This window comes from Lontra canadensis, unplaced genomic scaffold (assembly GCF_010015895.1).
Source record: "Lontra canadensis isolate GAN:19392208 unplaced genomic scaffold, GSC_riverotter_1.0 scaffold24, whole genome shotgun sequence".
NCBI lineage: Eukaryota > Metazoa > Chordata > Mammalia > Carnivora > Mustelidae > Lontra > Lontra canadensis.
The window spans coordinates 7,879,424-7,936,812 of NW_022631018.1; the positions used below are offsets into that span (position 1 = coordinate 7,879,424).

The following is a 57,389-nucleotide window of genomic DNA, read 5'->3' on the forward strand; positions in this document are numbered from 1 at the left end:
CAGTTGGGTAAGCATTTGATTCTTGATTTTGGCTCAGGTTATGATCTCAGGGTTCTGAGATCAAGCCTCACTTGGGCTCTGTTCTGAGTGTGGAGCCTGCTTAACATTCTCTCTCTCCACAAAAAATTAAAAAAAAAAAAGAAGAAGATTCCCTTTCTCTCTGCCTCTCCCTCCCATTCCTGTGAGCGTCCATTCTTTCTCTCTCAAAAAAAAAAAAACAAAAACCCACTCGAAATAATCTGTAAATACAACTAATATTGACTTTACACAAACCAGTTGTTGAGAATGAAATCTTTGTGGTAGAATACCGCAGGGCTTATAAGGGCTTGAATCTTTCATATTGAGTAGCAGGGCGTTGTTGATCCAACCTAGATCTGATTCCACATCCTCTATTCACACTGACTTGTCCTGTGATTCTAGAACAAGGAATTTAACCCGGATGGATCTAATAATGTAAGTAGGGATTCTGATTTTAGGGTACGTATATTTCTCTGGAGGTATAGGACATGGCTTGAAGATGTACTGGGACTATAGGACAGACAGTTAAATCCTCAGTAGGATCTACACTTTCTCCCACCCTGTTTTTGAGTTCATACTGGTTGGTAAAGGTAGCTAGAATTTGGGAAGTACATCCTGTATTGTGTCAAGTTAACATGGAAAAGATAAACATGTCCTTCACAAAGGGCATGCCCCTTCTTCATGATCACAAGTAAAACAAACTTTTTTTAAAAACCCAGACTGGGGTGCCTGGGTGGCTCAGTTGGTTAAGCATCCCCACCGTGACTTCAGCTAGGGTCATGATGTCAGGGTCCTGGGATAGAGCCTGCATTGTGTTCCGTACTCATGGGGGAGTCTGCTTGGGATTCTCCCTCTGCCCTTCCCCCTGCTTGTGTGTGCTCTCTCCCTCTCTTTCTCTTTAAAATTAAAAACAAAACAAAACAAAACAAAAAAACCAGACTCTTAGCTATAGAGAAGAAACTGGTGGTTACCAGAGGGTAGGTCGGCGGGGAATGAGGGAAATAGGTGAAGGGAATTAAGAGCACACTTACTTTGATGTGAGCATTGAATAACTGTATTGGACACCAACTATATACTGTTCAAAAAGTATATTGTACACCTGAATCTAATTTAACAGTATGAAATTTAAAAAATAAAAAATAACATAAATAAATAAAACCTGTTTAACAGAATGCTGTGCCTTTAGTTCTAACAGTTAGTGAAAAACTCATGGAATGGAGAGATGGACAAATTCATTCTACCAAGCTGGTGCAACCACTCTGGAAAACAGCATGGAGGTTCCTCAAAAAGTTGAAAATAGAGCTACCTTACGACCCAGCAATAGCACTGCTGGGTATTTACCCTAGAGATACAAATGCAGTGATCTGAAGGGGCACATGCACCCGAATGTTTATAGCAGCAATGTCCACAATAGCCAAACTATGGAAAGAACCCAGATGTCTATCAACAGATGAATGGATAAAGAAGATGTGGTATATATACACAATGGAATACTATGCAGCCATCAAAAGAAATGAAATCTTGCCATTTGCAATGACATGGACGGAGCTAGAGGGTATTATGCTTAGCGAAATAAGTCAATCGGAGAAAGACAACTATCATTTGATCTCCCTGATATAAGGCAGTGGAGATGCAAAGTGGGGGCTTGAGGGGTAGGAAAAGAATAAATGAAACAAGATGGGCTTGGGAGGGAGACAAACCATGAGAGACTCTTAATGTCACAAAACAAACTGAAAGTGGCTGGGGGGAGGGAGGTAGGGAGTGGGTGGTGGGGTTATGGACATTGGGGAGGATATGTGCTATGGTGAGTGCTGTGAAGTGTGTAAACCTGGCGATTCACAGACCTGTACCCCTGGGGCCTAATAATACATTATATGTTTATAAAAAAATAAAAAATAAGAAAATTTTAAAAATTAAAAAAAAAATTAATTCTACCAATGAAATAGACTAGGAGGACTAGGTAAAAATTTAAGAAAGAACAAAGCCTACTTCTTAAATATCTGGTTGTTCAGCTCAGAGTAGCTTTTGGGGGATTGAATTATCTGGAAAATTTCTTCAAATCCACACCTCACTTTTGATGGTTAATCTCTCCCTTACAACGAGCACTGAAATGCTGAGGGAATAGAGCCAAGCAATGGGGTTAGTGAATTTCTTCCTTTTTCTATTTCTGATAAGGTCAAAAACAAAGTAGGATTTAGAACAAACCCGAGGCTGATTTTTTTTTTTAATATACAGGCTTTAAATCATAGATTAATTTATTGTAGTAATTGTGAGACATTGGAAACAGTGGTACATCCCAAAACACATTTTTTAATAGAAGTGTTGTTGAGTGTAAAAATGCTACTTGCTTAAGTGATGTCTGCAGTCTAACTTTTTTTTTAAATTAACATATAATGTATTATTAGCCCCAGGGGTACAGGTCTGTGAATCACCAGATTTACACACTTCACAGCACTCACCATGCAGTCTAACTTTTATGTAAATAAAAATCAAAATAATTCTAGACATATTCTCTCATATTTACGTACAAGTATATAATAGTACATAAAAATAATAGACTCTGGTGTTGGGGAGTGGGTCTGGATTAAGTGAGGCTGACTTTTTTTTTTTTTTAAGATTTTATGTATTTGACAGACAGAGATCACAAGTAGGCAGAGAGGCAGGCAGAGAGAGAGGAAGGGAAGCAGGCTCCCCGCTGAGCAGAGAGTCCGGTGCAGGGTGCAGGGCTCGAACCCAGGACGCTGAGATCATGACCTGAGCTGAAGGCAAAGGCTTTAACCCACTGACCCACCCATGTGTCTCGTGAGGCTAACTTTTGATCATTATGTTACTATGATTTGCTTTCATCTTCTTAGGATTCCTCAATAAGATTTGTGAATGAAACAACCAATATGTCTAAATCTAAGTCCCAAGTCTTTCCTATTTTCCCCAAATTAAGTTTTATAGTTGTTAAGAACAAGAGTACTTCCGAAACTGGTGAATTTGAAAATTTTTAAGCTTTAAAAATTCTATTTTCCTATTTTTACCTCCATGCACCTTCAAAGACTAGTCTCATTTAATGTTGAGTGCCTAATACTAAAAAGATTTTAGTATTTTCCCTGTTGGCATTTCTTTTAAATAGCTTAGCTAAAAGGCATGGTAATCCCTTTACTGTACAAAGCCCCCCCCCCTTTTTCTCAAAACACTCTTAAACAGAAGACTGTCCCTTTTTAGAGCATCTCTCTGTTTCGATGCTGTTTTATGGACCAATACTACAAATGAAACATGCAGTGGAACATTGCAGAGCAAGACAGCTGCAATTAAAAAAAAAAAAAGGTGCTGAAGAATGTAAGTCAGAATAAGGTTACATGTAACCAATCCAGGTTATATTTTGCAAGGGGTGAACCACCCTATTTACAGGCTGTGGAAAGTTTTAAACTCTTGACAGGAGATTTTCTGTGGCTCTTCCAAAAATAGAAAAAGGCAGCTGGGTGCCCAGTGTGGAAGAAGACCCACAGGTTATAATGGGGCTTATCAGCCTGTAAAAAACCCTTCTGGAATCCCAAGATTGGGTGCTCCCCACCTGTTGAAACAAGAAATAAAAGCATGTGAGCATTTGGTTACAAACCCTACTGCCGGAACAAAATGTTATAAGGGGGCAAAAGCAGCTGGAGCTGCCAGACAGAAAAACTGACAGGCAGGAGTGAGAGCACTGGGGAAGAGAGAGCTGGTTTTGGAAATACAAGGGATCACATAAATTAAGCATGAATGGAAAATTTATGGAAACATATACGCAGTTCTAACACAGGCCAATGATTATTTTACATATATAAGTGGTTATAACTAAAACATATGCATTTTTTAAAAGATTTTATTTATCTATTTGACAGAGATCACAAGCAGGCAGAGAGGCAGGCAGAGAGAGAGGAGGAAGCAGGCTCTCCGTGGAGCAGAGCGCCTGATGCAGGGCTCGATCCCAGGACCCTAGGATCATGACTTGAGCTGAAGGCAGAGGCTTTAACTCACTGAGCCACCCAGGCGCCCCATATGCATTTTATAGAACTATTTTTATACAGCAATATAAATATAAATAACTCTTGTACAACATTTGGTAACCTTAGTTATTTGCACACATTGTCTTGCTTAATTCTCACCAAAACCTGTGGAGTATCACCACAATCGCTCTCTCACAGATGAGGAACCTGAAGCCGGAAGCCATGATGTGGCTTACTTTTGGTTGCTGGCCGAAAAGGGGAGGAACTACATGTGAAACCTCCATCTTCTGAGTCCGAAAGGTGTCCCTGTTCCAGTACACAGTGAGGCTGCTTTAAGAAGTTGGAACCTCTTTAGAAGAAAGCACTGGAAATGATCCCTGGGTGGCTCTGTTGGTTGAGTGTCTGCTTTTGGCTCAGGGCATGTTGCAAAGGTCCTGGGATTGAGTCCCACAATGGGTTCTTGCTCAGCAGGGAGGCTGCTTCTTCTCCTGCCTGTGCCCCTCCCCTCCATGATTTTCTCTCTTTGTCCAACTCTCTGGTAACCTTTTAACCATACGACACAGGTGGTAAAAGAAAGTATGTATATATCTGTGGATGTTTATATGCACCTCTCTGCCCTAAATTAGCCTGATCGCCCATCAGTAACCTTAATCCTGAGCTCAGGCCAAAATGAAGGAGAAATTGATGAATTCTCCATTTTGAAATGTATTAGAGTTCACACGCAGTTAATATTACCAAACTTTATTTTTGTCCTGTGATTAGTTTACTTTTAGCACAAGCATTTGATATTAGTATATATAAATATAACAATCTATATTTGTGAAATTTTTAAAAAAGGGTTATTTGTTTATTTGTTTATTTATTTTAGAGAGAGAGCACAAGCAGGAAGGGCAGAGGGCAGAAGAGCCTGACATGGGCCTCTATCTCACAACCCTAAGATCATGACTTGAGCCAAAACCAAGAGATAGTTGCTTAACCAACTGAACCACCAGGCACCCCGTGTTTGTGATTTTTGTCAGAAGTAGTAATACCAACTCCGAAAAGTTTGTGTTCATGAAGCAGACTATAAAAAAATCTAAAGGAGTTTAGAGATTAGGACCAAAGTCAAGTAACATTCTTGAAAGGACGACAAACAAGAACCATCCTCTCCCCTCATAATTTGTTCCCATAGAAATTACAGAATTTTCAGGGACAGTTCTGAGTTGAGTGGGAGTAAAAAGTGTAGAATAATCCCTTAACTTTTCCTGTTCATGCCCACCTTACCGAAAATAATGTAAAACACACACACACAGAATAACCATTAGGACATTGGACACTAACTGACATAATTTCATATGGTTCTATATTAGATACCTAACATAGGTTCTACTAAATAACCTAAACCTAATGTGGATACTTTTTTGAATCTGGGATAATTTATTTTTGAATCACCTCTTAAATTTCTCCCATGAAAAGCAACCATGACTTCCAACAAAAGCATTTTCACTTAACTGTTTACAGAAGATAATATCAGTTTTAAAAGTACATTTAATACACATTTACACCAATAAATGTCTCTTGGATCTGGAAAGCTGACCTAGTGATAGGAACAGAAAAGTAGATTAGATTCCTGAAAGAAATTTCTGGTTCCATCACCAACTCATTGTACATACTAAACAAGTTATTTAATCTCTTGGTATCTTAGTTTCTCCACCTATAAAATGGGGGTAATAATATTTGCTATTAGATAATGTCAGCAAAGCACTTGGAGAACCTCAGATGAAAGGCGCCACAAGTATTTCACTATCTTAAGCATGACCTCATACTGTCTGAAAAATGGACTTTACCAGGCTTGCTGATTATCCCAGCACCTTAATCCTAAACTTCTCCTATTCAGCTGCTTTCTGGCTTTACACATTTCTAATTATACTCTTTACGTATTTCGACTTCATTGTGCTGTTTGTATTTTTTTTAAGACTTTTTTAAAAAATTTATTTATTTGGCAGAGAGATCACAAGTAGGCAGAGAATCAGGCAGAGAGATAGGGGGGAAGCAGGCTCCCTGATGAGCAGAGAGCCGGATGCGGATGCGGAGCTAGATCCCAGGACGCTGAGACCATGGCCTGAGCCAAAGTCAGAGGCTCAGCCCACTGAGCCACCCAGGCACCCTGCTGTTTGCATTGTTTTGAGGAGAGTTGATGCTTTGAAGAAACCATGAGACCATGCTTTAATTTGGTTGGTTTGGGATTTGTTTGTTTGTTTTAACTCCTATGATTATGTTTAAGATTTGAAACAAATATAGAGCATTGAACAGCTTTCTGATTATGGGAGACAACTATAGCTCTGTGACTTACATTGACCTTATCCAACCATCCCACTTGTTTGTGTTATTTAAAGGTAATTTTTAGGATGCACATATATATTTATATTCCTCCCTGAACACTTCTTGAAAGATTTAAAGCAGATGTTGAGCCGCTGTAAATTTTGATGTTTCTGCCACTTTCCTAGAGGAATGAGATAACATGATATAAAGGCAAAAGACTGGTTGCTTGAGCTAAATCTGAGCTTAACCTATAGTCCAATCATCTAATATGCATAGTTTTCCTCGGGAAAAAAATGACAAAGGTCAATAGTTACTTCAAGAACAACCACATGACTCAAAACGTAGAGCTGCTGACTCAGTAACAATTAGTATTCAGAGGTGAAGACAGAGATAAAAAGTTGTTTGCATTTCCTGAACAGAAAAACACTTCGTCTCCTCTGTGTCTGTCATCTTGCGTGTCCAAGGCTAATACAAATATTTCAAAAGAGCGAAACTTTGGTCTACCAGCGAGTGACAGAAGATCTAATTCTTTGGGACAATTTCCAATGAGAAAGATTTCATTTCAAACCTGCCAGGAAGATGTTTTATTTCCAAGAGCGAGTATTACACTACACAACCACATTTGAATCATCTGTTTTACAGTGGACAGAGAATGAACTGCCTGAGATAAAGATAAAGATAAAGATAAAGATAAAGACTCTTTCAGAGAAGGCATCGAACAAAATACTTTGGGCTTTACAGTATTTTCAGATATTAGAACCTTTGCCAATTTGTAGCATTGGCATTGGGAAAGATTTTAAATATCTAGTTCCATGTACATTCAGGTTAGGAAATCAGAACCCTTGCCTACTTTTGTTATTAAAAAGGTATTCTAACAGAGCTTCAAACCTTTCTGCCAGTTTTTCTCTCTCTAGAGAGGTGTAAATTTCACCAGATAATGAAGTGAGTCTGTAAGTCAGGCACTACATTTCCCTAACTTATATCCATTTTATTATGTTTATGGTTTGTAAGATATGGTTTAACATTTCACTTAAAAAGTGGAGATTATGGGGGCACCTGGCTGGCTCAGTCAGTAGAGCATGTGACTCTTGATCTCAGGGTTACAGTTTTGAACCCTATGTTGGTTAATTTTTAAGATTACTTAAAAATAATTTTTAAAGTAGATATTATCATGGGATAGAATGTAGTATGATGGTTAAGAATGCAGGTTCTGGGGCACCTGGGTGGCTCAGTGGGTTAAAGCCTCTGCCTTCAGCTCAGGTCATGATCTCAGAGTCCTGGGATCGAGCCCCACATCGGGCTCTCTGCTCAGCAGGGAGCCTGCTTCCTCCTCTCTCTCTGCCTGCCTCTCTGCCTACTTGTAATCTCTGTCTGTCAAATAAATAAATAAAATCTTAAAAAAAAAAAAAAGAATGCTGGTTCTGGGGTGGCTCGGTGAGTTGGGCCTCTGCCTTCGGCTCGGGTCATGGTCCCGGGGTCCTGGGATTGAGCCCCACATCAGGCTTTCTGCTCAGCGGGGAGCCTGCTTCCTCCTCTCTCTCTGCCTCTCTGCCTGCTTGTGATCTCTGCCTGTCAGATAAATAAAATAAAATCTTTAAAAAAAAAAAAAAGAATGAAGGTTCTGAAGTCAGATGGGCTGAGTTCAAATTCTATCTACAATAGGTAGGAGTGTCTTTGTGTCTTTGTTTTCTCATCTATAACAAGGAGATAGTATGTACTTCAAAAGACTATGAAAACTAAATGAGATACCATATATATGGTGCTGTCATGGTGCTTGGCACAAGTGGTCAATAGTGGAGTGTCATTCACTCCAGCTATACACTAAGTTTAGAGTGTGGCACAGGTTGGGGTCTCTGAGAAGCAGACTCAGACAAAATTTAGTGTGCTGTATGTTTACCAGGGAATGCCCTTGGTATGAACACCTATGGAGAGGAGGCGAAGGAAGCAGGACGGGATTGAGGGGGGCGTCACACTATAATACAGGTCCCATAGCCTCAGCTAACTCCGTGGGAAAACTGGAGTGAAGATGGTCTATCCAAATTGCACTGTGTTGGGCTTAGAAGCTTGAGCCTTTATACTCCCTTTATCAGTCATCGGATGTGTACCACTCCCCCTAACCTGGCATGACCTTGGGCAAATTGGCTCCGTGCTGCTGAAGTAATCCAGGAAGTGGCTGCCAGGGAAGGCTGTTCACTGACTGCATGCCCAGCCCTGGGTGCAACACAGTCACCTTTACAACACAGGATACTCTGCGCTGCACTTGGAAAAAAATCTCAACCAATTACAATCGCTTGAATAAAAGTGAAGTCTTTAAGGATAAAAGTGGGATAGTGAAGCTGAATAAGCCATGAAAAGATGGGAGAAACATGTCTCTGTGTGTGACAGGAAGCTTTCTCATTCTTCATAATGACAATAAATATATGTAAAATGAAAAATAATTAAAAATTAAATAAATTTTATTAAAATTATTTTAGCAATTATCTAATAATTTAAGAAATAATAGATTAAATAAATGCTTAATAATAATTTGTTATAAATCATTAAAACAATTAAAAATTAAATAAATAATAATAAAATAGATCTATATAAAATAAATAAATAATAAATATAAAACCACCTTCTCTAAAAATCTGGATCCTTGTTGACTAGGAGACCACTAAGGAACTGTGATGTGGGTTTGTAATGAAGGTGTAGGCTAGGAGAAAGCCCAACTACTCTGCATAATAAGGGTTGCTTAGGAGGGTGGAAATAGAAGCCAGCCCGCTGATGTCACACAGCCGAGAGGAGAATTAATGGTAAGAATTTAAGTGAACAGAAGTGGTTAACATAGTACCCTTTGTTGTTCTCCGGACTTTCTAAGTGCTCTGATAGATCAACTGACTTAATCCTCACAACACTATAAGACAGTATTTATATTATTTTCCCCATTTTACAGATGAGAAGACTGAGTCAGAGAGAAGTTAAGTAATTTGCCAATGTCATTGAGTGAGGAAGGTGTGGAGTTGGGATTTGAACTCAGGCAGTCCAACTCCAGACTCCAGACTGTAGGGGGGTGTGCTCTTAGTCAAAATTTCCTCTCCGTTCCTGTGCAATTACCAATGTCTCTGATGCAAATAGACTCTTTTTCAGCAATTCAAAGAGGTGTCATTTTGCATCAAGACTGTGAGGACAAAGACAGAGGCGGTGTGGTGTGTAGGGACAGCTAACACCTAGGTTACATACAGGTATTTCAAAAAGGACCCACTGTGAGTCCACACTGCAGGCCTTGAGTTCCAGAAGCAGGATGCTGGTGTAAGCAAGTATGAGTCAAATTCTTCCTACGCAAAATTCTTTAAACTCCTAGTTTGGGCAATATTGGATTCCATAAAGCTGGACAAGGAGGAAAGAAAGACAGGGGTTTAAAGGAGAGCCACAAATAAGAACCTTCAAAATGAAAAAATACTCTAACCTGTATAGAGCCTGAATAGATTGGGGAGAAATACCGTATGTGGGGGTTTTAGAGACTATGTACATTGTGGTTGACAAGAGATGTTTTAAAGTTAGACTGCCTAAATTCAAGATTGTCTAAATTCACATTTCTGCTTCACCACTTTTTTCATGGGTATTCTTGAGTGTCACTTTACTTTTCTGTGCTTCAGCTTGGGATAACTACTACCTCATGGAGCTATCATGAGACTTGAACCCGTTACTACATGTGAAACACTTGAAACAGTGTTTGCAGCTTTAATAAACACTTAGCAAGTAGTTGACAAAAAATAAGAAAGGGTAACAGACAACTTGATACATATTCAAATATGAAGACCTTTATGTAGATCTTTTCCATCTATATGGTAGATGAAATGAGAGAAGTCCACTTAAACTATGAGAGATTGAGAGATTTTTAAAAAATTGTCCACCAAGAATAACTACTGAGTGAATGTTCTCTGTAAAGGGCTCTATAGCATGGAGAAGATTCTCAAGTTTAGCCCAAGAATGGTATTCTCTAAAATTGGGGATGGCGGGGAGAAACTTAAAAAAATCAAATTTGAATCAGGTACATAGTTTCCCACCACCACACTTGCCCAAGACACAGTCTGAAAACTAAAGAAAGCCTAGTGTTCTTATGAGGGACTTATAACAAATTAATAGTAGCCATTGCATATTAAGATAGCACCTGAAGTTTTGATAACTGTTCTTTTTTCAGCATAAAAAAACACAGAAGCAATAGGAAGAAACCAGCACACTTTTGTAGCAGAGCCACATAAATGACTTGCTTAGGTCAAATTCATCTAGACAGAGCCATGATCAAGACCCAGATTTTAAAATTTAATAGTGTTTCCATCACCTTTTATTTCATTAAAAAAAAATTTTTTTTAAAGATTTTATTCATTTATTTGTCAGAGAGAGAGGAGCAAGAGTGAGCACAGGTAGACAGAGTGGCAGGCAGAGGCAGAGGGAGAAGCAGGCTCCCTGCCAAGCAAGGAGCCCGATGTGGGACTCGATCCCAGGACGCTGGGATCATGACCTGAGCTGAAGGCAGCTGCTTAACCAACTGAGCCACCCAGGCGTCCCTAAAATCTTTTTTTAATTTTATTTATTTGACAGACAGAGATTACAAGTAGGCAGAGAGGCAAGCAGAGAGCCCGATGCGGGGCTCGAATCCAGGACCCTGGGATCATGACCTGAGCCGAAGGCAGAGGCTTTAAACCACTGAGCCACCCAGGAGCCTCTTTTATTTCATTTTTTAAAGTGAAAATGAAATGAAATAACCAGCATCATGTCATATAAAGGTCTTCATAGATTTGAAGATGTTTTTAGTTGTGCCTTATCTGCCTTATCTGCCCACTTGGTGGCCTGACTTCAGGAGAATGCCATTCCCCATTCCCATGGTCCCTGTTAAAGGAGTGACCTAGGCAGCTATGTTTCATTATATATATTTTTTCGGGGTTCATCCATACACTGAATTGAGCCAATCAAGTTCACCCTCTTGATGTAGTTAAATCACAAAGGCGAGGTTACTAAGGTGAAGCAAGCAGGAAGTAGAGAGGCAGAGGAAATGGCAGCTGAGCTGTCCGTCAACAGTCCTCTCATCACCAGCCTCTGAAGTCTTGGAGGCTGCAATGCATTCTTACAACACTCTCCTCTTCTCTTCTGGTTAGACAGGGTATTTTACAATCAAACAATTCCTGACGAAATATGTGTCTATCTCTACTTCAAACTGCTAAAAGTCAACAAAGACATGCAGAGGTTAAGAGTTTAGTTTACCACTGTGTGCTCAGTATTTGGGGGAAAGAAGATATAGGGGCTAAATTGATTGAAGAGGTATTTTTAGTAGAACACTTTGAAAAGTCCTCTATGAGGTATTTTCTCTAACATTCAATTAACCATACTTTGTCATTTCTACCTAAATATTTTTTTCTTATCCTTCTTCTCTCCACACCTATAGCCATCCCTTATTCGGACTATACTTCCCTCTTAAGCAATATAAGAAGATGTAATGAAAACTTGCTTTTTAAAGGAAACTCAAATTTCAAATCTCAGCATAAAGACCTCATGGCCTTCCAGTTTTGTCTCTTACCATTCACCTTCCCCTTGGAGACCCCTCACTAATAATCCTTGCTTCCACCAGAAAAGAACCGGGATCCCATGGCATCAGTCCTCTTCCTTAAATTACTCATAGCACTACTGAAATGAGGCTGGAGTAGTTATATAGCTTTACTTTTTTTTTTTTTTTAAGATTTTATTTATTTGACTGAGAGAGAGAAGAGGCAGAGAGCAAGCACAAGCAGGGGGAGCAGCAAGTAGGGAGAAGCAGGCTCCCCGCTGAGCAGGAAGCCTGGTGCCAGGCTCTATCCCAGGACTCTGGGATCATGACCTGAGCTGAAGGCAGATATTTAACCCCCTGGGCCACCCAGGTGCCCCGTGAAATAGTTCTACAGCTTTAGAAAAAGGCTCAGGAATAACAGAAAAAGAGCAGGTGAAGTACTAAGATGCGACTAAACCTATTTCAGCTAATTAGGCAGGATGTGCAATTTTTATTCAACAAATATCTGAGCAGTCTGCCTAAAAAACTGAGTCCGAAGAACAAACAAGAATTAGCAAAGCATAAAATTGGGGAAAGGGAGAGGGCAAGAGAGGAGGAAATATTCCAGACGTGTCTAGAACTGGGCAAAAGACAATGGTACAATATGTAAATGGTGAAGGGTTTCTGCCTATATATGCTCAGGTGACAGGCTATCTTCCCTACAATCCCCAAGAGGCTGCAAGCATGTCAGGACTTCTCTGAATCCAGGCCAAAGAGAGAAAGATATTCAAGGCAGGAGTTTCCTTTTAGTCGATGACAACGTTCTTGGCTTGTTTTCCAACTCAGGACTCACATCTTCTTCCCAGGTGGATAATGCCAGTAGAATCCTCATATTGTAAGATTTTACTCTATGACCTTGATAGAGACAATGTAGCAGAACAGTCCATTATCCAGTCACTAGAAATGCTTCCTTACATTGCCAACATAAAGGCCACTTTCCAAAGACCTAAGATCAAAGGGTAACTGGATTTTGTGTCTTTAGGTATTAACTAAGGGCATGAACTATGCAAAGAAGTTACAGTTCTCTTCATAGAATAAAAATCAAGTTTACTTCCTACCTTTGTTTTGAGAACTAGAGCTAGAAAAATTCCCTAAAAATAAGAAAGTCATTAAAGGAAGGGAAGCAAATTAATTTCTAGAAATCTCTAAGACCAGTACTGTGTTGTGGTTTTCCCTGGGCCAGTGTTGCCACCCAAAGTCACAATGTGCTTAATTGCTAGAAACCCTAGCTCCTATTTTCAAGCTGATGACTTACTAAATTTTCCCTCCCCAAAGGGTGATAACATAAACAGAAAATAGAACGTTTCAGGCAGCATCAAAAATACAGATGTTCTCGGGATGCCCCGGTGGTGTCTGACTCTTGATCTCAGCTCAGGTCTTGATCTCAGGGTTCTTAAGTTCAAGCCTGACATTGGGCTCCATGCTGGGCATGGAGTCTATGTAATGAATAGATAAATATACACATACATACATAAATTAAATCAAATACAGGTGTTCTCGAGCTTACATTCTCAGCGGGGACAAATACGGTTCTTGGAGGGCAAAAAATCTTATCTTCTTATGTATAAAGGACAAAAATAAATAGTCCATGAACAGATACAGTGTGTATGTGTGGTATTAGAATTTCCAGGGGTAGACAATTAGAAAAAACAGTATCTTAATAAGGCTCTTTACCAAGGTAAGAAGAAAAAATTTGAGCAACACTGCTGTAGATACTTTTGACAAGCCAGGAAAACCTAAATTAATTCCAACATAGTGATACTTCAAACACCTGCACGAAACAGAAAACCATGGTGATTACATCTTTAACCAATACACTTGTGAATGGCTCCAGTTCTTTGGCCTTTGTTTCTGTTAGCGGAAGTTACTAAAATTGTTTAAGTGTCAAGAAAGCTCTAGGATTAACTGACAAAAAACCCAAAAGTTTATGAATCATTAAGTTTACAAGACAGAGTACAAACCAAGAAAGTAAATTTATTTAAATTACTAAAATAGCTTCTAAAGTCATTTACAGATCAGCTGCTACAATTATTTTTCCTGAAAGATATAAGTAATGTTAATTTCTTTAAAATTATTTTGGTCAGTGAAACATTTAATAAAAACATTTGTTTCTCCATATAATATATGTGTATAAAATAAGCCTTTTCAAAAACTCTTGTTTTAGAATCCTCTATAAATCAGATGGCCTGACTTCTGACAGTCAGGAGCAAATTTCAATAAAGGGTATAAATTTAGGAATACTGGTTGTCCTAGCTGGAGGAAACCAGACCACACCCCACTACCAGGCATGGGATCCTCAACAGGTAAATGGTTAAGTCAATGACTGCCTCTAGTATTCTAAAAACAGTATTTTCATTTTAAGTTTTGTAGACAATAAAAAACTAAACAAAACCATGGTGGATCCGGAATCTTAAGATTTTAAGAAAAGCAAAGCGCTCGACAAATTTTGAGAAAGCTCAGTTACAGAAGCTAAGTGACACCTGAAACACAACAGTAGCACAGGAATGCACAGTAGTACATTTCAACATTCTTCACATATGGCCAAGTTTACTTTCATTTTGGCTTGAGGCACTCTTAATAAAATTTATCACGTGTACAGTAAATCTTTACATTTGTCGTAAGAGTGTCATTAAAGGACTTAGGACTGCACACAGAGAATCGAGTCCTTCTTCAGCAGTCTAGGAAAGCTGGTGGACAAATGCAACTGCATTTCTGAGTTCAAAACAAAGGCTTCAGGATATGTCAAAAATAAACTGCTCTGAATTGACCACACCCTTCAGAGTCAAATGAACAAATATGCTAAACCTTATAATATACATGCTTCAAAATCCTTTGGAGGACCGAAAATTTCTTAAAGGAAGAAAAGGATATGTGAAAAATAAACCCGAACAGAACTCACCGAGAATGGAGTTCATATGGCTATGTCCGGGAGACCTGTCTCAGCGGCTTATTTTAAATTTCATCTGGAAGATTTTTCTCCCCTTTCCTTCCTCATTCCACAATTTCTCTTTTGCCTTGTCTCCTTCTCCCGCCCTCCAAAAACAAAGAAAAAAAAAAAATCCCAAAACACACTCTGGTGACCTTTCATTACTCTCGTTCCTATACGGGGAAGCTAAGGAACTCACACCTAATGATGTAAAAGAGAACAAAATGGGAAAACCCACAGTTGCATTTAGAGAGCTGCCTTACTAATAGCAAACTCTGTGAAAAATCTAATTTAAAAATTGAGAGGATTCATAGGAAGGACCCCAACCGCCCCCTCCCCCCCACCAACCTGGTCTGGTCATACCAATGTTTCAACCCTGAACCTAAACAGATCCTCTATGGGATCCCATATGATTTACAGTCCTCAGAGATCGTTAACACAGATCTCAATGGAAACAGAGAAATGATTCTCTCAGGTAACAGATAATTAGGTTGAATAAATGATTTAGATGTTCCATGTTTACATAAGAATTTAACTTCCTTTAAAAAGAAACCAGTTCCTTCAAAAAGAGCTCTGAATCCCATCTCTAGCTAGAAAGTCTGAAAAATTCTCAGAACTTGAGACATGATTTGTCTTCTGTCACACTTATAAGCAGATGCCACTTTTCAGGGCATTTTCAGGTTGGACAGGCAGGACCAAGTGAGAAATACGGCTCCAGAGCCCGCTCAATTTGTCCTGGTCCATATGTTTGTAGGAGTTGGGTGTGTCAGAGCTGGTGAACTTGACTTTGAGGAAATCTCTCACTTTTTCTTCAATTTCCTTTAGGCCTAGACTGGTTCCCAGTGTCTCTTCCTCCAACAAGACAGTCAGGACTAAGGCTACATCTTTGAAGGCTGCATTTTCATGGTCACAATATTTATAGAAGATCAAAGTGGAGCCTGCAGGCAGTGACTCAAAGCGGTGTACCACGGCAGCATTCTGGCCATTCTGGAATCCATTGCTCAGTTCCCAATCTACCTCTTGTTTGACAACATCACTGTCCTGAGTAGCTTTGCCTGCCCCATCAATCCGGATGGCACGGACACTCCGGAAAGAAGAGTAGGCATCGGCAATTTGTTCACTCAGACATCTGAGTGCTTCTTCTGCATCCCGAGCTGCAGTGAGCAGCAAGATAGCAGGCTGAGGCCGGGGCTGGGAGCTGTTCAGATGTTTCTCCAGGAATGTAAGGCTCCTTTTCCACAGCTTCTCATCTTGACCTTGATACTTATTCATAAGTTGTTTCATCTGGTTCTGGAACTCTTGAACAGCAGTGGTGTCCGCCTCAGGACGATGAGGGAACAAGTAACTCCCAAGAGCCAAAGAAACTATCAGAACCAGTAGCCACCACCACATCTTGCTATAAGATGCACTTTTGGGTTGTCCAGTCACTTCTGCTCAGGACAGAAAAAAAAAAAAAAAAGAAAAGAAAGAAATGACAGATTCGAATACCATTTTTTTAGATTCAAGGACAAGTGACTTAAAATCAGTATTACTCTTCATAAACATTAGATAAAAGAGGAAGGAATTTAAAGAATGGAGCTAGTAATTTCTTTCTTTCTTTCTTTCTTTTTAAGATTTTATTTATTTGACGGAGAGAGAGCGCTCACAAGTAGGCAGGCAGAGAGAGAGGGGGAAGCAGGCTCCCTGCTGAGCAGAGCGCCTGATGCGGGGCTTGATCCCAGGACCCGGAGATCATGACCCGAGCTGAAGGCAGAGGCCCAACCCACTGAGCCACCCAGGTGCCCCAGAATTTACTTTCTTAAAGAAATGTTCTTCGGGCGCCTGGGTGGCTCAGTGGGTTAAGCCTCTGCCTTCAGCTCGGGTCATGATCTCAGGGTCCTGGGATCGATCCCCGCATCGGGCTCTCTGCTCAGCAGGAAGCCTGCTTTCCCCCCTCTCTCTGCCTACCTGTGATCTCTCTCTCTCTGTCAAATAAATAAATAAAATCTTAAAAAAAAAAAAAAAAGAAATGTTCCTCACATGTATTTAAGAAAATCTCACACCCATAGGTTTTAGGCATATAAGTATGCATGTGTCTCTTCAATGTCAAAATAATAAAAAGCCTTAAAAGGAAAAAGCAGAATTCAAAGATATGAAATGGCATAAGCAAGTCGGAAATAATATTATTTTTAAGGCAGAACTATTATTACTACTGTTAATATTTGGGAGGCAAACAATAATAAAAGTCACTTGATAATATAGTTTTAAATTCAGACACCCCAAATTCATACAGCTTATTATCCAGACATGCAATGTTTCTGAAGTATATAAAGGGACTAAAAAAGGATGCACTGTAAGTGAAAGTCTTCCATATTTTATAGTAGCTAGCTGTCCCTTTAATTGCACCGATGCCCACCTTTTGTGGAATGCAAGTTACTACCAGTAGAATTGATTATGCAATTCATTCCTAATTATTACTGGCAATAATAATATCAATTTACATTTATCTAGTGCTTTTCAGTTTATAAATACTTTCTCATGGGATGCCTGGGTGGCTCAGTTGGTTAAGCAGCTGCCTTCGGCTCAGGTCATGATCCCAGCATCCTGGGATCGAGTCCCGCATTCGGCTCCTTGCTCGGCGGGGAGCCTGCTTCTCCCTCTGCCTCTGCCTGCCATTCTGTCTGCCTGTGCTCGCTCTCTCTCCCTCTCTCTCTGACGAATAAATAAAATCTTAAAAAAAAAAAAAAAGAATCTAAATACTTTCTCATATACCACTTCATTTAAATAGAATAGGAACAATACTTTTACACCTTCTATTTTATTCGTACTATGAAACTTTTAGAGCAATGGTTGTCAAACTGTGATTGCTGGGTACCTCTAGATCCTTCCAAGAGGGTCCTTGAGGTTAAAAAGTTAGTCTCGTAACACTAAGATGTTATCTGACTTTTCCCACCATGTTGACATTTGCATTGATGGTGCAAAGCCATGGTGGGAAAAACAAATGATACCTTAGCATAGATCACAGGGCAGTGCTAACGTAGTCTTCGTACTCACAGCCATGCATTTAAGGCTATCAGCGAAACTGCTTCATAAAGCAGTTAAAATTATTTATCATATTAAAATTCAACCCTTGAATACAAATCTCGATAAACTATGCGAAGAACTGGGAAATATACATAAAGTGCTTCTGATACCTGGCACAGTACAGTAGTTTTCTCAGGGAAAAGAATTTTGTGCAACTGAATTGAGCTGAACTAGTACTTTTAAAAACAAGGGACAAACTATGGTTAGTCAGACTTGAGTATTTATTTGCCAGACATTTTCTTGAAAATGAACAAAGTGAGTCTGTTGTTTCTAGGAAAACAACTGACAATATTTGTTGCCAATTATAAAATTCACAGTTTAAAGTGAAAATTAGGATTGTGGAAATACTGTATGTGACACTATAAACTCGACAGCTCCTGAACCCTTAAAGACTTTTTCTCTCGAGATTGGTGGTGATATTAACAAATGTGATCTTTTTATACTGTATTAGAAATGTGTCAACATTCAGAAGATCTACATAATTTAGTGAACCAGTATTTTCCCAATGATCAGTGCATGATATTCCATTCAAAGTGCAAGAAAGGCCAATTTTAATGTAACAGAACACAAAAAATTCACTAATTTGGTTTCAGATCTTACATATTAAGTAACTTTTTGAGTTTGGACAGTATCAAAAGAGAATATCCCAAATTATATTTAGACTATTAAAAAAATCCACATTATCTGTATAAAGCTGTGTTTTTCTATATACCGCAATCAAAACAATATATTTAACAGACTGAATACAGAAGCTGATATGAGAATGCAGCTCTATTAACCCAGACACTGAAGAGATTAGAAAATATAAGCAATCTGTCACTATTCTTACTAAATTATTTAAAAATAAGTAGGTATTTTTAAAGTTTTTCAATTTTAATTTCTAGGTAAATATGGATAGGTATAGCCCATATTACATAAGAAAAGTTCTTTAAAGGTACCAATTTTGCTAGTGGAAAGTAGTACTGAGACCAAAGTGAGAGTCACTGTTATTTTCTTAGTACTCTTTGGGATAATAAATAGGCTTAGAGAATTAAAGAAACTTGCTGGAAGGCTGTGACAGAAGGTTAAGTGGTCTAATCTAATCCAAATACAGGTCTGTGGACTCTAAAACCCGTGGTAATCCTATTACATCAGGCCATGTGCCATCTTTCTTTTGACACAGCAAGGTTCACCTGGCTATTGGTATTAGCAGTTCTGCTTTTACTTTGGTCTTATGGTTAATTAAGTGAAAGGGAAAACCAGATGTTGTTTCATATAGTTTGTCCTTAAAGAATTTCACTGCTAGTAAAATATATAATTTTCCTCCTAAGTGCTTAAAATACAACTCTTCAAATAGCATTATTTTTTGCTGTCAAAAAAGTGTAAAACAATTATGTATGACCAATTTTAGAAACTCATTTAATAGAAACTGAATACACAAACTTACGTTGGCTAGTGGTTGAAGGAGACTGGTTTCCAAGCTCTGATTTCTGAATGCTGTCATCTAATGATAGGAATAATAAAGACTATCAATTTATGGTTCATAATTTAAGTATTTCCAACAGAGAAAGAAAATACAAATTCCACCAAGAGAATATAAGGCAGAAATCAGCCAGAAATAGAAGAAAATGTGGGAAGATCTAAATGCCCGTTAGACTGACAGCTCCTTGAGACTCAAGAGTTATTTCTTTCATAATTATTCACAGCATGCCATGGGGTCTAGTATAATGTATTTTATGCTTTATACATAAAATACATTTGTTTTGTGAGAAAGCCTTAAAGTATTTGACCCAAATTATTTAATGGAAGTAGTGAAACTTACGGCACAAAGTTAAGAGAACAAAGAAAATAAGCACAACTAAAAGAAAAGAAAACATGTTATACCATCTGAAAAACTGCCATATATTGAGCTCTTGCCTGGTGATGATGCTGTAAAAGGGAAAAAAGGACAAAACATGGATTATGGATTACGGATTACTGAGCTAACTGGACAAGGGTTTTAGGTAAAATGCAATGTTAATTGCATTCTCTACCTCTTCCTCTATTCTCTACCTCAGACTGATACAAATATTTACTCTGGTGCCTCTGATCATTTCAAGTATGAGTAATATTTTTAAAAATTATATTAAAAATTCTTCACCATTTCTATTGATAGACAATTCAGTTTTATTTAGGTTTATGGTTAAACCACAGATTTTAAAAGTAGTATTATCATGACTCCACCAAATCTCTATTTCTATCATTAGTTTAGCAAACAAAAACTATCCTAACTCTTTACTTTCCCCCTCCATACTTCTTGGCATGACCACAGATTTTAACATAAAAGAAAGAAGAAATGGAAAGACAGGGTTCAGAAGGTGAAGAAGCTGAGTTACTAATTTGTATGACCTATATTTACCAATACTGCTACCCATCATTTGCCTGGAGTTTTATAACTTATGTATCTATAAATGACCTTCCAGGTATTTGCCAAGAGCTTTCATTTGAGAAACAATGGACTAAACTAGAGGTATAAAATTAGTACTGCTAAGATACAGAAATAGTCTTATTTTTGGTCATATGACAAAAAACCCTCATATGAAACAAAATGACATCAATCTGCATTCTAAAGGCATATTGCTCTATAATTACTAGTTTAGCCTAGGAAATACATTATTTAAAACTTCCAAGTTAGGTCACCAAAGTTAACAACTCTATTACTAAAACAAACAAACAAATTCCATCAAATGATGTTTCTCTTGAATACCTTATCTTATGGTCGCAAAGATCAAATGAAACAATGTATGATATTATAATAATACATAATTACAATAATATAAAACTATAATACTGTACTATACATTATTATATAAAAAGATCAAATGAGATATTTTTATGTAATACCTAACTACCATATAATATATAACTATAATATTATACTTATAACATTAGTTATACAGTTATTATGTAACAAATGTAATAGTTACATAACTCAGAATATTTTAAATTTTAAAATTAAAAAAAACAAAGAAAATAATCTCATTTCAAAAAGAATAAAACACTTGGGAATAAACTTAAGGCAGTGAAAGACTTGTACACTGAAAACTATAAAACACTAATAAAAAATAAAAGCAGACGGGACGCGTGGGTGGCTCAGTTGGTTAAGTGACTGCCTTTGGCTCAGGTCATGATCCCAGAGCTCCAGATTGAGTCCCACATCAGATTCCCAGCTCAGCGGGGAGTTTGCTTCTCCCTCTGACCCTCTCCCCTCTCATGCTCTCTCTTCAAATAAGTAAATCTCAAAGTAAAAATTGAAGTAGACACAACTAAATGGAGATACCCATGTTCGTGGATTGGAGAATTAATATTCTTATAATGTCTCTACTACCCAAAGCAATATACAGATTCAGGACAATTCAATCAAAATTCCAATGACATCTTTTACAGAAATAGAAAACGACCCTAAAATCTGTATGGAAACACAAAAGATTCCAAATAGTTTAAAGAAATTTTGAGAAAGAACAACAAAGCTGGGGGTATCACACTTCCTGACTTCAAAATACATTATAAAACTAGAGTAATCAAAACAGTATGGCACTGGCATAAAAACAGACAGAGACCAATAGCAGAGAACAGAGTTCAGAAATAAAACCATGCAGATATGATCAAGTGATCTTTAACAAGGGTACTAACAATAAATGATGGGGAAAGAACAGTCTCCTAAAATATATGCTGCTGGGAAAACTGGATATCCACAAGCAAAAGAATGAATTGGACTCTTACACCATATACAAAAAATCAAAATGGATTCAAGATTTAAACATAAGAATCAAATAGGGGGTGCCTTGATGGCTCAGTTGAGGAGGATGTGACAACTGATCTTCAGTTCGTGAGTCTGAGCCCCATGTTGGGTGTAGAGATTGCTTAAAAAAAGAAAACTTAAGGAAAAAAAAAAAAAGACCCCCAAACCATAAAACTCTCAGAAAAAAAAGACAGGGAAAAAGCTTCCTGACATTGGTCTTGGCAATGATTTCCTATATATGACACCAAAACACAGGAAACAAAAGCAAAAACAGGCCACGGGAGTACAGCACACTTAAAAAACAGGATGAGCTATGTGATCAAAACTGCAGTAAGATTCACCTCATACCTGTTAAGATCGGCTATTATCCAAAAAACAAGAGCAAGGTACGTACAGAGGATGCCGAGAAAAGGGAATCCTTGTACACTGTAGGTAGGAATTTACATTGCTATAGCCACTATGGAAAAGAGTATAAAGGCGCCTCAGAAACTGAAGAATGAAACTCCCATATGATCCAGCAATCCCACTTTTGGTATACCCAAAGGAAATGAAATTAGGGTCTTGAAGAGAGATCTGTGTGCCCATGTGCACTGCAGTAATATTCACAACAGCCAAGCCATGGAAGCAGCCTAAGCGTCCACTGATGGATGAAAAGATAAAAAATGTGGCATACACACTTAATTCTTGAACAATATAGGTTTGAACTGTGCAGGTCCATTTATATGTGGATTTTTTTTTTTTAAAGACTTTACTTATTTGAGAGAGAGAAAGAGAGCACAAATAGTAGGAGGGAGAGAGGGAAAAGCAGGCTCCCTGCTGAACAGGGAGCCTGATACGGGGCTCGATCCCAGGACCCTGCGACCATGACCTGAGCTGAAGGAAGACGCTCAACCAACTGAGCCACCCAGGTACCCCCATATGTTTATTTTTTAAAATAAATAGATTGGAAAATTTTTTAATGATTTCGAACAATTTGAAAAAACTTACAGTAGAAATGGATAGCCTAGAAGTATTTTCAAATATTAAGAAAAAGATATTTTGTGAACACATAACATATATGTAGATACTCTTCTATCATTTGCTATCATAAAATACACACAAATGACAAAAGTCAAAATTTATCAGAATTTATGCACACAGACTGTACATGGTGCCATTTGCAGCTGAAAGAAATGTAAATGAACATAAAGATGCAGTATTAATAATTGCATAAAACTGACAGTAGTATATACTTTAATAATGCCACAGGTATTACAGAAAAAGCCATCAAACCCAAAACAATAAATTCCTGCCAGAGAAAACTGTGTCCAGATGTGTAGGACCTCAGAGGATTTACAATACAGCCAATCAAGGAAATCATGAAAGAAATCATGGATGTGGCAGAAAAGGTAAGGGGTGAAGGGTTTCAAGATATAGATCTTGTATTTCAAGCTATACTAAAAAGCTGTCGTAATCGAAACAGTATGGTATTGACACAAAAACAGATATAAAGGTCAGTGGAACAGAATAAAGAGCCCAGAAACAAACTCATTATTACACAATCAATCTTCGACAAAGGAGGAAAGAATATGCAATGGGAAAAAGACAGTCTCTTCAACTCATAGTGTTGGAAAAACTGGACAGCTAAATGCAAAAGAATAAAACTGGACCCCTCTCTTAAACCATCTACAAAAAGATACTCAAAATGAATTGAGGACCTAAATAAATGTAAGAGCTGAAACCACAAAAATCCTAAAAAACAGCACAGGTGATAATGTCTCTGACATCGGCTGCTGCAACTTCTTTTCTAGATAGGCCTCCTAAGGCAAGGGAAACAAAAGCAAAAATAAATTATTGGGACTCCACCAAAATAAAAAAACTTCTATACAGCAAAGGAAATCATCAGCAAAACTAAAAGACAACCTACATAATAAGAGAAAATATTTGTAAATGACATGTTTGATAAAGGATTAGTACCCGAAATAGAGAAAGAACTATAACTCAACACACACAAAAACGAATAACCCAATTAAAAATGGGCACAAGATATGAACTAGATATTTCTACAAAGAAAACACAGATGGCAATAGACACATGAAAAGATGCTCAATATCATGCATCATTAGGAAAATGCAAATCAAAACCACAATGGGATATCACCTCACACCTGTCAGAATGGAGAAAATAAAAAACACAAGAAGCAAGTGTTGCCATAGACGAGGAGAAAAAATAATCCTCGTTGTATTAATGGTGGGAATCAAACTGGTGCAGCCGCTGTGCAAAACAGTATGGAGGTTCTTCCAAAAACTAAAAATAGAACTACCCTATGATCCAGTAATTCCACTATGGGGTGTTTAACCGAAGAATATGAAAACACTAATTTGAAAAGATACACTCATCATTATGTTTACTGCAGCATTATTTACAATAGCCAAATTATGGAAGCAACCCAAGTGTCCACTGATAGATGAATGGATAAGGAAGATCTGGGGTGTGTGTGTGTGTGTGTGTGTGTGTGTGTATAAAAAATGAAATCTTGCCATCTGCACAACATGGACGAATCTAGAGGGTATAATGCTAAGTGAAATAAACCAGTCAGAGAAAGACAACTACCATATGACTTCACTCATATGTGGAATTTAACAAAGAAAGCAAACAAAGAAAAAAGAAACAAAAGAAAAAAACAGACTCTTAAATACAGAGAACAAACTGATGGTTACCAGAGGGGAGGGAGGTGGGAGGAGGGGGGACAGGTGAAGGGGATTAAGAGTACACTTTCTGTGAGAAGCTCTGAGTAACTGCTGAGTCACTATACTGTATACATGAAACTAACATCACACTGTATGTTAATTATACTGGAATTAAAAACAAAGATATGCATCTTAGAGACACTCATGAGCCAAGAGCACACCAGAGGAATTAAAAGATGACATGATGGAGATGAGTTGTGCCTGCACTGAGGAAGAAGGCAGAAGATCGAGAAGAAGTGTCAGAAAACAAACTGACGTTAGATAATCTGGCAGAAGGCTTCCAATTATTCAAGACCGCCTTTGACTTCTTTTACAACATGGACTCTTTTATGATAGAGGCACTGGAACTAAAGGAAATGGTGGAAGAAAGTTGGTGCCATACAGACACATTTTTTGAGATATGAGAAGGCAAAAAAAAAAAAATCAGACAGAAATTAAGCATTTTGGTATGTGCCTGCCTTTTCTGCCTCCCCTTCTACATTCTCCACCTTTTCAGCCTCTGCCCCCTTAAGACAGCAAGATCAACCCTTCCTTTTCCTCCTCAGCCTACTTGATACAAAGACGAGGTTGAAGACCTTTATGATGATGCACTTCCACCTAATGAACAATAAATAACCAACACGCTGTACAGTCAATGAGCTTATCTGTTTTATGTGTATGAATGTCTTGGTGTGAAAATCTAATTAACTGTACGACAAGAACTGTAGGAGATGTTTCTGTGTCATCGTCTTCTCCTATGTAGTCACTGTGTAGAACATGGTGCGCAAGACTTGTATGGAAGAGGATAGCCTATCCTTTTATAGGCATAAAAGGAGTGATACTTCATATAAAACTCATAATGTCAGTTTTCTTACTGTTTCATAACTTTGTTTTCAAAGAAATAGGATACTGTATACGTCTCTCTCTAGTAACTGGAGAAACTGCCTATTGGCCTATCATCACAGGTAAATGTTTTTTATTTTTATTTTTTATTTATTTTTTTAAATATTTTATTTATTTATTTGACAGACAGAGATCACAAGTAGGCAGAGAGGCAGGCAGAGAGAGAGGGAGGAAGCAGGCTCCCTGCTGAGCAGAGAGACCAATGCGGGGCTTGATCCTAGGACCCTGGGATCATGACCTGAGCCGAAGGCAGAGGCTTTAACCCACTGAGCCACCCAGGCACCCCTGTATGAATCATTATACCTGTAAGTAAATACAAATATCTTTTTCACATTATCCTCTATTTTTTTTAAAAGATTTTATTTATTTATTTGACAGAGAGAGAGCACAAGCAGGGGGAGAGGCAGAGAGAGAGAGGGAGAAGCAGGCTCCCCGCAAAGCAGGAGAAGCCCGATTTGGGACTCGATCCCAGGACTGTGGGATCATGACCCGAGCCGAAGGCAGTGGCTTAACCAACTGAGCCACCCAGGTATCCCATATCCTCTAATTTTTAATAGTGTTAATAATACATATAAAATCTACAATGTTTTGCATCATATAAAACAGAGTGGTAGGTTCTGACAAGCAATTCATTTTATGAGGAATCTAAAATAGTCGAATACACAGAAGCAGAGAGTAGAATGGTGGTTTCTGGGGGAAGGAGAAAATGAGGAGGTATTAAAGGGTACAAAGCTTCAGTTATACAAGATGAGTAAGTCCTAAAACTCTACTATAAAGCAGAGCACCTATAGTTAACAATACTGTACTGTATATTTAAAATTTGCCAAGAGGGTAGATCTTATGTTAAGTGCTCTTATCATACACACACATAATAATAAATAAAGAGGGCGGGAGGAAACTTTTGGAGGTGATATACTTATGGCATAGTTTCCCAGATGGTCATGGTTTCCCAAATGTATATTTATCTCCAAGCTCACTGAGTTGTATACATTAAATGTATGCAATCATACTTTAATAAAATGACTAAAAAAGTTACGAGGATGGCAGCAGAGGAAACTGCAGTGAAAGGACATGTGAAACATAATACAATTGTCTTAGAAAAAAAAAAGCCACCAAGAAAATGTTTATCTTGGGGCGCCTGGTTGGCTCAGTGGATTAAAGCCTCTGCCTTCAGCTCAGGTCATGATCCCAGGGTCCTGGGATCAAGCCCCGCATGGGGCTGTCTGCTCAGTGGAGAGCCTGCTTCCCCCTCTCTCTCTGCCTGCCTCTCTGCCTACTTATGATCTTTGTCAAATAAATAAATAAAATCTTAAAAAAAAATGTTTATCTTGAATATCTTACTTCACGGTTATAAAGTTCAAATGAGATAATGTATGAAAATTGTTAAGTTCTCTTCTATAATGATTTTAATGATGGACAGCTGAAGAACAGTTATTATATAACATGCAATATAAACTTCACAGAACAGGAACAAACTTAATAAGGTATCTATTGCTCAGGCAGAGCATCTCTATCCTTCTTATTAAAAAATATTATTAGAAACAGTGACAGAGGGGCACCTGGGTGGCTCAGTTGGGTAGGCGACTGCCTTCAGCTCAGGTCATGAACCTGGAGTCCCAGGATTGAGTCCTGCATCGGGCTCCCAGCTCCATGGGGAGTCTGCTTCTCCCTCTGACTTTCTCCTAGCCCGTGTTCTATCTCTCTCTCAAATAAATAAATATTAAAAAAAAACAACAACAGTGACAGAAATTCCTTAAAAACACACACACAAAAGATAAAGCTCAAGATTTTCCAGTTTGAAGAGTACAGTAACAATCAGTCACTCTATAAATGTCAAGAGCAGAGGGCATGACTCTTTCATAGTCATTATTATTACACAATATATTGTTAATAAACACTAGTAATTATTCATTTATTATTTAGACTTAAAAATTGTGTTCACATACATCTTAAGCTAATTAGAATAACCTAATTATAGGCACTATTATCTCTAAAGGAAAGAAAATTGAGGTTCACAAAGGTTAAGGAGCTTTACCAAGATCACTCTATTAGTAAGTAATAGAGTTGGGACTGGAGCTCTAACTCTAAACTCTCTTTCGTGTCTCTGAACTACTTTTAGAGAAGTTCCAAAGCATGTATACTGATGAACCACTGATTCAGAGGTCTGACCCCTGCATAGAAACTCTTCCCTATTCTCACCATTTTATCATCTGGGAAATAGGAAAAATAAATATAGTGGTACCATCTTCCCCAAAAGGGTAGGACATAGGCAGAAACCCAAACTGGGACCTGTCTACCCAAGGAAGTGGTGCTAACACAGGATGACAATAAGAATTAAAAATCCCAGGGTGCCTGGGTGGCTCAGTGGGTTAAAGCCTCTGCCTTCAGCTCAGGTCATGATCTCAGGATCCTGGGATGGAGCCCCGCATCGGGCTCTCTGCTCGGCAGGGGGCCTGCTTCCTCCTCTGTCTCTGCCTGCCTCTCTGCCTACTTGTGATCTCTGTCAAATAAATGAATGGGATCTTAAAAAAAAAAAAAAAATTAAAATCCCAGATTCCTGAACACCTAAATATGAAAATTAATTTTTTTAGCACTAAAGCAGGCAGAAATGTAAACTTAATGAAATATGAAATTCAGAATGCTAAGCCAACAATTTTTTAAAATGATTTTGGATTGAAAGGGTCTATAAGGCTGTATGACAATCACTGCAGTCTTCCACTTCCATCAAAAATATTTTCTTCGGGGCGCCTGGGTGGCTCAGTGGGTTAAAAATATTTTCTTCGTGTTCACTGTTCTTATCTTAAAGTCCTCATGTGGTTAAGTGTCTAAAAAATTCTGGTATCTGCATCCTACTTCTGGTACATAATTTCTATATAACTCTCAAAACTATATATGGTAGATGGCTATTAATCAGTATACAGTTACTTAAGCCATAATAAGTGCACTAAGTTAAGATAAAGTAGGGATGCAAACAGATAAAGTACCAAGACTTAGCTATCAATTTAGCAACTAAAAAGATCTATTTCTACATTCTAATCAGATCTTCAACATCATTATTTTCCTTTCTGCACTGCATTTGCACAGTGTCTTATCAGAGGAAATAAAAATTATACAAATATTTTTTGGTAATAATGTGTACTATACTTCACTTACTTGGAAGAAATGTATCTGCTATAAATTATACAGACTACATAGTTAAGAAGTAACACAACAGATGTCCCAGATTTATATAGTGTATATACTTAAACTCAACCATTTTTACTTCTTTTTTTTTTAAGATTTAATTTATTTATTTCACAGACAGAGATCACAAGTCAGACAGAGTACACAAGTAGGCAGAGAGGCAGGCAGAGAGAGAGAGGGAAGCAGGCTCCCCGCCGAGCAGAGAGCCCATGAAGGGCTCGATCCCAGGACCCTGGGATCATGACCTGAGCCAAAGGCAGAGGCTTTAACCCAGTGAGTCACCTAGGCGCCCCAACCATTTTTACTTCTAAGAATATATTTCTCAGATCTATAAAGTAAGTTTTAATTTTTTTTTTTTAGAGAACGGGGGGAAGGGAGGAACAGAGGGAGAGAATCTAAAGCAGGCTCCACACCCAACACAGAGCCTGACCTGGAGCTCGATCTCACAACTCTTGAGATCATGACCTAAGCTGAAGTCAAGAATCAGACACTTAACCAAGTAAGCCACTCAGGCACCCCATAAGTTTTAATTTTTGATACTTGTTATAAACATAATCCTAGTAAGCTAAATAATTAATATTTGTCTTTCTTATTATAATAGGTCAGAAAGAGCAAACTGTAAGAAGAAATGTTTTTTGTTTTTAAAGATTTTATTTATTTGAGAGAGAGAGACAGACAGCAAGAGCAGGAACACAAGCAGGAGGAGTGGGAGAGGGAGAAGCAGGCTTCCCACCGAGCAGGGAGCCTGATGTGGGGCTCAATCCCAAGACCCTGGGATCATGACCTGGGTCAAAGGCAGACACTTTAAAACTGAACCACCCAGGCGCCCCAAGAAATGGTTTTCTGATAGCAAGGTACATACAATATGGAATGACAGCCAACAATAAAGCAAGGATAGAATGTTTTTTCAATTTTAGATGGCTGAAGAACTCACACGTGGGATATAAATTCACTGGTGAGAAAAAATGAGCTGTGACCGTTACTACTTTGCTGATGATGGAAAAGCAAAGCCACAGAGGTTTGTTTACTACAAGGTAACCTTGTCCTATTACAGTCTGTCCTTTCCTTTCATTTTTTGTGTTTTTTTTTAAGACTTTATTTTTAAGGAATTTCTACATCCAGTGTGGGCCTTGAACTCACAACCCCAAGATCAAGAGTCACACACTCCACCAACTGAGCCAGCCAGATGCCCCCCTACAGCTAGTCATTTCTTGAACAAGAAATATGTGATGGGAATTTTCATATTATCTAAACAAAAAGTAAGGAAGTACCTGATGACCTTGAGATTTTTTTGTGGTTAGATGAATAAAGAAGGAATAAAAGGTTAAGGATGACTTTTTTTTTTTTTTTAACACAGTCAAGATTTAATCCAGACACAGTTATAGAAATTATGAAAGACACTGAACTCAAAGCATGATTATTTCATCATATCTATTTATGGTATTTCTCAAATTTTGTGACATTTAAACCTAAACATGAATATACTATTTGTAGGTTTCAATCTTTATTACTTAATACAATGGGCAGGCAGAGTTGCTCTAAGTGGTTATTTATATAAAAGGAAACAAAGTCTGCTACAAATAAAAACCAGGTACTGTCAGGAGAGTAGACAGAATTGACAACTTGTGAAGTCTGGACCCATCATCCACCGGTTTTCCCACACCATCTTCTGCTCCTCCAAGCAGACGGAAATAACCAGTAATCATAGCTGTTCTTTATTAATGAAATCACAGTCTAAATCCCTATCTGAAGAACTAAGTATTTTTGTATGTTGAATAATAAAGACAACAAATAAACTTACAATTACTTCAGGGATAGGTAGAGATTTATCAACTTACTTTGTGTCCTAGCCCTTATTCTTGCAGCTTGTTCAAACCATTCCTGAGGTTTTTTTTGATATCCCGAGCCTGAAGCAAATACATATATCAAGATTATCATTTCACATACTTTGAAAATGTATACCATACAAATTTACAAGGTAAATTTATCAGAGAGGCAAAACAAATTTGGGGAGGAAAATAACAAAATCAATAGGTTCAGAAGTAAAAGATAATGTTAAAATATCATACCATGAAGGATGAACCACTACTTAAAGTAAAATAGGCAGCAAATAAATACATAATCACCTAATAGACAAACCTATGTACAAGTCCTTTGTTCTGGTCTGAGAATGACTGAATTCAAAAATAACTGAACTTGATTTCAGTATTAAGAAGAAAAAGTTCACATTTATTCTTGTAAATAAGTTACTTCAGGTCAAATAGTCCTAAACACATTTCTGCATCACAGAGTAATTACACATTTGGTACCAATGTCTGGTGGGATTAAAAGGCAAAGAAGATAAAATTACTTAAAATGCTATTCAAATCTAAATTTGACAAAGTCAAAATTACTTGACTAATAAAAGAACAGACAACCAATCACATACTTAGCACAGAAGGGTGCTTATCAACAGTTATGAAGTCTCGACCTAAAACAGACCAGAAAGAAAGGTCATACAACATATGGAAATAAGAACTGCACAGACATTTTAGTTATAGAATATGGATACTATAAACCAAAAAAATCCCCCCAAAATCAAACCTTTCTTTCATCAGTCCCAAACATGTAATATATCCATTTTTTTCCTTTTCTAAACTTAAGTATTCAAGAATTAAATATTAGTAAGTCAACTTTTGGATCAATACCATCGAAATAATGGCTGCATGCAGTGAATTGTTTACCAGGTATGAAGTGTAATTTTACTTAATTTTCACAGTTTATGTGGTTGATCCCATTATTCCTAATTACAAGCAGGACACTGAAACGTATCATTTGTCCAAGATTACGTATCTAGAGGTAGCAGAGCTGAGATATAAACCCAGGCAGTCCATATATGTTAATATATACTATAGAAGCAATATTGTGGGCATTGCAAAGTAGTTATGGAGAGAAAGATGCTATTTTTTGTTTTGGGATGGTACCTACAGACAACTGTAAAATGATACAATGGGACAACTAGAAGTGGTATTTCAAACAACTATAACAAAATAAATATTCAAATCTGCCCTAAAGAAATGAGTTATTTCTACAGATTGATACAAATGTCACAGTAAATTTGTCAATTTTTTTCAGCATACAAATGCAATATACACTAGCTGTAAAAGAAATAAAACACTTTAGAAATGTACAACTTAAAAATTCATAAATATTTATTAAGTACATACTATGGGCAGGAATACCATAGTGAATAAGACGTATGAACATTCTTTCAGATTTATTTTCAGTCTATACCAACAAAATACTTTTTAAAAAAAGCAGACATATGCTTTTTAAAATGTCTTTTAAAGATTTATTTATTTGAGAGAGCCTACGTGCATGTGAGGGAGCAGAGACGGAGCAGCGTGGGAAGTGGGAGGGCAGAAGGGGAAGGAGAGGGAGCAGGAGAGGGAGAGAATCTCAAATAAACTCTGCACTGAGTGCAGAGCCCAACACGGTGCTCATTCCCACAACCGGAATGACCTGAACCGAAACCAAGAGCAGAACCTTGACCAGCTGAGCCACCCAGGCACCCCAAGAAGTACTTTAAAAAAAAAAAAATCTCTGACTTAGATCTGTATCTATTTTTTTTTAAGATTTTATTTATTTATTTGACAGAGAGAGAGAGATTACAAGTAGGCACAGAGACAGACGGAGAGAGTGGGGAAGCAGAGAGCCCAATGTGGGACTCGATTCCAGGAACCTGAGACCATGGACCTGAGCCGAAGGCAGAGGCTTAACCCACTGAGCCACCCAGGCACTCTATATGGAGATACTTTTAAGAGCGTCCAAAGATCAAAGATATAGAATAACAAAGGGCAAAGGTACCAGATGATTCAGCAAGTAATTTTACACAAATGACTGATTTTCCTGTCTCAGTGGCTTTTGTTTTATTGCAGTTTTAAGTTCAAACCCAAACCTTCCAAAAACTAAATATATAAAAAGTGAAATAAAATGGAATTCTATGAACACAGTAATTACAAAACAGATTTCTAAAGACTTTTTCTTTAAAAACAGTCTCATGGGACACCTGGGTGGCTCAGTCAGTTAAGTGTCTCTGCCTTTGGCTCAGGTCATGATCCCAGGGTTCTGGGATGAAGTCCCATATCTGGCTCCTTGCTCAGCAGGAAGCCTGCTTCTCTTTCTGCAACAAATAAAGAAATAAAAATCTTTATTTATTTATTTATTAAGTAAATAGTCTCGTATTTTAAAAAAGGTGATGTAGAGGGGCGCCTGGGTGGCTCAGTGGATTATAGCCTCTGCCTTTGGTTCAGGTCATGATCCCAGGGTCCTGGGATTGAGCCCCGCATTAGGCTCTCTGCTCAGAAGGGAGCCTGCTTCCCCCGCCCCACCTCTGCCTGACTCTGCCTACTTGTGATTTCTGTCTGTCAAATAAATAAATAAAATCTTAAAAAAAAAAAAAGGTTATGTGGAAAGAAAAAAAATCCTTGAAAATTTTATATACAAGTATATTGTAGGTTGATTAATAATTAACTCAAATTCTGGGACTTGATTTATAAATGGAAGGGAAGAAACTATCATTTCTGCTTAACCTAAGAAATACATATCTATGGTATATAATCTGCAAAATACAGAAGGAAAAGAAAAATGTCACCAATTACTCTACCATCCTAAACAAATCACTGTTATTAGCATTTTACTGTATTACTTTCCAATCTTTTCTTTTGTTAAATTTTCTCAACACATTGTGAAAATTTTTAAGATTGTAAGTGAGGCTATAAGATTTTTATATACCTACCACCTAGTTTATCATTAACTTTTTACTATACCTTGGTTTATTACTTATTCAACCTTCCAAACTTTTGCAACAGGGCTCAAATCATACTACATATAAAATTTTATATCCTTATTACAATATGTACACGTAAGGAGACTCAAACTACATTAGTTAAATTAAACTGAAAACAGTCAACAAATTTATATGGGAAGCAAGGACATTCAATAAGTCACAGAATGCAGATGCTTGTTTTTTAAATTCAAGCTTAAGTACAGAACTGAAGCAAATTCAAGATGCTGAATGAGTTTTTTAGCATTCACGAGATCTCTTTTTGAATACTGCATGATAAACTGGAAAAGAGGATCTTTAAAAAAGAACAGCATTTGACCACACACACAGATAGACTTTTAAGAACTGAAGACACGGTTTTACTTACTTTGTGATGGCTGCCAAAATGATTCTGGATATTGAGTTGATGATCTGGTTGTCTGATCTAAAAAAACAGCAACAAAAATAAATACAGTACACTATAAAGTATAAGTATATTTTTTAAGTGCATATTTTATAGGAGAACAATGAGTAATAAAGAAGCAAAGATATTCAGTAAAACCCCAGGGAATTCAACACTTGGGCACACAATTTATTTTTAAAAAGTTTCTAAAGAGTCATATTGTATCTAAAAAATTAACTAATTATCTCTTTCCCTAACCACTTCCTAAAGAGAAAAATGTAAGGTATGGAACATGGCATGAGGTAAGGGAGATAAAAAAAGCTTTTGAGTTGGGAACATTTAGTTTATGATGGATCTTCTTAAAATCATTACTACCCATTTTGCCTCAAATTTTTCTTGTAAGTGGCCAATACATTATATATTTTAGTCTACTCTTCTTTAAAAACTTGTTTTCGTATAAAGATGGGAATCATAACTAAACCTGTTCAAAAGCAATCAGATTGTTATCCTGGAAGCAGGAGCATTTGACATATTCAAGGTGGTGGCTAAATATTTTTCTTACCATATTCTATTACTAAATAATTCCAAGCATCAATATCTAAAACATATTACTGAAATAATATATTAACTAATGTGTTACATTTATTATAAAATAAAAACAGACATTTTAAATGGATGAAATATAAATATACATGAAATTCTAGTATTTTCTTCCTGCACTCCAATGGATCTGTTTTTTGTTTTGTTTTTATTCAAATTTCAGTTAGTTAACATATGGTATACTACCAGTTTCAGATGTAGGATTAAGTTACTTAACAACGCTTCCAGATACTCCCTGGTGCTCAGCACAGCAAATGCACTCCTTAATCCCATCACCTGCTTCACCCATTCCCCACCCACCCTCCCCTACAGGTCCGGTTGTCCTCTATCGTTAAGAGTCTGTTTCTTTCTTTGCCTCTCTCTCTCTTTTTTCCCCCTTGGCTCATTTGTTTCTTCTTGTACCTCTTCTGTGATAATTAGCCCAGGAAATAATCTAGGAAAATATGTATTCTTCTTAATATGCTCCCCTTTTTGTTCTTTAGCTAGTTTTCTTCCACATGCGGGTATGTGCTTCATTAAGAATTTACTAGAATCCTAAAGGGATCACAGAGCCTGTGGTTTACGTAGTTTCGAAGAGTTATATGCTAGTAGCAATGGCGTCAAATTATTGGCTATATGAATGGCTTAATCAGTCTCTAATTTTTAGAGCTTTGTGTATACTTATACCAAAACTTATACCAAACTTACACCAAAACTAATAAGAACCATGAATTTCAGTGCTTACTATGTGACAGGTACTTTCTAGGTGCTTGCACATGTGACTTAATTTAACCTCTTAAAAACCCAGATGCGGAAACTGAGGAACACAGAAGTTAAACAATGGCCCGAGGGCACCAACCTAGTGGAGGAGGAGTGGAACCCCGGGATTCAGGCTCCAGAGCCCATGTTCTTAACCACTATGCTAGAATGGTGCATATCTCCTTTGGGATTTCTGTATCAAGAAAGAATGGGGGAAAATGAGGAAGGGTGGAAAATAGAATACCAAATGCCCATATGCCAGCTTATGAGCTTATTTTTAAAATGGAACGATGAAGTAAAACAGGAATTACAGAAATTCTCAAAAGGTGGTGAGGGGAAAGTAAAAATTTACTCTTTCATAGGACTAAAATATAAATTCATTATCTGCAGAGTTTACAAATTGGTTCAGCAGCCTCTTAAGACTCAACTGGTATTTTTTTCTCTTCAGTCAATTCTTTCCTTTACTACACAAATTCACGTGAACAATCATAAACTGTTATTACCGACCTGGTGTGAATTTGAACAATCCAGAGATAAAAGCAATTACCTAGGTATATTAAAACTTCCTAAATGCTAACTAACATTCCTGTTGGTATAATGAGTACCAATGCCAATGAGATCAGTTTCCCTATAAGATGTAAAAAAATTTTTTTAGATTTCTTTGAGAGGGAGAGAGAGCAAGTGTGTGTATACTCACACACACACGAGTATGCAAGAGGAGGGAGGGCGAGAGGTAGAGGGACAAGCAGACTCCCTAAGAGGGAAACCTGACATGGGGCTCAATTCCAGGACCCTGAGATCACGACCAGAGTTGAAGGCAGATGCTTAAGCCACTAAGCCATCCCAGGAATCCCTCTCTATAATATGTTTTTAAAAAACTACAAATAACTCTTCTTTCGAGCACAAAAAGTATCTTCTATTCCATTAATATCAAAGTAGGCTAAAAAGTGACTTATTTATTTAGATGTTACATGACATTACTACTAATTAGATGCACACATGAAATGGGTAATTTTAATAAATAGTAAAAAGTACACAACTTTTAATAAAACACTTTGAAGTATTTTAAAAGCAAATTCACAAATGCCTTTATATTTTAGCTAAAAAGCTCCTAAGATAAAGTCATACGTATATAAAGCAATATTACCTCCAGAATCAAGAGAATCCCCGGATCTGACCTTAACAGTAGTAATATCACTGTCAGAGCTGTCTTGATCGTCCTGTTCAGTTTCTCCTAAAAAGAAGTAAATCATACACTAGCAGAGTCTTTACTCAATACTTTAATGATCTAGATTAAAAAACAAATAATTCAACATTAAAATGAGACCTCTCAAATTATCAGATATAGAATTATTATTTATTATGCTTACTATTCTGGATCACAAATTTTCATACAAGCTAAAATGAGTTCATTAATGTTCTCTGAGGCACATAATTATCTCTCAAACAAATATTCAGAGTAATATCTACAAGATTATATTCTGAGGCTTTACTATAGAGTCAAAGAGTAAACAATTGAGCATTAAGTAGTGGAAAAGTTCTACATTATGGGGGGAACTATATATAGTCAGTGTGTAAATACAGAGAAGATTTATATAGGCACACACGTGTATACATATGTCCCTCTGTGTTTCTGAAAGGGGGATGTACACATACATCCATATACAAACATCTAGTATGCAGGTAACCTTAGATTACGTGGGTTCTAAAATAGGACTAAATTTTGTTGTACTATTCACAGGCTGATTTTGGAAAAATGGTGATTTTAATACCATAGTCAGAGGCCAGCATATGCCAGAATCTTTTTTTATTAACTTTGCTTAAAATTATTAACTCAGACAAAAGATGCTTAAAATGCATATAAAGACTATCATCCCTCACTCTATCCTATTTTACCTGCCCAATTATGAGTTCAGATAAGCATGGATTTTTTTCTTTTCCTGAAGAAAAACACTATTTTCTACTCTTTCTAAAGTACTATCAAAACTACACCTCATGTTAATGGGCAAAAAACAAAACAAAACAAAACAAAAAAACAACCATTTAGAATATTTTAAAAGAAAATACCTCCTTCAGAAAAATTGACTTTCTGTTGGATACTGGTGGCTTCTAGAAAAGAAAAGCAGACATGTCACATGTAATACCAAAAGCTAAAGCTCAGAAATAAATAAGAGCATGTAATTTAGGAAAGGGAACATAAAGACAGACCAACTAACTTTTTTTCTATTAAATCTTAAAAATATATGTATCATTTACCTCTAGGTTATGTGAGTATTATAAATAAGTCTGACACAAACTAGAATCAGAAAGTTTATTTTTCCTTTAGCCGCCAGGTCCATTTGAACTCTAAAATGTAACCTGTTGCAGAAAACATTAAATTCTCTGTGGACAAATAATTCCAGTCCCTATACAGGTTAACTGTATTCTCATTCTCCTATTTGCCAGAGTCCCTACACTCTTAAGACACCCACCATCCTGGTAGAACTGACAAACCAGTTCTTTATTGCACTGATATAGCTAAAAACGAAGAAAGAGGGAAAGAAACTCTGTCTAGCTCCAGCAAGTTCATGAACACCACTATTTCTCAGAGGCAGAGAATCTGGACAAAGATAAATGACACAATGTATCAAACAATTTTTAAATGTAGTATTTTTATATGGGGTATTCTGAAAGGTTTTTCATTGAAGGGAGATAAATCCAAATGTGGCCTTGCATTAATTGGGCTAAAATATTGCAGAGTGATCATTTGAGAAGTAGCATGAATCAGATTGCTCACAAAGCCGAAATCTGTTTCTTTTCTCTCTAATTATCTTAACCTGTATTTGCTTTCCAAAAGGGAAAACTATTGTAAAAGACAAGTATCAACAAATTTGACGGTGAATTTAGGAATCTTCTGTTCAGGTCAGTTTAATTATATTAATATAACACTGGTCAAACTATTCCTACTATAACAGTGGCAAATGAAAATCAATATGTGAAATATATTTGCAAAATTTTTGGTATAACTAACTGTAACTGCACATAGTAACTATGTTACTCTTAAAAAGCTAGAATCTGGTATATTAGATTCCACTTTAATCTAGGATCTTTAGGGAGACTGTCTTTTCAATTTTCTTTTCCAAGACGAAAAATGGAAAGCCAAATATGCCTTAGTGCTATTCTCTTAAATTTTTTTCATGAATATTTCCATTCGTATAAAAAGATATCATTCCCTTTTTGGAGTTTTCTAGGCATGTAAATATTACTGTACTTGTCTTTTGTATATATATATATGTATATATATAACTTACCCCACAGCATGCAAACAGATGTTTTCTTAAAAATCAGTCATTATGTCTTACGTCGTTATCTTCATAATAGTTAAGCCCTTGATATTTACATGCTGCTAGTTAATTTTCTAAAAACCTTCATGTCTGCTATCTGATTCTCACAAGGTCATAAGGGAATAATTTCCTAGGTAATGCTCATAGATATTAAATGACTTTTCTAAGGGAGTCAGAACAGATGATGAAAAAAAGACTTGATCACAGGGCTCTTTTGATTTCTAGTCTACTACCCATCTACCACTGCATCAGTCTTGTTTATAATGGCATATGGTCAGCAATGATCATTACTTTTTAAATTAATTCTTTTATTTTAAAGAGCAGTTTAAGATTCACAGTAAAACTGAGGGGAAGATAGGTAGATTTCCTATATGGTCCCTGACCCACACATGCATAGCCTCCTTCCTCCATTATCAACATCTCCCATTAGAGTAGTCTATTTGTTGAAAAGTGGTGCCACTGACGGATCTACATTTATACACCATAATCACCCAAAGACTCTAATTTACATTACAGTGCACTCCTGGGTGTTGCACATTCTGTGGGTTTAGACAAACATATAATTACATGTACCCATCATTACGGCATCATACAGAGTATTTTCATGCCCTAAAAAAATCCTGGGCTCTATCCTATTCATCCTTCCCCTACCACCACAAAATCCTTGATGACCACTAATCTTTTTACTGTCTCTATAGTGTTGCCTTTTCCAGAAAGTCATAATCAGTTCTTGCATGTCTTTGCATGGCTTGATAGCTCATTTCTTTTTAGCACTGAATAATACTCCATTGTCTGGACGTGCCAGTTCATTTATCCATTCACCTACTGAAAGACATGTTGGTTAATTCCAAGTTTTGGCAACTATGAATAAAGATGCTATATATGTGTGCAGGTTTTTGTGTAAACATTTAAGTTTTCAACTCCTCTGGGTAAATACCAAGGAATGTAATTGCTGGATCATATAGTAAGAATGCGGTTAGTTTTGTAAGAAACCATCCGTCTTCAAAGTGTATGTACCATTTCATATCCCCACTAACATTGAATGCGTTCCTCTTGCTCCACATTCTTGTTAGCATTTGGCACTGCCAGTTTTTTGGACTTTGGTTATTGTAAGAGATATGTAGTGGTATATTGTTTTAAACTGCATTTCCCTGATGACATATAATGTAGAGCATCTTTTCATATGCTTACTTGCCATCTGTGTATCTGCCATTGAGGTGTCTGTTAAGTCTTTGGCTCATTTTTCAATCAGGTTGTGTTCTTATTGTTGAGTGCTAAGAGTTCTTTGTATATTTTGGATAACTGTCCTTTATTAGATGTGTCACTTGCAAGTATCTGCGCTCAGTCTGTGCCCTTTGTTCTTACTCTCTTTATCGTCTTTTGCAGAGCAGAGGTTTCTAACTTCAGATAAGTTGTTGGGATTTTCATTGTAAATACACTGAATCTATAGATTAAGTAGAAAAGAAGCCGTATCTTGACAATACTGAGTCTTCCTATTCATGAATGTGGAATATCTCCATTTTTTTGGAAATTCTATGATTTTATTAATCAGTTTTATAGTTTTTCTCATATAAATCTGTACAAATCTTGGATTTATAGCTAAGTATGTCATTTGGGGAGGCCATGCTATTGTAAATTGCATTGTTTTTAATTTCAAGTTTCTCTTGTTCTTTGCTGGTATGTAGAAGTGATTAGCTTTGGTATATTAACCTTGCATCCTGTAACCTTGCTATAGAATTACTTACTAGTTCCTATTTTTGTCCATTCTTTTAGATTTTCTACATTGATGACTATATTACCATTGAACAAAGACAGTTTTCTTTCTTTCTTCCTAACCTGTATACCTATTGTTTCCTTTTGTCTTACTACATTTGCCAGAACTTCCAGCACAATGTTAATAAGGAAAGGTGAGCAGGACCATCTCTGCCTAAGTATGCATTTAGGTTCCTTTATGTCTTTTCATGGCTTGACAGCTTATTTCTTTTTAGCACTTGTAATAATACAAAAGCTTCCAGTTTCTCACCATTTTGATGTTAGCTGTTTAGATTTTTTGTAGTACTGTGAAACTGAGAAAAATCCCCTCTATTCCTGTTTATCACGAATGGGTGTTGGATTCTGTCACATGCTTTTTCTACATCTATCAATAGGATCACGTCACTTTTCTTTTTTAGTTTGTTGATGTGATAGACTTTCAAATGCGGACCCAGCCTTGGATACCTGGGACAAATTCTACTTGGTTGTAGTGTATCTTTTGTAAGTAATCTCTACACCCAATGTGGAGCTCGAATTCACAACCCCCAGGTCGAGTCACAAGCTTTACTGACTTGAACCAGTCACATGCCCAATTCTTTTTGTAGTTTGGACTCATTTTGCTAATATTTTGTGGAAAACTGTTGCTTCTATGTTCATGAGATATTGATCTTGTAGTTTTGTTTTCTTGTATCTGTCTAGGCTTGGTATTAGGGGAATACTGGCCTCATAGGATGAGCTGGGAAGCAATTCCTCTGCTTCTATATATAGTAATTTGTGACATTTTTTCTTAGTTTTATCTCTTCTTTTTTCTTTTTTCCTTGGTTAGACTGGCTGAAGGCTTTACCTTTGATGGTAATTTTGCAAGGTACTAGGCTTGGTCTTTTACTCTCTACACTTTTTTTGAAATCATTCACTCTACTCCTTCCTTGTGTGTATGGTTTCTGAAGAAAATCTGAATGTAATTCTTATCTTTTTTCCTTTATAGGTCAGTTCTTCTAGCTTCTTTCAGGTTTTGTCTTTGATTTTCTGTAGTTTGAAAATGATAAACACCTAGGTGTATTTCTCTCTCTCGCTCTCTTTTTTTTTTTTTTTTTTCATTTATTCTGCTTGGTGTTCTCTTAGCTTCCTGAATCTGTGATTTGGTGTCATATTAACTTGAAGAAATTCTTAATCATTATTGTCTCAAGTATTTCTTGTGTCCCTTTTTTCTTCTTTTGCCACTCCCATTATGTGTGTTAAACATTTTATAGCTATATAGTCCTAGGGTGTTGTTTTTTTCAGTCCTTGATACTTCTTTTTGGTTGAGAATTCTGGTTTTTAAAATTAAGATGTAACTGACACATAAACATTGTGTAAGTCTGTCTACAACATACTGACTTAATACATTTATATATTGCATTACCACGATCACAGCATTGTTAACACCTCTATCACATCACATTATCATTTATTTGAGTAGTCTATCGATACGCCCTCTAGCACAGAACTTTCTTTTCCTCAGCCATATCCAAACTACAATGTCCGTCAAGGGCAGTCTTCATTTCTATTAGAGTGTTTATCTCTAGCAATTCTTTCTGATTCTTAGGATTTCTGCTTGTTTACACTGTCTGTTTGTGCATGCTGTCTACTCGTTAGACTCTCTAGCAAAATCAATCATAGTTGTTTTAGATTTCTGGTCTTATAACTCTTTTTTTTTTTTTTAAGATTTTATTTATTTATTTGACAGAGAGCGATCACAAGTAGACAGAGAGGCAGGCAGAGAGAGAGAGATAGGGAAGCAGTCTCCCTGCTGAGCAGAGAGCCCGATGCGGGACTTGATCCCAGGACCCTGAGACCATGACCTGAGCCGAAGGCAGTGGCTTAACCCCACTGAACCACCCAGGTGCCCGGTCTTATAACTCTTAACATTCCTGTCATATCCGGTTCTGATGTTGGTGGGCTCTTCAAATTATTTTTTCCCTTTGATAGGTCTTTTCCTTTTTTTTTCTTTTGAGAGAGAGAGAGAGAACAAATGCATGCACATGCATGTGGGAGGGGCAGAGGAAGAGGGAGAGAGAATCTTTAAGCAGGTTCCATAACCAGTTCAGAGCCTGATGCAGGGCTTGATCTCACGACCCCGAGATTACGACCTGAGCCGAAATCAGGCACCCACCTTTGTGTATGTCTTGACACCAAATCTTAATCTCAAAATTTTGTCCTGACAGCTGAACATGATGGGACTGGGTAAAAGGAACTGCTGTAAACAAGCCTTCAGTAATGCAGTGATAAGGTCTGGGGGGAGGGAAGGGGCTCCATAGTCCTGTAATTCTTAGTCTTTCAGTGAGTTTATGCCTCTGAACTGTGAACTTCACAAGTGGTTCTCAATGTTTTCCTTTCCTCCTTAGGTGGGACAGGTTGTCTAGAGTGGCCTGCAGTATGGTATTTTCCTTCCCCCCCAGTTGCATACTGATAATACTCCAGTAGGTCAGGCTCTGGTTAACTAGAATGCCCTGAAGGCAGGCCTTGTTAATTGGACTATTTCCAAATGATTCCTTTCGCCCCTCTCCCTGCCAAAGCATGAGAGAATTTTTCTCTGATATTTACTATGGGGATTTGGTCGAGCTCCTGGAGGTAAATCTCACAGTACAGTGGGGGCACCATGATGACTGGGTCCCCTTGGCATTTTTCACTCTCAGACTTCACATGGAGCCTCCTACAATTGATCAGTTATAGCTCGGGTTTTTCTACCCCAGAACTGGTTCCTGCAGAGGTCTCCGCTTTTCAGTCTTTGCTCTTGGGAAGCCAAGATATCCTGTATTTGTCTCTCTACTCTGGGAGGCAGGGATTTGCCCTGTGTTCTCTCCTTTCTCACAGATCCAAAAAGAGCTTTTGATTTTTCAGTTGTGTTTATTTATTGTTAGGTTGGCATGGTGACTTCCAAGCTTCTTACATGTGGAAAAGGAGGAAAACCAGAAACATCTCAATTTTTAAGATAAATTAATGATAAAGAAACGACAGAGTGCTGAACTCTTCTGAGGTTCAACAACTTCTAAGTGTAACTCATTTACAAAGCAGTTCTGCTGAAGTCACATTTATATTAGGGCATTATGTTTTATATAATTAAAAAATTATTTGGTATAGCAAAATTTAAGGCTGAATTGATTTCAGAATCTGTATATTCCTTCATTGAGCTACCGGGGGGGGGGGTATATAGTGCAGTTATCCTTCCCTTTTCGATCCTAATTTATTTCCATGTACTTTTTAAACTCCAGGTCAATTTCTTTAGAGCCGATTCACCTAATAATCAATCCCTCATATACAGGTTGCCTAAAATTCGATTTCCTTTGTTTTGTTTATGTATGTATTATCTAATCAGTCTGGGGGATAATTTAAAAAAATTTTTAACCAATTTATATAAGGGAGCTCCCATTTTTTCTATCATTATATTTGAGGTATTCAATATATCATGGATTTTATCGATTTTTGAACACTTTTAAAATTAGATTCTAGTCTTTAAAAGCCCTTTCTATAGAATTTTATGTTTCTAACAATATTTATCAATAGTATTCAAGACATGAATAGTAACTTGCTAAACAAGGTTATCTTGATATCACTAATATCCTTATGCCTTATGCATAATCCAATGATATGTCATGAAATCAGATGTTCTAAATAATAATAAAACCTATACATTTATTTGATTTGATAATAATCATCACTATGTCAGTCTACCCATTGTCTTGCCTATATTTACAATTTTTTTAAAACTAAGTTTCCCTAACTTTGTTTTTTTAAGATTCTATTCATTCGACAGAGAGAGAGAGACAGCGAGAGAGGGAATGTAAGCAGGGGGAGTGGGAGAAGGAGAAGCAGGCTTCCTATTGAGCAGGGAGCCTGATGCAGGGCACGGTCCTAGGACCCGGGGACCATGACCCAAACCGAAGGCAGATGCTTAACATGGTTTTCATTTTAGTAAATGAAGGTCAAGAATTCCAAGTCTACTGTTAGAATGTCATCCTAGAGGTTATTTAACATATCTCAGATTCACAGCTAATCTGAGACTATTGTCTCTAATGCAAAAGGGTTTAATTTCTCATATTGCACAGACTGTGAAGATAAACAGAGATGTCTATTATAAGACATTTATAAGTACCTGCAAATCTCTTTCCCCACTCTGCTTGCTACTGACCCTTCAAAATTCAGGTCAAATGCCATTTCCTTCATGAAACCTTCCCAACCTCTCCTCCACGCTATCACATACACATAGCACCATTTTAACACTTACAAAATTATAATAATTTTTCCAACATGTTTTCATTTCCATTAGATCATGAGTATAAGAGCTAGAGAAAAAAAACCCCATGGCTCGTTATGGTTCTAGCATTTAGGCCAGTCACTGATATAGAGAAGGTTATTAAAAATAAAATGTTTGTTTAACAAATGAATAGATTTTTATATCACAGAATAAATTTTTAAGTTAAGGCTTTCGTTAATATTTCTCACACCATGACAACATTACTTAACAACTCAAGAAAATAGTGTGAAATTAGTGCTTAATAATTAGGTTTCATGCAAGGTTTTCAACATTCCGTTTTCATCTTTTTAACCTAAGCTGCAAAGAATATATAAATATTTAAATACAACTGATGATGAATCAGCAGCATCTAGGACTATACAAAAGTTTTAATTTCATTTCCCTCTTTTGTATTCATCTTCCTCTTTTTTAAACTCCTTGGCTTCTGCATGTAGAAGGTTAAAAACACTATTTTTTTAAAAGGTATTATTCTTCACTATGCTTACACAGAAGCTTTGAGAAATTAAACTCTTATTTGGAGCAGTAATACCCTTAATTTTAGAAAAAAAAAATAGTTAAAATATTATAAAGCTGCGGCAAAACAGAGAGAATAGGCTAGGTCTGAGTACATCCGCCCATAGCTGGGGACATCCTGGCTGAGAGGAGTAGAGCTTGGGCCTGGGGCTGGCAGCTTCACCACCCAGGATCTCCAGGATTCAGCATTCCCTACTACTGGTGTCCCTCAGATCCACTGTGAGAACAGGGTACAGGTCTTAGCCTAGACATTCTGGCCACTGACATCACCTACTACCTGGTCCGCAAAGGGATGCCATTCCATCAGGACCGAAAGATCTCCAAGAAGGCCGTGTTCATGGCCAAGACCAAAGGGGTTGCCCTCAACCAGTTATCGCCGAAGGAGCTATGGGTCATTAGCCCAGTGGGTCATCGTTCGTGGGCCACATGGGCTGCCTGTGGTACTACAGACACAGCATGGAGCAGTATACTACCTTGAGTGGCACGGTGGGCTCTATTGTTGACAGGCAGATCAGCTCAGTGTGAGCACTGCTGCAGGCCCAGCAGGCCTAGAGCCCCCGCTCCGCCCCCAATTCCAAATAAAGCGGGCCCAAGAGGGAAAAAAATCATAAAAGCTGTGCCATTTAGTAGACAAATGGCAATAATTAAAGGAGCTGTTAAGGAGGTATTACTTTTCCAATAATCTCGACCAATTAGGGAAAGGTACTTTCAGAAGTCCTAGGAACTTGCTTGTTATAAGAATAGATCACTTACAACCATCTCTTCTGGTGGAAACCAATTAGTAACTGTATCACCTTCTTTTGCTTGGCTACAGTTTTAAAGGAAAATACAAAGTTCCAGGTATATTTGTATTACAGAGTTTCTATTCCTAGAGACTTACCAAATGTGTTGGTGTGAGAAGTGAAGGATATGCAAGGAAATAAAACTTTTATTTTGTGCTTTGTCTGAGGACAAAGAAAGATTTCATTAATTAAACTCTCATGCTTTCTCAAAGAGAAGACGAGCTAGAATACAGGAGCCGTTGTATCTCCCGTCTTCTTGCGGTGTCCACAGAGGTTAATAATGGGGTGCTACAATAAATCTATGTCCAGGCAAGTATGTAACTGTCTGAATTTACTCTTAAGCAAATGTCACTTTGGGTGATTTGTGGTCTCTATTTCTGCCACTGATATAAACGAGGGAGTGGTAAACTTTTTCCATAAAGGGCCAAATAGTAAATATTTGAGACTCTGCCAGCCACACAAAGTCTCTTTTCTTAGCTCATAGACTCTACAAAAACAGGATTGCAAGTAAGATTTTACTCAGAAGCTGACTCCTCATACAGATACCTTTAAGAGAGGTACCTTTAAGATTATTCAATGTCAACCATGCTTTTGAGGAAAGGGTTAGAATGGGGCAGCAGGAAGGAGAGTGTAAAAAACAGTTTGGGGATAACAATAATATTGAAGCTCCATGAATAGCCACTTTTAATACTCTAAGAATATTACCATAAAAAAGACTCAGAAGATGCCATTCTCTGGCAATCGTGTAGAAATTTTTCTTTAAAATGGAAAGCAGTTTTGGGGCGCCTGGGTGGCTCAGTGGGTTAAGCCGCTGCCTTCAGCTCAGGTCATGATCTCAGGGTCCTGGGATCGAGCCCCGCATCGGGCTCTCTGCTCAGCAGGGAGCCTGCTTCCCTTCCTCTCTCTTTGCCTGCCTCTCTGCCTACTTGTGATCTCTCTCTGTCAAATAAATAAAAAATCTTTAAAAAAAAAAAAAAATGGAAAGCAGTTTTTAAAAAGTTCTTATTATAAAGTATTTATAAAAATAATTTTTAAATCTACAATAGAAAGTAAAAGTGCTGAATTATTTCAGCTCCAACTTCTCTTCCAATTAAGAGATTATAACTTAAAAAAAGTTTTTTGGGGGGGTTTTAAATAAAGCATTTGAGAAACTCTGGTGGGTATGAGTGCACGAGTTGCATGATGTAAAGAACGTTTTCAGTAGCCAGACACTAAATCCTGAAATCTTTAAGAAATCAGCCTGATGGGGCGCCTGGGTGGCTCAGTGGGTTAAGCCGCTGCCTTCGGCTCTGGTCATGATCTCGGAGTCCTGGGATCGAGCCCCGCATCGGGCTCTCTGCTCAGCAGGGAGCCTGCTTCCTCCCCCTCTCTCTCTGCCTGCCTCTCTGCCTGCTTGTGATCTCTCTGTCAAATAAATAAATAAAATCTTTAAAAAAAAAAAAAAATCAGCCTGAACCTAAGTGAAAGATGAATTTCAAAGAAGCTGCAACTAGTTCTTAAAAAAAAAAAAAAAAAAAAGGGAGACTTCCTTCCTTTTTGACTCACCTCTAAATTTAAAACTAAGTCCAACCACAATCAATGTAGGTTCACTCTTGGTATCTCATGTCCTACACCAAAGCAAACACTGAAAAGCATTTAAACCAGTTCAGCAAACATCGGAAAAGATGCTGAACTTACTGCAAAAGACATCTTGAATTTACTTTCTAAATCAAGAAAAAATGTGAACGCGCAAGTTGATATCCCTTTTCTCCCAGGAGTCTGAGTTTAACAAAGTCTAAAAAAATTAAAATGTATGTTATTACATATTCATTTATGAATTTAAATAATATGACAGATGATGTAATTTCAGAGAAGGGCAATTAAGAAAGATCAAGGCCATAGGGACAGTGTCCCACAAGCGGAGATAATGAACAAAATATTCTCAAGCCTGTGACTAAATGTGTATATTCCTGTATTCTGATAACCAAGACCCTCAAAAAAAACCTATAAAAATTAGAAGTAAACAAACCTAATTCACTCATTTTAGTATTTCCATTTGTTTTGTATGCCGAATCTGCAAGAGAGAGCAAGAAAATGATTAGAGCTTAAAAGGAAATGCATCATATGGTACTCTACCACAGGTGCATCATCAAACCTTAACAGATCTTTATCATTACAATCCTTGAAATAACAGTTATCCATCCATCAAAAAAAACCCCAAAAAACAAAACAAAAAAAAAGCAAACCATCCTAACTTTTTCTTAAAGAAAAGGACTGAGGAGTAAAAGCCTAATGGGAAGATAAATAAGGTTCTTTTTTAGTTCCCATGATAAAGCCCCCTTATTGACTAATAAACTCTGAAAATGAAGCAGAAGTAAACTGCTTGGAATAACTTTACTAGTTTTCTTTCATAGTCATGAAATCAACTTAAGGGCAACATTTTTAGAGGTCTTAGTCAAAAAGAAATATAAATGAGGCAGAAAAATTTTATAGCCCTGAGCTATAAAGCCTCAGTTTTGATTTTTTTAGTAGCATTATGCTGGGAAGAATAAAAAGTTCCCAATCCTAGTTTAAAATCATCATGCTAACAAAAAGAATCATAGCAACATATAAGAACAACCTCTTAAAAAGAATGAGGAAGCCCTTTATATATGTAAATGGAAAATAAGTAAAAATAAAAACAGACAATAGGAAGGTGCATAACAGTGTTAACTGGGCTAACGTTTGTGTTAAGAAGGGAGGAAAATATCATTAATACATGAATTTCCTTGTATCTCCATAAAATATCTCTAAAAAAGACCTAAGAAACCGAAGACATTGGTTGCTTCTGATGAGGAGACTTAGTAGGTAAAGGGCAGAGAAGGTAGGGAGACTTTTCATTGTATATTTTAATAACTTTAAAATTTTGAACCATATGAATACACATACTAACCTATTTAAAAATAAAACTATATTTATAAAACAGTTAAACCAACAGACAAAACAATCTCTTACCAGATCTTGGACTTCTTAGAGGGGGTCTACGCAGGCTGATTATAGGATCTTCACTCACCACTAATATAGAAGAAAAAGCATTTAAAAAAATATGAAATGTCAAACATACAAATTTATTATACAATCATCTATTTATTCCACAAAGGTTTTTCTGAGCCTTTCATTAAGTATGGGAATATAATAGTGAACTATAGACAAGTTTCCTGCCATAAAAAGTTTATGAACGTGATGGAAAAATAAGCAGTTTTTCTGAACAGACCACATTTATATAAAAAGAAAAGAATACCAAATAAAACTCTTCTAATAGTTCCAATTAAGAACCAAAATTTGCACTGCTACAGCAACTCAATTATTTATTCCATTTGGGGCTTATCCTCATTAGGGATTATTCCTGGCATATTTTAATTTTTGGGTTAACTTCCTTAGAGTTAATATAGTCCGTCCAAATTTTAACCTTGGGTGTACTCAAGAAATTCAAGCTCTAATTTTAAATGAAATGTTAACTCAGCCAGGATTTGTTTCAGACTAAGGTTCAATGGCATAGGGTTAATGGAAAAGCCAATCCCATTAGATAAAATGTTAACCTAGCAAACCAAGGTGTGTTTTATCAGAGAGCCCTAAACAACGTGAACTAAAAGTCTAATATACATCTAAATTTGGATTATAATACGTTTGTTTCATCTGTCTCTGTAAAAAGCATTCTGTTTGTCTCGGTATAATTGTGAAAATCATTCTGAACTAGATATCACTGGTCCCCTCCGTTACACTAACTGCCGTATTTGTTTTGACAAAATGGACTTAACCTAATTTCCCCTTTCAAGTATCTAGAAGAGATATTCTGAAGGATCAGCTGCTCGTTTGTTCAAAAAATACTTACTGAGCATGTTGCCATGCATCTTAAAGACAGAGATGTAGAGAAGTGATTACACTGATTTTACATAGCTCAAAAAAGGCAGAACTAAGATCTATAAGAGGAAGTTACAACAAAGTAGATTTTAGTTCATTACTTAAATAAATTATTGCTGTTGTCTCCACAACAGAACAGATAGTGAGGCAATGATTTCCACTTCAGTGAAAATGAACAGGGACTATACGTATGGATGCTGACAACCTGCCCTGATAGAAACTTTGAGTAGATGACTTCCCTCAATCTTCCAGCTTTAGGATTTTATGAACTATCTACCTTAGTGGCTTATGCTTCACACATCAGGTATTGGAACTTAAAGAAACAGCTTTAAAAATCCTATACACATTCATAATCCCATCATTACAACTTTCCTCTTTTCCTCTGCTGTATTCCCTCCCTTTTCAGGTTTAAAACCTAAAGCTCAATTTAATCTACAGACATCAATTACTATTTCAGTTCCATCTTTTAAGAAGCAATTTCCCTACACTCTATGATATACATAGCCTTGTATAAGATACTTAAAGGAGAAAGAGTACCAAAGAGAGGAATTAGAGAATAAAACAGCAAGTGTCCTTCTTTTGTAGCAATCTTTGTCCCTTGACTGCTTTTGCTCACCACTGCACGCCCAGCACCTAGCATGGGGACTGGCATAAAGCAGGTACTCAACAAATATCTGAAGAATGAAAGAATGTTCCAAAGAATCAAATGTTCAGCAACCAAAGAATCAAATGTTTGTGACAAAATAGTAGGCATTAAGAAAAACTTATCTATGATGGTTTAGCTAGAAACCACATCGTTAGAACAAAAATATCTATTTAACTGTAAGAAAAACAAATGAAATTCTAATATAATTTCACATTGTAACACCAACTTCATGATTTCCAGAAAAGAATGAATTTGATGACAGAACAGTTATATAAGTATACATGGAGTAACCTGAATGAACAACCCAATGGCTATTTTAATGTGAAAATAAATCAATTCTGGAACTTCGAACAATAAGAAGAGTTCAAACTGTATACCTGTTCTAAATTAATATAATCGATGTTTACCATGACTTACAAAAACAGGATGACAAACGATGTAGTTGTCTTTATTAGGCTGCTTTAGAAGGTGGCCCCTTGGTTTAGGTCTTTAGTTTTTTTTTTTTTTTTAAAGATTTATTTATTTATTTGAGAGAGGAGGAGGGAGAGAGCATGCATGCGTGCAAATGAGGGAAGGGACAGAGGGAGCGAATCTTTTTTTTTTTTTTTTTTAAGATTTTATATTTATTTATTTGACAGAGATCACAAGTAGGCAGAGGCAGGCAGAGAGAGAGGAGGAAGCACGCTCCCCACTGAGCAGAGAGCCCGATGCAGGGCTTGATCCCAGAACCCTGAGATCATGACCCCAGCCGAAGGCAGAGGCTTCAACCCGCTGAGCCACCCAGGTGCCCCGAGGTAGCGAATCTTTAAGCAGACTCCCTGCTGAGCAGGGAACCCTATGCGGGGCTTGATCTCACCACCCAAGAGATCATGACCCAAGCTGAAACCAAGATTGGACGCTTAACTGACTGAGCCACCCAGGCACCCCTCAAAGCATTTTCCTAAGAGAGTTTATAATCTTAACATAGTAACATAGGCATTAAATATAAAGGGTATGTTTATTTGGAACTAAACTTGAACCTTATTCTAAATTGAGAACAGAATAAATTATAAAGCATAATTGTTTTTTAAAGATTTATTTATTTATTTGAGAGAGAGAAAGTGTGTGCATCCATAGGAGGGGGAGCAGAGGAAGAGGGAGAGACTCTCAAGCAGACTCCACGCTGAGTGCAGAGCCTGATGTGGGGCTCAATCCCAAGACCCTGAGATCATGAACTGAGCTAACAAGAGTCTGACGCTCAACTGACTGAGCCACCCAGGCACCCCAAAGCATTATCAGAGCAATGGATAAGGAAACAAGTCAAGATATGAGTTTAAAAAAAAAAAAAAAAGGTCAGGGATGGTCAATTTCATAGTTACCACTATTTATGGTTGTGGGACTTTCCTGATATCAAAAAAAAGCAAACTGAAAATAAATGGAACTAAAAACCAAAGGATACTAAACATTAATAACTGAACTAAATCCTTTCCCCTGCTTTTTAAAATAGTTTAAACAGTTTTTTAAAACTCAATTTTAAAGACTTTTAAGACGATCAATGTAGCCCACTTCTATATTACATAGATACTAAGACACAAATATTCTTCCACTTTAATATCTCTGAAATTGGGAGGCATCAGACCATCTCTGGCATATTAGGAGTTTAACTGGCAGCATTTCTTCCTTCTAGGTGGTACATAAAACAATGATGTGAATCTTACAACTGATGACATTTTGGATTTGATGAAATACTGACCATATCATGTCATGATTTTATCATCCAGACTATGTAATCCATTTTATTTTATTTTGTTTATTTTTCTATTAAGTAGGCACCATGCCCAGCATGGGGCTTAAATTCACTACCCTGAGATCAAGAGTCCCATACTTTACTGACTGAGCCAGCTAGGCACCCCCCAGTTAATCCATTTTAAATGGAAAGTAGTGTGACATATTCATGCAAGATACACTTAATGAACTTCACTGAGATGGTAATTGTTACAGAGCAGAGTGACAATGAGGTACTTGGGGGAAAATGAAAAGGCTTTGGAGAAGACAAACCTGAGCATAAATTTTGGTTCCATCATACATCATGTAATTGTAGGGAAGAGTCTTAGCTTCTCTGAGCTCCTGTTCCCTCACCTATAAAATGGGTACATCTACCCAGCAGAGTTATGTAAATGAATATGCAAAGTGGCTGGTAATTAGTATCCATCCCATCTTTTCTTGACATATGCCTGCATGGCTTAATCCCAGAAACAATCTATAGAGAAGATTCGCTGAACCTTTGAGTTAAGTTATGATATGGGATCCTTGATGAACCAGGCTATAATGTGTACAGACAAAGAAGCTGGCAGATAAGGCAACAAACAAAATCACTTTTCTTACCTGGAATTTCTGGTGTTCTCTGGATAGTTTTCTTTGGGACTGTCTGGCTCAAAATAGTTTGTGAAGATGGTTCATCCTCTAAAAACAGACATGACATTTGTCAATATTCAGAACATATGACGTGGGTAGAGATTATGCAATACATAAGCAGAAATGCAAGTAATTCATTTCTTTAGAAATGTGTAATTAGATCTACCAAAACAAAGGAATTCGGGTATAACTACTCTTTAATGCAACATTAAAATCAACTATTCAGCTCTGATGCTTTACAAAAAAGGTATATTAATTTAGAAATGTAAAAGATGGGCCAGAGTTTCAGAAATGATGTGGAAGAAAGCAGAAGTGTGAAGAATGTTTAGATCCTCATGGACTGACTAATATAGAAATAAATCCTTTATGTATTAAAAAAAAGTTAGCTTGTACAACGGCACTAGGCTCTGCGGCTGAGTCAATACAATGTAACCTTTTTATTGCGGACCGGTGCAAAGCGCAAAGCGGTCTTCAGATATCGAAGGAGATAAAATTAACTTCAAAAATGATGGGATCTTTTGTTTTCAGGAAGTTTCTAATCTTGAAAGAGAGATAAAACTAAGCGGGCTAAACTGTCTTGAGTAGCTACACCCAACAACAGCTTACATCTCTTTAACGTAAAGTTTTCAAAATCAACGCATCTTCAAACGCATCTTCAAATGTGTCCGCACTTCATGGATCGGCAGGTACAAGCGTTGTCTAGTACTCCGCTCTGAGCTGACAATCCACCTCCTCTTTGAATCTGGCAATGGGCTACCACTAACTATGTAATTCCATTGTGATTCAAACCCCGGGAATTTTAGCTCATAGGTGCCTTACAGGGGGCCAACACCAAACTTCACCTGTGACTCAGTGTTAGATGGGGAAAGAGGTGGTGGGTGGGAGTGGATGGCTTAAGGGAGTTTCTTCCCCTGTGACTTACCTAAAACCATACACTCGCTTTGCCAACATCCTTTCTGCCCATTTAGAGGAAAACTAATGAAGAATTTCGTTTTGTCGATCTACTTAACCAATGAGATTACATCGAGGGCCCTCAACGCGGTGCATTTTTGCTGAGACCACCATACTTGAGAAAGAGTTCAAGTTTATCAGGCATTAGGGATCTAGTTCCGTATAACTGCCTTAACCCACCTCGGTGTAAATATTGGGGGGGGGGGGTTTCCAGTCCATTCTCCCACTACGCTATCCCTCGAAACGCCCACTGACCAAATTTCCCCTCTCTCTCCCCCGACCTGGGTGGCGAAGGGAAAGGATTGGAGGCTTACATCAGCACCGTAACTCTCGGCTGGGGACTTGTGGCCTCTGAGAGTTAGAGGAAATGGAAGTGGCTTTGGTAGCAACATCCGCAGGACAGAGGGGACCGAAGTGAAACCGAGCCTGAAGTGCTCCTCTGTCCCGCCCCGCCGCCCCCCAACCCGCCGTCCCCCCGTGAAGGCCTGCAGAAAGAGGCCATTCGGAGCCCCCAAGGGGATGCCCAGGGATGCGCACAGCGGCCCGCTCTGGTCGCTCCGCCCGACCGCCTTTCCAAGCCTCCCGCCGCCGCCTCTTCCCCGCCTGCGGTCGGGGCGGACCCCGCGTGGGGGCGCCCGCCCATCCGCGCCGCGGAGCCACAGGAGCCCGGGCGGGGATGAGCTGCGCGGGGAGGGACGCACGCCCGGCACGCGCACACGCGCCGCTTGCACCCGCGCGCAGCGCTCGCTCCCCGGCTCGCGGCTGAGACTGTTCCCTCCGGCGGCCTCACCTTCGGAGGAATGAGAGTCCCGTAACCCTCTCCTGGTGGTAACCGGAGACGGCTGGAGTAGGGGCTGCTGTGACTGCTGCTGCTGCTGGCGGATAGTCCTTCGCGTGTTCATCTCCTCGGCTCCCTGGCGTCCCGGCTGCCTCCGCTGCCGAGACCGAAGGTAGTAGGCGCTTTCTCTCACTTCCTCTTTTGCAGAATCAGGCCGGAACTCTTCTAGCGGGACTCGTCTTCTCGCCGGGGACTTTTCTTCGGCCGCCCGGGGCTCGAAGTCGCCGTACACTTCTGGCGGCTCCTCTGAGAACCTCACTTCCCGCCGGCCGTGGCGCGACGGCGAAGGAGTTCGGTACGCAGGCGCGTCACTGCCACCGCCATTTTGAGGGGCGAGCCGGCGTCTTCCCTCCCGTAGGGGGGCCCGGGCTGTGACGTACATCCCCCAAGCTTCCCTCCCCGGCTCCGCCCGCCGCCCGTCGCCCGCCATAGTTGTTGACTTAGCTTGAGTCGATCGCGAAGGTGGTTTGGGGGTCCGTAGATTGTCCTGTCGTTGGTGGCGACGACTTCTCGTGGTGTTGGGCGGTGGTCGCGGTGGTCAGGGAGGCAGTTGAGCGTCGCCGGGGCCGCCGCCTGCGTCGTCGCTGCTGTGCTGCAAACCCGCCTCTGGGCCCATGGTGTGTCCTGAGGGCTGTGGGAGAGGCAGTGCCTGTGCCGGGTCAGCTGTTGCGGGTCACTCCCGCCTCCTGGCTGAAGGCACCAAAGAGGAGGAGAGGGAGGACGACGTCGCTGTCCTTGGCCTTGGGGGAGGGAGGGAGGGGACGACGAAGAAGGGACAACTGGCCGGGCAAATTGCCTTTCCTGAACCCAGCTGCTCGTGGCGAGTGTTAGCCGCGCGCAGGAGACGCCGGTCCTGGCACCGGGTGCCGAGTCTCTGGCAAAGGCCGAGCGAAAGGCGGGTGCGGAAGTTTCGGTCCTCGCCCCCAGGCTGTGGCGCAGTTTTCCTGGAACGTTTTTGAGCGACTGCTACCTTAGCCGTGCCTTTCCGGGTGTTTCTAGGAGGAGTAATGGTTTAAAGATAACGTCGACAAGTGCCGTCTTTTCTTGGAAAAATTTTCAGTTTGGAGCTCCTTAAGAAGGCAGCGAGTTTCTAAATTTTAAGTCACCTGTTGAGAGTCCAAAATCGTATCTGCAGGCGCGCACACACTCGGGTGGATTTCCATTTGCAGAATTTATGCAGTCTTCTTTCTGGCTTTCCTATAAAAGCTCTGTTCCGGTAGCACTGTTCGGAAACCCAAGTGGTGCCGTGTTACGGACAGTGAGAAATAAATACTCGGATTCAGTAAGAGCAATATAACTTTAACTTGTGATCGTTGTTTTTATTTTGATTCTGGGTATGATGTGATCTACTGACTTTGGCTTAGGGATTCCTGTATTTAGTTTACCGAGTAAGAGAACGTGCTAAGAGTTACTTGTCTCACCTCTTTATACCATGTTTACAGACGCGGGTAATCTGCAGATATTTAGCCAAATTTAGACCTAGCGGTGGTCAGTATTTGGGAGAAAGAGTAATGTTACCTCATACATACACACTTGTCTTCTTGGAGGGCTTTCTAGAATTGATTTTAGTGAGTAAAGAAATTATGTAATTTCGGGGGCGCCTGCTTGGCTCAGTGGGTTAAGCCTCTGCCTTCGGCTCAGGTCATAATCCCAGGGTCCTGGGGTCGAGTCCCGCATCGGGCTCTCTATTCAGCAGGGAGCCTGCTTCCCCTCTCTGCCTGTCTCTCAGCCTACTTGTGATCTCTCAAGTAATAAATAAATAAAATCTTTTCTAAAAAATTGTAATTTCGGGCAGCAGTTAAAATGAATGATTCTGAAAACTGACGAAGTTTACTTCAGGTGTTTTAAATCACCTTAGAATGCTTTTCAGCGACTCAGTTGCTTAACTGGGCAAAAATTTCAATTTAATCTTCAGGTGTTACTATGTTTTCACTAATAGTTCATAAGTTCGGCTTCAGACCTGGTTACATGCTTAGCCTGTCAGGAGCTTAGTTTAGTTTTGTTTACAATATACAACATAGCCAAAGAAATTGGAGGAAGAATAACAAAGGAGGTGCTACTTATTTTTTAATCTTTGAAGGTAAAATTAAAAGTGTATTCTCCTTTATCAGCTTGGATAAAATGATAGAGTATTTGGAAAATTTGTGGGACTTAATTCTTCTCTGTTAAAACGCTGAAAAGATTGATACTTGGTAATACCTGGCTTTTATTTTTTAAAATTTTTTAATTTTTTAATTTTTAACCTGGCTTTTATTTAAGTAATGATTTCTCTATAAGGTGCCTATTATATTGCTCATTATTAACAGAATAAAAGTTTCATAATGTAATTACTAAATAATATAAAACTTTATAGTATTAATATACAAAATTCATATTATAAACATTAATGCATAGTAAGTACCTCTTTCAAACACTTACCAGTACAGTTTCTATGTAGGAACTTGGACACAGCCTTTTAAACTTAGGTTTGGGGACATACTAAGAAAGAAAGGAGAGATTCTATATGTTACTGAACAATCAAAGTAAATGATCTTCATATTATTGAATAATCAGTACTGTGTTACACTAGCTGCTTGTAAAGGCTTAGGAAAGAAACTAATGGCTTTGGCTTTCCAAAGAAACAAATAGGGATTCATAAAATCACAGATATGGTAACTTTGATGATAACACATATATTTGCTTATGATTTTCTCTCTTTTGTCTAGGTAAGGATACTTATTCCTAGCTCTGCCATACCTGCCTCCCACACCTAGCAACCTTACAAATACCAGCTTTCGTCACTAACTGTGAGGTAGAGCTAAGCTCTTGTCAAACCAGATTTGCTGCTGTAGATATTTTCCAAACTACAAGGCTGGCCCATAAGAGGTGACATTAGAGGCAGTAGATTCATAGCCAGTAGTGTAAGGGACTTGCTGGGTCACCAATCCCAAGATGGAGCTTGAGCTCTGGAGGTTAGACAGTTACTTCGGGAATTTGAGATATATAGAGGAATTCAGTGGATCATAAGACAGGGAAGAGAAGAAATGATTATAAGAATTTAATTTACATATTTATCAAACATCCGTATTGCCAC

The 57,389-nt window shown here is 38.0% G+C and overlaps 1 protein-coding gene across 4 annotated transcripts; it reads right to left on the reverse strand.

The window, feature by feature from the left end:
- Positions 1-15,152: 15,152 nt before the first annotated feature.
- TOR1AIP1 (torsin 1A interacting protein 1) lies at positions 15,153-55,082 on the reverse strand. Of its 4 annotated transcripts, none has more exons than XM_032862728.1 (12): positions 54,269-55,082; positions 52,498-52,575; positions 48,582-48,641; positions 47,617-47,661; positions 37,012-37,053; positions 36,092-36,178; positions 33,592-33,648; positions 30,828-30,869; positions 30,238-30,306; positions 19,742-19,753; positions 19,272-19,328; positions 15,153-16,212 (listed from the first exon to the last, which is right to left on the reverse strand). In XM_032862728.1, the coding sequence occupies exons 1-12, from the start codon at positions 54,744-54,746 to the stop codon at positions 15,428-15,430; spliced, it is 1,812 nt and encodes a 603-aa protein (XP_032718619.1). In that variant the 5' UTR covers positions 54,747-55,082; the 3' UTR covers positions 15,153-15,427. The 4 variants fall into 4 exon arrangements, with proteins under 4 accessions (XP_032718619.1, XP_032718618.1, XP_032718620.1 ...); XM_032862727.1 differs by having other exon boundaries at positions 19,709-19,753; positions 54,269-55,080; XM_032862729.1 differs by lacking the exon at positions 37,012-37,053 and having other exon boundaries at positions 19,709-19,753; positions 54,269-55,081.
- Positions 55,083-57,389: the final 2,307 nt, after the last annotated feature.

What these genes read in the sequence shown, in the direction of transcription:
- TOR1AIP1 (XM_032862727.1), bottom strand. Translation starts at nt 54,746, where the DNA reads ATGGCGGGCGACGGGCGGCGGGCGGAGCCGGGGAGGGAAGCTTGGGGG. An exon ending in ATATGGCAGTTTTTCAGATG is followed by an intron (nt 19,329 to 19,708) that starts GTATAACATGTT and finishes TCCTATCATTAG; the next exon opens with ATGACAGCATTCAGAAATCA. An exon ending in TCCTTCAACCACTAGCCAAC is followed by an intron (nt 16,213 to 19,271) that starts GTAAGTTTGTGT and finishes TGTCCTGAGCAG; the next exon opens with AAGTGACTGGACAACCCAAA.